General features: G+C 38.0%; 1 protein-coding gene across 5 annotated transcripts; it reads right to left on the bottom strand.

Annotated features, from left to right (window-relative positions):
- Positions 1-32,598: 32,598 nt before the first annotated feature.
- Positions 32,599-65,960, bottom strand: LOC133818602 (protease Do-like 7). 5 transcript variants are annotated; one of them, XM_062251587.1, is made up of 27 exons: positions 65,470-65,956; positions 65,286-65,356; positions 64,294-64,428; positions 58,426-58,484; positions 58,212-58,248; positions 57,454-57,579; positions 57,129-57,218; positions 54,584-54,649; positions 54,434-54,490; positions 54,278-54,343; positions 53,310-53,417; positions 52,833-52,913; positions 52,250-52,299; positions 49,939-50,104; positions 49,089-49,601; positions 47,274-47,456; positions 47,071-47,176; positions 45,972-46,139; positions 45,795-45,874; positions 45,138-45,164; positions 44,558-44,785; positions 43,922-43,991; positions 43,707-43,822; positions 42,763-42,978; positions 42,223-42,380; positions 41,672-41,783; positions 32,599-33,304 (listed from the first exon to the last, which is right to left on the bottom strand). In XM_062251587.1, exons 1-27 carry the CDS (start codon positions 65,750-65,752, stop codon positions 33,140-33,142), a joined length of 3,537 nt encoding a protein of 1,178 aa, XP_062107571.1. In that variant the 5' UTR covers positions 65,753-65,956; the 3' UTR covers positions 32,599-33,139. The 5 variants fall into 5 exon arrangements, with proteins under 5 accessions (XP_062107571.1, XP_062107572.1, XP_062107573.1 ...); XM_062251588.1 differs by lacking the exon at positions 45,138-45,164 and having other exon boundaries at positions 65,470-65,955; XM_062251589.1 differs by lacking the exons at positions 43,707-43,822; positions 43,922-43,991 and having other exon boundaries at positions 65,470-65,953.
- Positions 65,961-72,089: the final 6,129 nt, after the last annotated feature.

Here is a 72,089-nt window from a genome sequence, read left to right as displayed (position 1 = left end):
CCTCAAACTGACACTGAAGGTAACTGGCGAGAGGGTGAAGGAAGTTCTTCATCTCCTATTTGACCTGAAAGACAAGGCTATGATCCGGCCCATTACTTCCCATTGGTCGAACTTGAAAACTAGCAACTGAAGGCTCAATTGGCTTATGCGAATAGAAGGATTAGCGAGATTATGGCCAGACTATCACCTGCAACCCAAATGAATGCCCAACAGGTGCCAATGACCTTGACACAAACTCGAAGCCGAGGGAGACCTCACAGAAGCATAAATAACTCTGTTAGGAATGTGACCCAAGGGGTTTGAAATGTTGCAAATGTGGGCAGACTGTCTCATGGAGAAAGTCAATCTCGACGTCAAGAGGTCAAAAACCTTCCAGCTCGGGACTCGTGGGATAATAGGCCTCCCCCAATTGACATCAGGGAGCTCCTAGTTGATGTGAAGCAGCCACGAGCCGTGGAAGGAGTAGGATAGGAAAATTTCAAAGATCCACATTCGCCAATTCGATATCCTTCCTCTCTTATACAACATTATTCTCCTCCAAGGGATGTGCCACAAAATCCTAGGGTTGAGGTCCCGCGTAATAGATCTCATGAAAATATAGCTCGGGATGGAAGGAGAAGTTGGGAAGCTCTACAAAGTTCTGCACGGGGTGCAAGAAGAACAAGTTTTGAAATCCCACAGCACCCAAGGGCATAGGCCCAGCGCCAAGTCTTTCGTGAAGCATGACCTACCCAAACCGAACCTCGATAGGAGGTGAGCTATGTCTTGCGATCTCGAAACACTGGGATAAGAATTCCTGTAAACAACCACCTCCTCAATAGCACAGCGAGCAGTTGGCTTCGCATAAGGGGGTTACTAGACATGCAATAGAGGAATGAGCAGATCGGTGAGTTTTAATACTATTGAGCCCACTTCTCGATATTATGATAACAAACTAGTTATCAACAAGGGCCTGACCTATGGGATCATTTAAATAGAGAGGGAGGGTATAATGATCAGCCCGCTCCTAGCTGTAACGCCCTGCTCATTAGGGTCCATTACCAGGTGTGTTTTGAAACCAGTGCTGGACTTACTAACAAGTCATTTGGACTAAACATGTGATTAAGCCACTAAGGTTTGGGTATTAAAAACTTTTGATCATCTCATAAACATTTCCATTAAGTTAAAAACAAGTTCTTTACATGGGATCCCAAAACCATCAGTTTAAAAACTAATTACAATACTCAGATTACACAATAAGCCGACCTAGGCGGCAAAAGCTGGGTTTAACCCTAGTTCCTCTGAGCATCTCGACAGTGGTGGTCGAGCGGACTACATATGTACATACCACTGCTGATGCCCTCCGACTCATGGCTGGTTGAGCTTCTCCTTACCTTTACCTGCACCACAAAGCACCTGTGAGCCAGAAGACTCAACAAGAAAACATAATCCATAGTTGACTGAATAAAACAACTATCAAACAGTAATAACTGAAACCAGTACATTCATCAAACCCAATTGGAGACCATAGATTCACACAAGTGCATGTTGCACTTTCTTTCAAGTTGTTGGCTTCCGAGCCAATCAAGTGCATGTTGCACTCCCAGGGTGGCCTAGCCATGGTGGCTTGCACTCCATGTGAATTATGCCAATCTTAGCTTATAAACTAAGTTCCTTATGCCCTTGACTTATAAGTCAAGCCACCACGTGCCTCCAACTTATAAGCTAAAGCCTTGGGACTCTCAGCTAATAAGACGAGTTTCCTAGAGCCCATCATATTCTCAACTAATAAGTTGATCCTCACTTAACACCCTAATAATACCCTAGTTTATAAACTAAGCTTCACAGTCATAACAGACAGTCACATGTTTCATATAGCATACTTATCAAATAATCACACAATGCATTATAATACATTCACACAACAGTCATAAGCATAATCATAATTATGCACGTTACAGCGTACCTAATCAGATATTCGCAACATAATTATAATCATGTCCATCACCTTAACTAAGCTCTAATCATGCATTCACATAACAGGTGCAGTTTTCTTACCTTTGGTCCGTATGAGGGTTATTAGCGACGACCCTCTGAGTACGACCCCCAATTCAAGCCCTTAGCGAAAACCTAGTCACAACCGCGATAAGGAAGTTCCCATCAATAACAGGTAAATAACAACTTCCAGACCAACTCTTAGCCTCCGAGACATCGAATTCCACTTAACAAGAAAGTAGAATCGATCCCGAGCCCAAATGGTTAGGTTCCCAATCTAAAAATCTCATTTAAGCCAAAATTCCCCTTAAGAGCTGCGGCCCGCCTCTAATTCGAGAGGCTCGGCCTCCCTGGAAACCAACGCGCGTCGCGGCGTGCCCTTGAGGCACCGCAGCCCGCCCCTGCCTCCGTGCCCTGCTGGCTTAAAATTCTCTTCGCAGGCCGCGGCTCACCATAAAAGAGTCGCGGCGCACCCCCACGAACCCAGAAATTTCTGGGTTTTTCTTCAATCGAACCCAGCCAAAACTTAACCAAATCCGACCCACACCTCCAATTCAATTCCCACAACATATATACTCATTCTCACCAATAAAACTCAACTATTTATCACAGTAAAGCTCATCAAACTTACCAAACCCAACCTCTTAATTATCAAGCATGCATAGACATCCTTACTCTAAATATTCAGCAAAACTAACCATACAATTTCAGTTCAGAATTCTTACCTCAGCTGTGATGAAACACTTGAGCCTAGCCTCTGTTTTCCCCCAAGCCTAACACCTTGATTTCCCAAGCTTTCCTCTTCAATTTTTCAAAAACTATTCAAACACCCATGGAGCATAAAGAGAACGTGAGAGAGAAAGAGAGGGATGTTGAAGTCTTTTCTTTTTAATTCCCTATAATTTCTCAAACCTTCTCAACATAATTCAGCCAGCCAAGTCCTAAACCCCAAGTGGAATTGACTAATTTGCCCCATGCCCTTAGCCTATTCAACAAGTGCTCACAAAGGCAATTTTGTCCTTTGCCTTAAATCCCGCTATCCACAATTTGCATCCTATAATTCCCGCTACTCCCAATATTCTCACACTGTTACCAATAAATTCCCATTACCCACTAATTCCTGGTAATGTACTAAATTACTAGAATACCGCTAAGCTCACCCCGAACCGGGTATTAAGATCCTGTTGTGACTTTTCCGCTAACTTGCTCATCGGGACCGCCTCTCGTCGAGTAACTCAAATATTTTCACATAATAATGTGGTCTCAATCACACAAACACATATTTAATATCTCTAACATACAAGCATGATTATATTATAATATAATTCACATAATAACTCAATTATTGCCTCCCGGCCCCCTAATCCAGGCACTAAGCCCTATTAGGAAATTCGGGATGTTACACTAACTATCACGAGCACCTGAATGCCCAAAGGGGACATTAGGATAATGAACTTTGCCAGAAATACTACAAGTCAGAACCTGCCTGGGTAAATCCACAGGAAAATGGGAATGTACACAATAATTGAGGACCAACTCGGGTGGATCCTAACCCATATAGTGCACATGTTGAAGCTAGAGACCTTCAAGCAGCAAACCAGTTCCTAGAGGTACCTGTAGCACAACCAGACCTGACTCGGAAGAGACTAGCTTTCATTAAGAAACAAATGAGATGCCTGATAGTAGAGAAAAATAAGGTTATCAACTATGACTCAGATGAGGAGCTCAAGCCTTTTTCTCCTCATATAGTTGCATCTGATATCCAAAAGTGTTTAAAATGCCACACATGGTAACTTTTGACGAGAGCGTAGACTTGAGCAGCCATGTAAGTATATTTAACACATTGATGCAAGCTCATAATGTTGGATTCAAGCTAAGATGTGTTATATTCTCGGCCACACTAACCGGGTCGACTAAGTAATGGTTTGAAAAATTTAGAAGACACGCTATAGTTTCATAAGAACAATTGTCAACCGACTTCAAGAAGTAGTTCTGAGCCTCCAAGGAAAAAAAAAAGTAAGATCAACCACCCTAGAAAATATTAAGCAGTAGCCCGACAAGTTCTTTAAGGCCTTTGTGATCATATTTACAAATGTCGCAGCCAAAACTCGTGATGTACATGATAGCGCCCAGAAAATGGTGATGAGAGATGGAATAATGCTAGGAGAGTTGTTGTGGGAAGATGCCTAATGGAAGGGAGTGAAAGACATGGATGATTTTGATGCCAAAAATCCACAATGAAAAATATATGATCCCATGTTGAAATAAATAAGGGTCTATGAACATGAAAGAATTGACCCAACAAGTAACGTGTGGATGCCAAAAAATTCCCACTCATAAAGGACCTTCATTACATGTCTCCCAAGGCATCAGATAAGCATAGGAAATAAAAGAGTACAATCCAGCACCAAGCGCACCTCGCGCGAGGCCACCTTACACCATACTCCAAGTATCATGCTCCATAGACAAGTCAACTCGCATCAAGAAAAAGTAGCACCAAAGGAGGTGGAATCAAGTGGAGGTTGTGGCCTCACATCGATGGTGGCACCTCGAGAATGACGTTGCATCACGCCAAAGAGGAGCCTCTCAGCAAAGAAGAGCCTCGTGAAAAGAAGCGCCTCGCGCCTGGAAGGGTGCCTCGTACCAGGAGATGCCTCGTGCCTGGAAGGGCACCTCACGCCAGGAGAAGCCTCGAACCTAGAAGGGTGCCTCATGCCTAGAAAGGTGTCTCGTGCCTGATGTAGTCGAGACCCCATGTCACAAGGCCTCCCGCGCATCTATGTCACCTCACGAAGACACCTAGAAGGGTTGATCTCTCACTAGGCCTCCCCTCACGATACCCATCTTGCAAGGTCCAGGCACACCTCCCATCTCATGGGGCCTAGGCACTCCACCTATGTCATGAGGCTTAGATGCCCTCCCATATCGCGAAGCCCAGGTGCATTTCCTTACCGTGAGGTCCCCGCCTCTCATGCAACCGTGTCCTCATGAGACCGTGTGTGACCCTTCACATCTTGCCCTTGCGAATAAGACCATGGGAAAGCCCTCACGTCTCGGCCCTGTAGGCTACCTCACAAGAACCCCTTTGGAAACATCAACTTCACTGACGAGGTCGTACCTTACTCTCTAAGGAGGCCAAATGTATGTCCAAGGTACCTTCAATCAGGTATGTGCAAGGTGTAAGCTCAGATGCAGAGTACGTCAGGTCAGGTATGTACGAACCTGAGAAGGTCAGAGGCGTGACCCTGACATCCGTATCAGTTAAGTAGTTGTGGTACGAATTAGTACAGAGAGTGGTGGCATTACCTACACGCCTCTGACATGTACCAGGACTGACCACCACAACCTTTTGCACCATAACGCCCTGTTCCACTACCTCAGCAGTGTACCCATGTACTATTTTGTCCCCAGGGACCACCATGTATCAGGAGTCATTAGAGTTCCCCTATAAATAGATCCTCACCATTTAGGCTAAGGGGTTGGAAAATTGATTGTATACTCAGGCTATTAAGCAATATACAAGGTTTTGCTCCATTGTTGATATGCCCTTATCTTTCCTCAAGTCTATTCTAAGTTCTTACTTAGTTATTTTCTTACAAAGCTTGGATTTTTCCGACCTAATATAGTTGACGAGTTCTCACTGCCAACATTTTGGCGCCGTCTGTGGGAAGTACAACTAAAAAATAGTAGTTCGTCCCGTAATTTCAGTAAGAAAACATTCCAAGGCGTTAAAAACGCCTACAAGACCACCAAGAAGCGGAGGTTCACCTTGACGAAACCCATCTAAGGGATGAGGGATCCTCCCCGTTGATGAATTTAGGTGCGACGGATCTGCCTAGAGACAATGGTGAAGAGGAAGAAGTATCATCCCCTGCCATTCATCCTACACCGGACCCTGAAACACATACCACCGCTCCAATGAAGGGTTGTACAACTCACCCTCTGCCACAGCCACTGGTGGCCCCAATTCCAAACCATCAAGACTCGAGTCCCTCCAAACAAAGACATGGTAAATTCCCACGAGTACACTCAGTGAGTTCAAGTTCCCGATCTTGTCGCTACGAAGAGGAATTATGTGACCTACACTTGAAAAATCAAAGATTGCAGGGCATCGTGGAGAACATGCAAGAGGTACTCAACGACTTGTTACACGAAAACTCTGATACTCCCCTCTCTAAACATAAAGTGAGGGAACATGTACGTGGAGAAACCACCATGCTCGTGAACGATGGAAAAATGAAACTCTCCACTAGTCACACCCCTCGTCCAAGACGCAAGGAAGATTCTACACCGACGGAGCAACCTTTCGCAAACCCCACCTCTGAGAGGTGCGAACCCAAGACAGCCTCCAAAAGAGCCTCACCCGACTTGAGGGATAAACTTAACCAGAGAGGGTCCGAGGTGAAAACCATACCCCCTGCAGCTCCCCTGATGGACACAACCAAAGCAAGGGTTCACCCTAAGAACCCACGGGACTCCTTAAATAAAAAGATGAAGGAATTAAACGCTAAAATGCAAACCCCTGGAAGCAAGATTATCACTGTACTTGGGGGGCACAGAGATGATGAAGAATTTGATCGTGAGTCGCCCTTCACAAGGGAGATCCAGGTTTAGTGTAACATCCTCCTAATCCAGGACTGTTACACTGTGTACCTTAAATAGTGTCAAACTTGCTAATCAAGTCATTTGGTCATAAACATGTAACTAGGGTTAATGTCAAGGGCTAAGGATAAAAATTTTGGTCAAGGAACCGTTGACTTTTCATTAAAGAGTTTAGTATATACATGGGATCCCAAAATATTACAAACAACGTTTACAAGAGTGTATATACATCAAAAGTTACAACCGGCCGACCTAAGCAGCAAAATAAGGGATACAGCCCTAGTTCCTCTAAGATACCCTTGGATCCAAATTCTCTATTTCATAACCCTTAATGGATGCTTAAGGCTTTCTCTAGTAGGAAATGGGAATTGAGATTGAATAAGCATTCAAATTCATAAAGATAGTCACTTTCTTTATGAATTTATTCAAGAAAACTTGGGATCTTGAGAGCTAGAGAGAGATGGGTTAGAGAGAGATTTGAGAGAGTGATCAAGTCTATCAAAACTCTAAGAGAACACTTTTATTGTGTAGGCACTATCATTAGGTCTAACTAATAGGATTAGAGCTTTTAAACACATCATTTGAATCTCAAAACACGTGTTTGTACGGACACGCCAAGCGAAGCGTCACTTGCCTATAGGTGAAGGACAACCTATGGTTTTAGGCGATGCAACGCCTTCAAGGTGGTGACGCAACACCATCTAGGCATGTCAAAACTCTCAAAATTAACCGTAAACACCTTCAAGTGCTCCCAAACTTTTTGGGTATCCTTAGATACCTCAATGTATCACTTTGGACCCAAAAACACAATTTTTAAATGCCTACAATAGAAACTCAAATTTCACATCTTCGTTGTGTGAAACTATTGACGGTGAAAACTCGTCAATGAAATATGGATGGAAAACTCAAAGAATTAATCAGAACTTAATGAATACAAAAAAGCTTGTAGAAATTTGGAGAAAAATTTCAAGTGTACAATAGAAGGAGAACTCGTATATGGCTCTCAGAATAGTTTGATATTACAAAATTTTCAAACCCCTTCGATGGAGAGGAGAAGATCCATTTATAATGGGGCTCTAATGGCCCCTGATACATTGTGGTCCCAGGGAACAAGATTGTACATATGTACATTGTTAGGGTCGTGGCACATGACATTGTGGAGCAGAAGGTTGTGGTGGTCAGAGTCTATGGGAACACCTCCACTTTAGTGCTCGAATGTGTCTCCACTACTTGCTTAGTATGAGTGTCAGAGATTGGCTGATGAGGACCACATCAAGTACCTTACTCGTACGACCACTACCTGTCTGACGTGTACATCGTGTTCGTACTCCAACTCCTCTTGGTTTGTAGGTGCATTCCGTACTTGTACGAACAGGTTTTCACCCTCGCAAGGTACCTTATTCCGAAGTGCTTCAAGTGTTGAAATCCTTATATGTTATTCCATGATGCTTGGCAATCAAGGACCTCGTGAGATGGTCCTATGAAAATGAGACGAGAGGGGCCTCTCGACCCTAGGCGCAAGTTATGGCATCGAGGCGGGCATGTGCCTCGCAACTCCCTCGGCGCGACCCCACGACACCTTCGGTGTGATCCCGTGACACCCTTGGTGCGAGATGAGGCATGCGCCTCGCGAGACCCTCAGCACAAGATTAGGCGTGTGCCTCGCAAGACCCTCACGACTTCCTCGACATGACCCTGCGACACCCTCAGCGTGACCCCGCGACACCCTCGATGCGAGACGGGGCATGCGCCTTGCAAGACCCTCGCGACTTCCTCAGTTTGATCTTGCGACACCTTCGGTGCAAGACGAGGTGTGCGCCCCGTGAGACCCTCACGACTTCCTCGGCGTGACCCCACGACACCCTTGACATGAGATGAGGCATGCGCCTCGCAAGATGCTAACATGAGAGGGCCTCGCACACGGCAGTGTATGGCATGCACGGTAGGGGCCTCGCGAGATGTTGGGGCACGAGGGATTTGCAAGATGGTGGCACTCTTGCCTCGCAAAACGCTGGGGAGCGAGACGTTGGGGAGCGTAGGCAGCATGAGGGGCACGCATGGTGTGGGTCTTTCACGGAGCAAGGATGACGCGACATAAGGACCTCTCGAGGTATGGTTATTATCTTAGGAAATCGTGAGACCAATATTGAGGTATCCCGTGACATGTCAACATTCACAGGCGCCTTCGCTGGCATGATGTACAAGCTTTCTGAGACGTGTCCTTCCCAGGTGCATGGGGGTCTTTGGCGAGGCACTTGGGAGTCCTGCCTGTTTTCCTTAGCGAATATTTGGCATCCACACTTGCCCCCCAGTCTATGAGTGGGTCTTCAGGTTCTCTTGTAGACTTCAAGGAGCGATGCTTTTGAGATGTCCGTGAGGTATCAGCTTGCTTCTTCATTGTGGCATTATAGAGAAACATACTTTTGATTTGAGGACTATTATGAGATGTTGAGAGTGAATGTGAGCCTATCATTGTGCTCCGCGGATCCCAAGCCAAGTGCCAAGCCCCCTTCTTGACCATTAATCAAGCATCGGATCCAATGGCTAAGATGAGCTTATGGTTCTTATAAATAGACCTCCATCTCTAGCCTAATATTTTCACTTTATCTTCTTAGCTTAATGGTTTTGGTGTCCTTACTTCCTTCAAGAGGTAAGGGGTTCGATTCCTCACAACCTCACTTTGGTTGTCCTTCCCTTTTATTATATGAATTCATTTCTTTTATGCCAAAATCCATACATGTACTTGGGGACTAAAACTCATCTCTCCTTCATTTTTTTCCGACGCAAATCTTCGACCCATTGCATTTGTTTGATCGTGGCGGTGCTTTTGACCATTGTCCTCCTTTCGACCGCGACGGTACTTTCGACCTTCAGCCTCCCTTCAACCATGACAGTGCCCGATTTTTCTTACTTAAGATATACTTTCTTCCTTTTTAATTTCATTAGGACCAAATTAGCACTACTCGGGATGAGTTGCCTTGGTCGGAGCTCGTTGTGAGCTAATTCACATACATGCCCTTGTTTGTACCCCGTAGTTGGTCATTTAGAGCGCTCGTGTCTAGAGGTTTTAAGCCCATTCCTTTGTGTTTTGTAGCAATCCCCTCAATTACACATGCACCCTTATTACCTACGAGATGAGGTTCCATGGCATGTGAGGGATCGTCTGGTGCTCCTCTGGGGGTCGAGTTTGTAGACTTATCTTCAGACTTGGAGTCCTCCAAAAACAACCCTCACCAAGACTATGACACGTTGAGGCAAGCCGGAAACGTCACCTTACACATATGGCTGAACTTAGGTATAAAATCTGGGTGGTGAGAGTGAAATAGACTCAATTTTGAGGGGTGATGGAGTTCATTTTCCCTTTGACCTTAGCGACCACATTGCAAACCTTAGAGTGAGCCTTTTTGATCTACAGATGGAGTTGGAGTTCATGGAGGGGAATCTCCCATCTGAACCTCCTGCCCCGTTCTCCCCTTATGGTTGCCATGAGGTCACCTCGGGTTCCCCTCAACCCTTGTTTTCGATTCACCCTTGCTCAGCGCTCCCACACTCAGAGCTCCCACACTCAGCGCCTCGGTGGAAGACCTTTGCTAGGAAGAAAAAGTGGAGGGTAAAGTGTGCTTGGGGTCGAGAAGCCCCTCTCGTCTCATTTTCATAGGGCCATCTCGTGAGATCCTTGATTGCCAGGCATCTTGGAACAACATATAAGGATTTTAGCACTTGAAGCCCTTAGGAATAAGATACCTTGCGAGGGTAAAAACTTGTGGGTCGAGGACCTCGTACAAATACGAAATGTACCTACAAACCAAGCGGAGTCAGAGTATGGACGCAATGTACACGCCAGACAAGTAGTGATAGTACAAGTAAGGTACCTGGTGTGTTCCTCATTAGCCAACTCTGACACTCGTACTAAACAAGTGGTGGAGGTACATCCAAGTACTGAAGTGGAGGTGCTCCAACAAGCCCTTTGCATGTACTAAAATCGACCACCACGCTCCTGGCACCACTATCACCTGTAAACTTCATATGCAGGGTCGTGTCCCCCGGGACCACAGTGTACTAAGAGTCATTAGTACTCTACTACAAATATGACCTCCCTTCATCTAGGGAGAAGGAGGAGAGAATTTTGTAACCACTCATTGTTAATGGAAAGAGGCACTCTACATTCTCTCTATTTTGCATTCTAAAAGTTCGGCATTTACATTTTGCGTTCTTGAAATCATAATAAAATTTGCTTGAAGTTCATTTTATTTAAATCTACTTCTTTCATAACTCACAAAGTTCTTGATCTAACTTAGTTGACGAGTTCTTACCGTCAACAATTTGGCGCCGTCTATGGGAAGGATAAGTGCCAAGCCGCTATTCTTCCATGGATTCCAGCAGGAAAAGATGCCAAGACGCTCTAAGCAACTGAGAGAACCACAAGAGGTGGAGGTCCACCTCGACGGAGATCAGCTGAAGGCCTCCATGAAGAATCCTCCGCCGCACAAAATATGGGTGCACCAAAGGAGCCGATGGTTCATGGAGATGAAAGGGAGGCTTCGTCCCCAGCTGTCCAGCCTGATGAGAATCATCCAAGACCATCAGCTGCTCCCGCAAAAGATGCCAAAGAGCCCCCAAGGCCATCGCAGGTACCGAACTCCGGCCAGCAAGATCCGGGTCCATCAACGCACCGGCCTGACAAGAGTCACCGAGTGCATTCCATATGCTCGAGCTCTAGGTCTCAATTTTACGAAGAGGAGATACGCGAGTTACACCGGAAGAACCAAAGGCTAAAAACCACCTTAGAAAATATGCAAGAGGTGTTGAACGTCCTGCTACAAGGTAAATCAAGCGTGCCCCTTCCTAGACGAAAGGAAAAAGGCCCAGAGGGTGGAGAAACCACGGTCCCTATGGATGATGGGAGGACTCGGCTTTCCACCAGTAATACCCCTCGAACAAAGCAGTGTGAACATCCTAGGAAGGCGAAGCAGCCCCAGAAGCCAGAGCAGAAGAACAACGCTAACCCTCATAATGAAGTCGAAGTCACCTCTAGGGAGGCGCCACCTGACCTAAGAGAAAATCTCAATAGAAGAAGGTCAAAAGTAAGGACAACACCTCCTGTGGCCCCTCCGAAGGGTAGAGAAAAGAGAAAGACCGACCCTACCGAGCTGAGGGACTATAGGAGGTGATAGGAGCTAGATACCGAGATGAGGAGCCTTTGGAGGAAGATAATCACGGCGTCCGGGAGGCATATTACTGATGAAGAGTTCGACTACGAGTCACCCTTCACGCGAGAAATCCAGTTGGAACGGCTCCCGGCTAACTTTAAAGAACCTCATATGACCCCTTATGAGGGAAATACAGACCCCAAATACCATCTAGACGCGTTCAATGACCTAATTAAATTGAGAGGAATTAATAGCAGGGCCAGTTGCCACTGCTCCACTGTCACGGTAAAAGGATCTGCGTACAAATGGCTCAAAAGACTCCGACCAGGGTCTATTAGGTCATGGCAAAAAATTTCTGACGAGTTTCTCCAACAACATCATGCCATACGCAATTATACTCTATCGGGCACTAGCCTCGCTAATATAAAGCAAGGTGAAGGAGAGAGCTTGAAAATCTACATCCACCGGTTCAACATGGAGGCGGCTAAAGTGGGAAGCCTGACCAGGGGAGAACTCAAGATGGCGATCATGGCTGGAGTGCACCCAGGCAGTAAGCATTGGGATAATATGCTCAAAAGGGAGGTCACATACATAGACGATTTCGTGTCGAAGACGGGCATGAGAACTTGAAGGCATCACTTGTCAAGCCTTCAGCCCCTAAAAGTTCGAATGATGCAAAAAAGAAAAGGATGTATGAAGGCCCAAGAGATGAACACCAGAGGAAGCATAAACATGAAGGTAACCCTAGGCAAACATCCCATACCTTTGACACTGACCTGACGCATACTAGGGAGCATATCTTCATAGCAAACGAGAATCAGGTCCCCTTCAGGAGACCCCCACCAATGAAGAGAGATCGATCAAAGGGAGACCCTGGAAAGTACCGTCAGTATCATAAAAACATTGGCCACACCACCGTGGAATGCACTCATTTAAAGGTGGAAATAGAGGAACTCATAAGCAGGGGCACTTGGGAAGATACGTCTGAAGAGAAAATGAAAGACTAGATAATAGAACACCCTCGCCACGAGCGCGAGATGTAGCCCCATAAGTACAAGGAGAGGTGAGGATGATCTTCAGAGGACCAGGATTCTGAGAAGAATCGAGAAAAGGGCGAGATAGGTACGCCAAGGAATCCAAACGAAGCCCACCCTCATACATGCTAACAATGACCCCCGAAAAACTTTAAAGGGGAAAATGATTCAGTAACCTTCAACGAAGAAGACGCGCGGGGTGTGCATTTCCCTCACAATGACCCCTTGTTTTTTACTGTTCAGCTTGCAAACATGAGGGTACATCAGGTCCTGGTGGACAATGGAAGCTCCGTAAACATCCTATATCGCCCGGCCTTAGAGAAGATGGGACTAGGTATCAGAAACCTAAAGCCCTGTAACACCTCCCTATATGGGTTTACAGGAGACTCGATACAACCCCTGGGCACAATCGAGTTAGCTCTCACCATGGGAGAGCCGCCCAAACAGACCACTATAATGACAAACTTTGTCATAGTAAGCTGTTCCTCGGCCTTCAACGCGGTATTAGGGAGACCCTCCCTGAGAGAATTGAAAGCGATAACCTTTTAGATTACTTTATACAGGATCTTTATTTATTTTCATGTGTATCTAATATTAAACAAATTAATATGAGATAGCCTAAAACATGTTTCTAAAATTGAATTTAAAGAGAAACATAGAATAGAATACTTACAGTATACGCAGCGGAATGAAACAGTCCTTCCTTCAGTTTCTCTAACTCTTGTATCCTCTCTGCCGCAGAGTATTATCAAGAAACTGAACTGATCTTCTATTTTCTTCACAATCTTCCAATGTATCCTTAGAACCACCTAGACTATTGTAGGCAATTCTCAACACATGAGATAGATATAGAGAGAAGAAGAGAAAATAACAAAGAGGCTTAGAAAAGGACTTGTGTTTAGAGAGATTCTAAAACTATTAGAAAATCTGACTTGTGACTTATGTTTTGACTTCTCTCTAAGCACTCCTTTTATAGACTCAATTAGGCCATTCAATTTAATTAAAAAATAAATAAAATAATAGCCATTTTGAAGCCCTAGGTCGAAATTATCATGGGCTATAGGCCCGTGAAATTTCTCATTTGATTATAAGCCTATTGGACTTAAAATCAAGGTCTGTATTATTTTCTATTGATTTAATTATTTAAATCCTTTATCAAATTAATTATTTATAATTTGAACCTTGATTTAAACTTATTTATTAATTTAGATACCAATTTATCTTAATTAATAAATCTACCATAATTTCTCTTTTCTTCTCAAAATTACACAACTTTGTGAAACTATCCAAAATTGACCTGGTCAACTTTGATAATTTTAATTGATAATTAAATTAATTAATTGAGACTATCTAGATGATTTTATCCAAGGTACAATGGAGACCATGGGCCTATGAAATCAAGCTCCAATAAGTTATCATAAATCTAACAAATAAATTTACTAACTTATTAATTCCTCGTGACTCCACTATAAACTCGGAATTGCACTCTTGAATTCATAGAACGCTCTATAACAAATATAGATACGCTATTAATTATCCATTGTTACAACCATAATTGTCACTCAATCCTCTATAGACGGTCTACAATGAGATAGGACTAAAATACTATTTTACCCCTCATTGTATTTTATCCTTAAAACACTTAGTTCCTTGTAAATGATATTTCAGTAAACTAATTTAATTACTGAAATGAGATCTCTATCATTTAACACCTTGAACCAAACTAAAAGGAAACCATTGTTTCACTTATTCATCAGAAGTTATAGATGTTCATATCTATGATTAACACTCCCACTCAATTATACTACCGAGATCCCAAGATGTAAGTATGGGCTAGTCCGTAGGGTAAGCTGGTAACGAACAAGTCAAAGAACTCAAATAATATAATCAGTTAGAATACTAACCACTCAGAATTGAGATTGAATTGACATATGGTCAACTATATGATATGACTAGAATAGATAATAACAGTATGTTTACTTATCTTATCAACTGTCAATATCAGTCCAGTCCGATGTAACAAATACATCCGATCTTATCTCCTTTGCTAATGTTCTGGAAAGAACATAACACTATAATGTGTAAGTAAATCATATCGTAGATTGGCAAGTCAGTGTAAATCATGTGCACTGACTAATCTTAGGACTAACTTATTTTGAACATATAATCATATTTATATTCCACTGTGATTACGTCACTATAAATAAGATTAGCTATATGCTCAGGATTTAATAGAAGTTCATATTAAACAAATCATCATGAAAATAAAACATGTGAGCAAAGTGATTGACCAAGTCAAAAAATGATTTCTATTCTTTTATTGATAATAAAATGAGATTACAAATAATTTGGTTTTTAATTAGGGCATAAAACTCCAACAAACTCCCACTTGCACTAATTGAAACTAATGCCTTAATTCTACTAATCTCATTTCCTTGATATGCTTATCAAATGTAGCTTCTGGTAGTGTCTTTGTAAACAGATCCGCAAGATTGTCTTCAGTTGCAATCTTCATAACCTTCACATCTCCCCTGGCCACATATTCTCGAATAATGTGATACTTCCTTTCTATATGCTTACTCCTCTTGTGACTTCGAGGTTCTTTCGAGTTGGCTATCGCTCCTGTATTGTCACAAAACAACACAAGTGGTTTATCCATTTCTGGAATAACACTAAGATCCGAATAGAACTTCTCTAGCTAGACTATTTCCTTAGCTGCTTCTGATGTGGCTATGTACTCAGCCTCCATGGTGGAATCTGAGATTGCAGACTGCTTTACGCTTCTCCAAATCACAGCTCCACCCCCAAGAGTAAACACCATTCCAAAAGTAGACTTCCTGTCATCGACATCAGTCTAAAAATCTGAATCGGTGTAGCCTGCAGGGCTCAAAACACCACCCTTGTAGACTAACATATAATCCCTAGTCCATCTCAAATACTTCAGGATTTGCTTAACTGCTATCCAATGTTCTGGTCCTGGGTTTCACTAATACCTGCTCACTACTCCCACTGCATAGCAGATATCTAGTCTAGTACACAACATGGCATACATCAGACTTCCAACTGCAGATGCGTAAGGAACTTTTCTCATTGCATCTTCCTCTTCAGGAGTCTGGGGAGACTGCTTCTTTGAAAGATGAATTCCATGGCGGGACGGTAGACGCCCTTTCTTGGAATTTTTCATTGAGAAACGTTCAAGCGCTTTATCTATGTAAGCTGCTTGAGATAGAGCTAAGAGTCTGTTCTTTCTATCCCTGATGATTTGGATACCTAGAACATAACTTGCTTCACCCAAATCCTTCATCTGGAATTGAGTGCTCAGCCAATTCTTCACATCTGATAATTTCTTAGCATTTTTTCCAATGAGTAAGATATCATCTACATAAAGAACCAGGAATACAACTATTCAATTTGCCTTCAGTTGTTAAACACGGGGCTCATCAATATTTTGTTCAAAGCCATAGGTTTTGATTATTTCATCAAAACTAAGATTCTAGGAACGAGAAGCTTGCTTAAGTCCATAGATGGACCTATTCAACTTGCAAACTTTTCCTTCTTGTCTAGATACTTCAAATCCTTTTGGTTGATCCATATAAATTACTTCGTCAAGCTTTCCATTAAGAAAAGTTGTCTTGACGTCCATTTGCCAGATCTCATAGTCGAGAGCGGCTGCTATGGATAGGAGGATGCGAATGGATTTGAGCATGGCTACCGGACTAAAAGTTTCCTCATAGTCCACTCCTTTTCTTTGGGTATAACCCTTTGCCACTAATCGAGCTTTATAAGTCTTGATATTTCCATCAACACCTCGTTTCTTCTTGTAGATCCACTTGCACCTAATGGCCCTAAAGTCACTAGGTGCTTCCACAAGATCCCAGACAGAATTTGAGTACATGGACTCCATTTCCTGTTTCATGGCTTCGAGCCATAGTTTCTTTTCAGGGCTATCCATTGCCTGTTTGAAAGACAACGGATCATCATCACTAGTGTCATCAACAACCATATTTGTTTCACCATCCAAACCATAGCGATCTGGGTTCCTAGTAACCCTCCCACTACGACGAGGCTCCGTGACTGTTTGCTCAGGAACAGTGGTACTTTCTTCATTTAAACCGACTTGCGTCGGTTGGACGTGAAGAGTGGGAATTTCATCATCAACTCGCGTTGATGACGATGGAACATTGGTCGGAGTCAATTCTTTAACCATCTCCTCTAAAACTACTTTGCTGCGAGGTTTAAAGTTCTGGACATAGTCATTTTCCATAAAAGTAGCATTTGTAGAAGTAAACAGTTTCTTTTCTGAATGACTATAGAAAATTCCACCCCGAGTACCTTTAGGATAGCCAACAAACATGCAAACTTCAGTTCGCAGTTCTAGCTTTCCCTCCTTTTTCCTCAGGACGTGAGCGGGACACCCCCAAATTCTATAATGGCGTAAACTAGGTTCACGACCATTCCAGCGTTCTAAAGGTGTTTTGGGGATTGATTTTGACAACACGACATTGAGAATGTCATTCGCGGTTTCAATTGCATGTCCCCAGAACGAAGTTGGTAGAGTTAAGTAACTAAGCATGCATCTAACCATTTCCAATAAAGTTCTGTTTCGGCGTTCTGCTACACCATTTTGTTGCGAAGTACCTAGGGCAGTAAGTTGTGATAAAATCCCAAGTTCAGTTAAATGATCTTGGAACTGCATATCCAAATATTCTCCACCCCTATCAGATCGCAAGATCTTTAACGTTTTACCTAATTGGTTCTGAGCCATTGCTAGGAATTCCTGAAACTTTAAAAATGTTTCTAATTTCCTATGCATTAGGTAAAGACATAAGCATCTAGAGTAATCATCAATGAAAGTGACGAAATACTCAAAACCACCCCTGGTTTGTACATTCAAAGGTTCACAAACATCTGAATGCACAAGACCAAGTGGTTCTTTGGCCCTATCACCCTTTGCAGAGAATGGACGCTTGGTCAGTTTGCCTTCTAGTCAAGATTCGCAGACAGGTAATTCACCTAAGGTGAGTTCCCTCAAAGGTTCTTCCTTTGTAAGTCTTTGAATCCTATCATAGCCAATGTGACCTAGTCTCAAGTGCCATAAATACGTCATATTATTGTTATCGGTCTGTTGACGTTTATTGGTCCTAGGTTTAGCTACTTTGAATAAATCATTATTAAGAGCGAGGGGTTCATTTGGTCGCAGAATATAAAGCCCGTTTTCCAAACATGCAATACACAATTGTGATCCATTGAAAGAAATAGATATATTAAAACTTGTGAAAGTCATAACAAATCGTTCTAATTGCAACATGGAAACTGAAATTAAATTTCTATTAAAATCCGGAATAAAAATTACATCTTATAAAATTAAGTATTTATTTCCGAACTTCAGACGAGCTATTCCTCTAGCTTGGACCGCAATGAACACTTCGTTCCCAACTCTATTTCGTCCACTTCCTCCTACGATTTAAGATGCTGTAAAGAGTTGCAAACATGGTTGGTAGATCCAGAATCAATAATCCAAACAGATTTATCATTCTCTAAAACACATGTTTCAAAGATAAATGAACTATAATCGTTACCTCTGTTTTTAGCTGCTATAAACTTGGGGCAATCCTGTTTCCAATGCCCCTTCTCTTTGCAGTGAAAAGATTTATCTTTACCTTTCTTGTTTTTCTTGTTCTTCCCCTAGGTGTCTGTGCATTTGGTTGTGCACTCGCCTTTGCAGGCTTGGGGTTGTTGTTTTGTCCACCTTTCCTCTTGTTTCAAGCTTTCGAAGACGAAGCTTGGTTAGCTTCATCCTTAGCTATATCAGCAGCAACAGCAGTAGTTTTATTTTCTCCTCCTTTACTACGTCCACCCATGATAGGCTCAATAATCTGAAGCTCGTTCATGAGCTGCATCAGACCATAGTTGAGTTGAGCACGAACGTGCAGACACGGTGCCATCCGTGAATTTACGGTGCCATCACGAACGTGCAGAGACGGTGCTATCCAAGCATTTACGGCACCATCACGAGCATTGACGGTGCCATCACTAACGTGCAGACACGATGCTCATTCTGAGGATTCCTCAATCATGACAAATTTAGAGTTGTCACCAATCAACTCTATGTTGATATTCTGCTTCCAATTAAGGAAGTTTTCTCCAGTGAGTTTCTCCATCGAAAGTTGAGAAAGTATGGGAGTAGACACAGACACTACTTAACTTAAAACTACAAATTACCAATAAAATAGAAATCACATTTGCTCAATAAAACTTCTATTCACACATATTTCAAGAAATAGCACAACATATACCAAAAAAATATGTAAGATATGAGAAAAAAATACCAAAAACAATGATATCTCTATTTCTTTAGGTTTTTAACTAATCTATGATATCCTTGTCCCAGTTGGCGAGAGTAAAAAATACCACTAGTTAAATATAGTTGTAAACTCATTTAATAATGGACACCACTATTAACAACCTACTATTCGATCAAAATAAGAAAACAAAATCTCTTATTTTATGAGCTAGACTCACGGTTTCGATAATCATAGATTTAGTCCTAGTAGTCACCGTAGGGGTGAGCCTAGTAGAATTTGACCTATAATTATCTATCTTTCAAGATCTAACCTTGTCAAAATAACTAATGAACACCTTCCGTAGGGGAGCGAATCAAAGGGCCTCGAGGCCCCATTAAACTATTGACTATGTTAAACCAACAGTGGAGATCGAATAAAATTCTTAAAATAAGCTCATTATAAAATTAAAAATAGTATTTTTATTTTTTATTTTTAGAAAATTAATGACTATGGTTTTCCAAAAAAATTAAACAAATTAAAATTTTTAAAACCAAAGTCCTATAATTTCCTATTAATTCTAAAGTTTCACATTGAAACAAATTCAATTAATTTAGAATTAATTTGTTGCTAATCAATATTTAGGTTTAACTAATATAATGAACCTATACAATTAAGTCCAACTCAGGTAAATGGACCTTAACAATTGGGACTGTATGGAGGAGGGCTAGGTCCAGTATGTCGTTCCCACTACAAAGGCGCCCTATCTTCCATACAAGGTCCAAAAGATAGGAATTTAAACATTCGTTTTATTAATTGTTATTAATTGATTAGGCCCACTATATTCATGCAAAGCAAATGGGCCTTCACAAGTGAAATCACCCACAAGAGAGGAATTTAAACTTTACATTTTCTAATGGGCCCAAATAAAACATATCATTTTATAAATATTTTATTTGGCAAAATACCATATATCTAGCAAACATATGGGCCACTATATGCATCTAAACTCAATTGCAAAAATACCACATATAGTGCAAATAGACATGTTATAATTGGATGGGCCTAATCATGTTACTATATGAGCAATTCTATGAATTTATGCAAAAATACCACAATTTATTTCATTTGCAAAAATACCACAATTAATTATCTAGAATTTATCAAAAAATTTCAAATTAATTGATTTTTTACAAAAAATAAGTCAATTTAAATGAAATTTATCAACAATTAATAATAGTTAATTTAAATTTCATTTATCAACAATCAACTTGGTTTAGGTTAATTTGAAAAAAAATATTAATTTAATTTAAATAGGATTTATCAACAATTAACCAAAGTTAATTTAAATCCCATTTATAAAAAAAATATTTTATTAATTGGCTGAAAAAAATATGATATTTTTCAAAATTTAATCAATTTTAAATTTTAAAATCAATATCTTAACTATTTTCCAAAATATCTTGTGTTGTTACAACTATTTGCTAATATTTTAACCATTTAAAAATAAATAAAATAAAATATAAATAGTTATAACAACCCTAAAATATCTCAAAATAGTTAAACAAATTCAAATATCCATAAAAATATCTAACTAGCAATATTCAAATTTCAAATAATTTAAATATTAAAAACTATAGAATAAAAAGATATTTATATTTTCAAATAAAGATTTAATAAAAAAATTAAGAATTTAAATAAAAATATCTAAAATATCTGATATCATAATTCTAATATTTTAATATATTAAAAGATTTAAAATTAAGTTGTTAGTCTATTTTTAAATTTGAATTTGAATCTTTGTAGAAAATATCTAATCATTTATATCTCAACTAACAAAAATATCTTATTTAAAAAAAAACAATTTTAAATGATAAAACAAAAAAGATATTTTTGGTTTTGATTATAAATAATAAATTTCAACAATTTTAATTTTCTTTAATTTTAAAAAAAAAAAGATGAATAGTACCCGCGGTACTGTTCACTGTTCATCGCGTGCATGCGCGCATGCGTGGCGCGGGTGCGCGCACATGGCAACCAGGCAAAAAATTTCAAAAAAAAATTTTGAGCAATTTTTCAAACCAAAACCATTTTCTAATTAATTTTTAACATGTTTTATACAAAATAAAGCATATATAAATATTAATATCATAGAAAACACAACAAAATAACCTAAAAATTGCAAAAATTCACATAAAATCAATATGCTTCATAAAAACATGAAAACCATCCAATTATTCAAACATATCAAATAATCCAATTTTAAACATGTTCTTGCATGAAAATAAAGATTACCAAAGGTTCTGAGGCCAGTTGTTAGATTACTTTATATAGGATCTTTACTTATTTTCATGTGTATCTAATATTAAACAAATTAATACAAGATAGCCTAAAACATGTTTCTAAAATTGAATTTAAAGAGAAACAAAGAATAGAATACTTATAGTATATGCAGCGGAATGAAACAGTCATTCCTTCAGTTTCTCTAACTCTTGTATCCTCTCTGTCGCACAGTATTATCAAGAAACGGAACTGATCTTCTATTTTCTTCACAATCTTCCAATGTATCCTTAGAACCACCTAGACTAGTGTGGGAAATTCTCAACACATGAGATAGATATAGAGAGAAGAAGAGAAAATAACAAAGAGGCTTAGAAAAGGACTTGTGTTTAGAGAGAATCTAAAACTATTAGAAAATCTGACTTGTGACTTATGTTTTGACTTCTCTCTAAGCACTCCTTTTATAGACTCAATTAGGTCATTTAATTTAATTAAAAAATTAATAAAATAATAGCAATTTTGAAGCCCTAGGTCGAAATTATCATGGGCTATAGGCCCGTGAAATTTCTCATTTGATTATAAGCTCATTGGACTTAATATCAAGACCTATATTATTTTCTATTGATTTAATTAATTAAATAATTATTTAAATCCTTTATCAAATTAATTATTTATAATTTGAACCTTGATTTAAACTTATTTATTAATTTAGATACTAATTTATCTTAATTAATAAATCTGCCACTATTTCTCTTTTCTTCTCAAAATTACACAACTCTGTGAAACTATCCAAAATTGACCTGGTCAACTTTGATAATTCTAATTGATAATTAAATCAATTAATTAAGACTATCTAGATGATTTTATCCAAGGTACAATGGGGACCATGGACCTATGAAATCAAGCTCTAATAAGTTATCATAAATCTAACAAATAAATTTACTAACTTATTAATTCCTTGTGACTCCACTATAGACTCGGAATTGCACTCTTGAATTCATAGAACACTCTATAACAAATATAGATACGCTATTAATTATCCATTGTTACAACCATAATTGTCACTCAATCCTCTATAGACGGTCTACAATGAGATAGGACTAAAATATTGTTTTACCCCTCATTGTATTTTATCCTTAAAACACTTAGTTCCTTGTAAATGATATTTCAGTAAACTAATTTAATCACTGAAATGAGATTTCTATCATTTAACACCTTGAACCAAACTAAAAGGAAACCATTGTTTCACTTCTTCATCTGAAGCTATAGATGTTCATATATATGATTAACACTCCCACTCAATTATACTACCGAGTTCCCAAAATGTAAGTATGGGCTAGTCTGTACGGTAAGCTGGTAACGAACAAGTCAAAGAACTCAAATAATATAATCAGTTAGAATACTAACCACTCAGAATTGAGATTGAATTGACATATGGTCAACTATATGATATGACTAAAATAGAATAACGGTATGTTTACTTATCTTATCAACTGTCAATATCGGTCCAGTCCGATGTAACAAATACATCTGATCTTATCTACTTTGCTAATGTTCTGGAAAGAACATAACACTATAATGTGTAAGTAGATCATATCGTAGATTGGCAAGTCAGTGTAAATCATGTGCACTGACTAATCTTAGGACTAACTTATTTTGAACATATAATCATATTTATATTCCACTGTGATTACGTCACTATAAATAAGATTAGCTATATGCTCGGGATTTAATAGAAGTTTATATCAAACAAATAATCATGAAAATAAAACATGTAAGCAAAGTGATTGACCAAGTCAAAAAATGATTTCTATTCTTTTATTGATAATAAAATGAGATTACAAAGAATTTGGGTTTTAATTAGGGCATAAAACCCCAACATAACCTCAGTATACCACTTGGCCATAAACTTCCCAACTCCTGGGGGGTGGCGAGCGTGAAATGGGAACAGAAAGAAGCAAGGGAATGTTATAACAAATCCCTTCACACAGCCATGAGACCGCCATAACTTATGACGATGGTAGTGCATAGGAGCACAAACCCAAGAGAGTTCAACCCCAAAGTCACTGAGGAGATCAAAATCGATGGTTGTGCATACACGCCTGAGAGGGAACATCGGTTAAAGCTCCACTTTGAGTATGATAAATCAAAAGGGTTACCACAGTTAGGCCCCCAACAGCTATGAATTAGAGGGGTAACCTAGATGCCCTTATATGTAGTAAGAGCATTGTCGCCACAAACACATATGTACTCTCCTCATTTTTAATGAATATGTTTTTTATTGCCTTGTCACACTCCTCATTTACGTGAGCACGTATCTAACTTTTGTGTACCTATCACCAATTGGAATTATCAAAGTGCATGAGTAAAATGATCAAAGTGCCCGACGAGATAAATCTCGCCAACCACTTAGGAGGCAGGGTACACTGCCGAAAATTGTTCTAAAAGAGACCCTTATAAAAAAAATATAAGAAAGAAAACCTTGTAAGGCATCTCTCAAGTTCACAAGGATTAACTACCCTTATGAACATCAAGAGGGTCAAAAGGTCCTACAAGAAGAGCCTCCTAATAAAGGCGATACCTCCACGAAAGGGAAAGCCTTAGGGAGAACCTCCTAATAAAGGTCGATACCTCCACAAGAGGAAAGGCCTCAGGAAGAGCATCCACCAATAAGCCTAGAGCGGCCACCAAACCGTCTAGCCAAAAAGGGTCCTAAAAGATACCCTTGAAAAAATAGTACTATGCATAATGATGAGAAGGACGCTTCTCGCAAGAAATAATAAGTGCGTGCAAAAGTATATAAAAGGATGACTAGAACCCAAAGGGTCAACATATCCTTATAGATACAATTAAGGTGCACCAAAGAGAGACCTATCGAACCCCTTCGTGTGGGCTCAAAAGGACCTCAAGCATGATAAATAAAAAATAAAAAAAGACTTATCGAACACCTTTTTGCGAGCTCAAAAGGACCTCAAACATAGAGAAACAAAATCAAATGATCACATATATATAAAGAAAAAAAAAGGTGTGATAATGTGGCAGAACTTAGAAAAGTTCCAACAAAAAAAATGAATGATAGGCTCAAATGAGCATACAGCCAAATCGAATTAAATGATAAAGTTGCAGAAGCAAAATCTCAGGGCCTCCCGCCACAAGCATTCCACTCCGCCACCTTGGCGACGGCATGCTCACCAAAGGAGGAGAAATCGAAGTTAGGATTTTGCCTCCACATTCCATAGAGGATGCGCTCTATGGATTTGTACTCAATTTCAGCCAAATTCGCCTCTAGGAGAGTGACCCTCGCTTGCAACATTGCGACCTTAGCTTCTACTCCCCCATGATCGGCCTCTAGGCGAGCGACCCTCTCTTGCAACATCACGACCTTGGCATTCGCCGTCCTCTTCTTTTTCGACGATGAAGAGGCCTTCGCCAGGGCCTTCTCAAGCTTAAGCTTGGTATCAGTGAGTTCCCTCTCAAGCTCCTGAACCTTGACCGTTAGATGGTCCCTTTCAGTGTTCGACGAGGAAAGGTCCTACGCCGAGTTGACGAAGCGTTGAGCCACCAGAGAAGCCTACAAAACAAAAACAAAAATGATGATGATGAGCAAACATAGAACCCAAGACAAACAAAAAAGAAAAAGAGGAAAGAGTAAGATCAATGTGAGACGCGTGAACTCACCCAAGTTGTGGAGCGCACAAGAGTCTCCCCAAGCTCTGACATGGAAAAATTCTCAAGACCTCTCCACTCGGTCTCAGGAATACCCTCGGCGACCCGGGTATACCTTTGCCCATAAGAGGCCGCCATACGACCCACCCAGGGTGTCCCCTCTGAATCAGGGGCGCCCGGCTAGGCAGGGATAGATGACCCACTCACCGAAGGAGGAGGGGGCGCAGGAACACCAGAAAAATGGGGCCCCGACGGACCAAGATTGATGGGAGCATGAGAAATAGTATCGTATTCCTCATAAAAGGGCACAACGAAGCATCCTGGCATGGCCTGCGGACCGTGGGAGTGAGAGGTCATGTCACAGTCCATATGGACCAAAGGAGGGCACCCCCTGGGGCATCTGGGTTCTGGGGAAACCTTCTCAGGCACCCACTCCGCGTCACCCCCATCCGAGTGAGGCTCGACTAAAGTCGCCTTCTTCCTTCGTTCGGAAATATGCCACAACGCATCAGGATCTGAAACCATGGATAAGCTGTAGAAGTTCAGGTTTGCCACGGTGAAGAGGCGGCCAGCCAAGGGTCAGCATCGAGGAAGGTGTCCACTGGTGCTGCCTCCGACTCAGGAAGGTTAAGGTTACCAAAATCCTTTGCACAATCAACACAATTACCAATATGGCCATAAGTTCTAAAATAACAAATTCAAAGTAAATGGAAGACAAGCTTGAAGTACGTACTTGGGGATGAACGAAAGTGTTCACGTACAAAAAGGGGACCTTTCACAAAGAAAAAATCCTGCTTCAAGGACCCCAGGTTGGATACAAAGCCCTCTATGAGGGAAACTTGGGAATTGGCTTTCTGCAGGAAATAAAAGCCTTTGGATTTAGGGGTTGGCGTGAGGTTATACATAAGGGCTTCAAGTGATGAAATCCTTATATGTTGTTCCAAGATGCCTGGCAATCAAGGATCTCACGAGATGTCCCTATGAAAATGAGACAAGAGGGACCTCTCGACCCCAAGCGCACTTTACCCTCCACTTTTTCTTCCTAGCAAGGGTCTTCCACCGAGGCGCTGAGTGTGGGAGCGCTGAGCAAGGGTGAATCGAAAAAAAGGGTTGGGGGGAACCCGAGGTGACCTCATGGCAACCATAAGGGGAGAACGGGGCAGGAGGTTCAGATGGGAGATTCCCCTCCATGAACTCCAACTCCATCTGTAGATCAAAAAGGCTCACTCTAAGGTTTGCAATGTGGTCGCTAAGGTCAAAGGGAAAATGAACTCCATCACCCCTCAAAATTGAGTCTATTTCGCTCTCACCACCCAGATTTTACGCCTAAGTTCAGCCATATGCTCAAGGTGACGTATACAAGCCTGCCTCAAAGTGTCATAGTCTTGGTGAGGGTTGTTTTCGGGGGACTTTAAGTCTGAAGATAAGTCTGCAAACTCAACCCCCGGAGGATCACCAGACGATCCCTCACATGCCATGGAACCTCATCTCGTAGGTAATAAGGGTGCACGTGTAAGTGAGGGGATTGCTACAAAACACAAAGGAATGGGCTTAAAACCTCTAGACATGAGCGCTCTAAATGACCAACTATGGGGTACAAAACAAGGGCATGTATGTGGATTAGCTCACAACGAGCTCCGGCCAAGGCAACTCATCCCGAGTAGTGCTAATTTGGACCCAATGAAATAAGAAAGAAAGAAAGTATACCTTAAGTAAGAAAAATCGAGCACTGTCACGGTTGAGGGGAGGCTGAAGGTCGAAAGTACCGTCGCATTCGAAAGGAGGACAAGGGTCAAAAGCACCGCCGCGATCGAACAAATGCAAAGGGTCGAAGATTTGCGCCTGCAAAAATGGAGAGAGGAGTTTTAGTCCCCAAGTACCTGTATGGATATTGGCATAAAAGAAATGAATTCATATAATAAAAGGGAAGGACAACCAAAGTGAGGTTGTGAGGAATCGAACCCCTTACCACTTGAAGGAAGTAAGGACACCAAAACCACTAAGCTAAGAAGATAAAGTGTAAATATTAGGCTAGAGATGGAGGTCTATTTATAAGAACCATAAGCTCATCTTAGCCGTTGGATCTGATTCTTGATCAATGGTCAAGAAGGGGGCTTGGCACTTGCCTTGGGATCTGCGGAGCACAATGATAAGCTCACATTCACTCTCAACATCTCATAATAGTCCTCAACTCAATCGTATGTTTCTCTTTAATGCCACAATGAAGAAGCAAGCTGATACCTCACGGGCATCTCAAAAGCATCGCACCTTGAAGTCTACAAGAGAACCTGAAGACCCTCTCATAGACTGGGGGGCAAGTGTGGATGCCAAAAATCAGGTAAGGAAACACAGGCAGAGCTCCCAAGTGCCTCGCGAGGTCATTTCCTTGCCGAGGACCCACACACACCTGGGAAGGACACGTCTTGCAAAGCTTGTACATCATGCCAGTGAAGGCGCCTGTGAATGTTGACATTTCACAGGATACCTCAATATTGGTCTCAGGACTTCCTAAGATAATAACCATACCTCGAGAGTTCCTTACGTCGCGTCATCCTTGCACCGTGCGAGACTCGCGCCACGCGTGCCCCTCATGCTGCCTATGCGCCCCAACGTCTCGCTCCCCAGCGTCTCGCGAGGCTCTAGCACCACCATCTCGCATAGCCCTCGTGCCCCAACATCTCGCGAGGCCCTCGCACGTCAGCATCTCGCAAGGCGCACGCCTCGTCTCGCATCCAGGGTGTCGCAGGGTTAAACCGAGGTTGTCGTGGGGTCACGCCAAGGAATTCGCGAGGGTCACGTGAGGTGCACGCCTCGTCCCGCGCCGAGGGTCTCGCGAGGGTCTCGCGAGGCGCACGCCCCGTCTCGCACCAAGGGTGTCATAGGGTCACACCGAGGGTGTCGCAGGGTCACACCGAGGAAGTTGCGAGGGTCTCGCGAGGTGCACGCCTCGTCTTGCGCCGAGGGTGTCGCAGGATCACGCCGAAGGTGTCGCGGGGTCGCACCGAGGGAGTCGCGAGGCACATGCCCACCTACGATGCCATACCTTTCGCCTAGGGTCGAGAGGCCCCTCTCGTCTCATTTTCATAGGACCATCTCGCGAGGTCCTTGATTGCCAGGCATCTTGGAATAACATATAAGGATTTCAACACTTGAAGCCCTTGGGAATAAGGTACCTTGCGAGGGTGAAAACCTATAACTTGAGGAGCTCGTACAAGTATGGAATGCACCTACAAACCAAGAGGAGTTGGAGTATGGACACGATGTACACGCCAGACGGGTAGTGGTCATACGAGTAAGGTACCTAATGTGGTCCTCATCAGCCAATCTCTGACACTCATACTAAGCAAGTAGTGGAGACACATTCGAGCACTAAAGTGGGGTGCTCCCACAGACTCTGACCATGTACTGAAGCGGACACCACAACCTTCTGCTCCACAATGACATGTGCCACAACCCTGACAATGTACATACGTACAATCTTGTCCCCTGGGACCACAATGTATCAGGGGCCATTAGAGCCCCACTATAAATGGATCTTCTCCTCTCCATCGAAGGGGTTGGAAAATTTTTGTAATATCAGACTATTCTAAGAGCCATATACGAGTTCTTCTATTGTACACTTGCAATTTTTCTCCAAATTTCTACAAGCTCTTTTGCATTCATTAAGTTCTGATTAATTCTTTAAGTTTTCCATCCATATTTCATTGACGAGTTTCTGCCGTCAACAGAAACCATTGAGTGTTTTACACCTAGCTTTTGTAAGAATACTTTGTTAGGTTTGGTGCCCTAAAAGCATGTGAGAAGACATTTTTATTGATTTAAATAAAAGTACAATTTTATTATATTTGATTATTGAAATTATTTCTTGAATTATTTCTATATAAATATCATAAAATTCCATATTCATTTATGAGAATATGATCTTGTATGCGTACGAGAGAATTAAGATCATATATAATGAATAAAATAGCCAGCAACATATTAAAGTACGGAATCTTTAATCCATGGTTGCTAGTACAGTTTACTAAGCATATGGGATGCGAGTAATCTAGATTCAGATTACTGATGTGGATGGACATCTTGGTAAATGTACTTTATATAATTATGATTATATATGATAGGATCGATGTGAATTAATTTCTTAATAAATTTACTGTTTGCCATAAAGATTTAATTCATATCTTAAAAGATGATTATTTGTAGATTAGTCTAATTCCTGAGTTGTCATGAACTCTTGTTCATGTTTATTTGATCTTTTGATTCATTCATTAAGGTCTCTTAATATAATGAGGCTACTGACTTTTGTTTTGGATATTCAATATCTTGAATGGTTGGGAACATGATTTTACAATAATGGAATCCATGCTTTCCTAACTGATCGAATATTGCTTCCCTTAAGGTTAATTTTGTGAGTGAATAGTTATTGAGCTCAAATCTATAATATGATTATAGATTAATTATTCACTGGTGAAGTAATGGTACTTGAGAAACAAGAGGTAATTAGAAGGGTAAAATGGTAACTCTTAACCAGCTCTAATTAACGAACCAATAAATGGATGATAGAACTACATATATTGATTATATCAATGGGCTACAAGAGAATACTCTGTAAATATAATTTTATAATTACTCAGAGTGTAATTCCATATTTATAGTGGAGTAATAATGGAATTAATAAATAAGATTTTTTAATTAGTAGTCTGGTTTATTAAAGCTTAGTATTATAGGTACATGGTCCCCGAGTCGCCTATGTCCTACATTGTCAAGGGTAAAGACGTGACATGCAAGATTAATGAAGAAAATGACTAAATTGCAAATGAATTAATTTTTCTGGAGCTAAGTGCTAATTATGTGCAATTAATTAATTATTTGACTAATTACTTTTTATTTGAAAAACTTTATATTAGTTGAAATTAATATTAATCAATGTTTGGATTAATATTAAAGACAGAGTAAAATACTATCTTAGTATAAGATAATTATTCAAACTGATAAATTAAGATAAGGTTAATTTGAATTAACGATGTTTTTTTAAATAATATTTATATTATATTTGGGGATAAATATATTATCTTAAAGTTAAATTAAACAAATAAATAAGAAAAATTAGGGACAACTAAGTGGCGCCACTTACAATGTCATGTGTCCCTGGAATTTGAATTTTAAATTTCAAATATTATTTTTTTGTTTTAATTATTTAATTATTGTTTTAATTTTATTATCTTTATAAGTTTAAAAAGATGTGATTCTTTTTAAGTCAATTTATTCTGACATATCAAAAGTATCAATAGAATTTTTTTCTAAGCCTGTAAAATTTCAAGAACTCTCTATACCCTTCTCTCTTCTCCAAACTCATTAGATTTCATGTGTTGAGAACATCTAGAGAGCCTAAATAATCAAATCAATGAATCTTACGTGCCCACACACGTCTTTCTGTGTTTGACGAACGGCTTGGAAGACTAAGGTATGAGTCTTCGCTAGATAGGAAGATTGTTTGATTATACAAAAAGACTCAAGGACTCTTGATAGGCTACAAGAGGTAATCTTGTTCTCTTTTTGTGTGTTAATTTGATGTATAGATGTATGTATTGATCCTGGCTCAGTATTAATAATTTTTAAAACCACCACCCCATCCACTGCATCCCTGATTTTATTCAAACTAATGCCAACACACTTGACTATGTATTTTAACCAATCTTTACATTCCCCCCACTTGGTTAAATACAAATTTCATCTTCTAGCTCAAAACAGTATTGGTGCCTAAAATAAAGTGTCTTTCGACTTGAACTTTACCTTAGTGAAAATACCACAAAGTCTTATCGAAATCATTGGTTGCGTAAAAGCTTGAGCGAAGTATTCCTTATGATAAAACTGGTGATACCTCACACACCTCCACTTGGTCATTCATTTTCCCACTTTTCTCACTTAGCACTCATATGACCATGTGCTCATCCTTTTATTAACTTTCTAGGAAGAAACTCCAACTCCCATGAGAGGCGGCACAACCTCTAATAAGTTCACATAGATGAAGTACTTACATCATCTTTGCTACATTTACAGATGATTGTTGCACTCAACTGAACTTCATTAAAAGTCATTGGTTTAGACCTCACTCGGTAGCAACCAACATAAACCATCTTGGATGGAACTCACATTAGTTTTAGTGTTGGAACCATCCGCTTATCAATAACTTGTTCTAACCCATTAAAGTATTTCCCTTGAAATTAATGAGGTTGGAGTTGGGTTGCTATTATTAGTGAATCTCTTATTCTAGGAGTTTCAGTCTCATCCCTTTTGAAGTAGAACTTACTAACTTTCTCACAAGAGGTATGTTTGCATTTTTGTATTTGTTTTTTCAAGTTTTACACTTTCCAAACGTGTACATATAAAAAAAAACACCCAAATTAAAAAAAATCACCACAAATGGACACCCGAGTAAAAAATTACGTCTCTTCCAATAATCGGATCAAACACCATCGAGCAATCATTGAACAAAGTCGATTTTTTTCATGAAAATCTTGATTTGTTTTTATTATTTATGAATAAATAGATTGCTTTGAATATATTTATGTATGTGGTTATGTATATAGTTTCATATTATATTTAAAGTAATCTTTTCTAGTTTCTTTTTTTTTCTAATCTAATATTTACTTGGGATTTCAATAGCTAATTCTATAGATATTTCTATACGATACATTTACAAGATCAAAATAATTATAATCAAATAACATAGAAAATAATAAGAAACTCATTATTTAATTATATTCCTATCTCTCTTATTATTACGTAATTATACTTATTATATTCATATATCTAATAAATGGAAGAAAAGAAAAATAAAATCAGTACTTATTTTATTTATATAATATTAACGAAAAAAATAAATACTTATCATAATCCATTAACATACAATATAATAAAAAACTCATTTAATTACACTCAAATTATTATGTAATTATAGTAATTATATTTATATATTTACAACTTTCCATACTGGTTTTTTTTCCTAGTGCCACGACGAGAATGAAAGTGACAGTATTTATTACTATTGGGCGAATGAAACTGATTTAATATAGTTTTAAAATTAAAATAAAAAATGACCAAAAAGATTGTAAAAGTACTACTTTTTTCTAAATTTAAAATAAAAACTAAATATAAAAATACTCTGAAAATTAAATAATTATTTATATAAAATTTAAAATATAAAAGTACCATTCATTAAAATATAAAGCTTGAAAAATGATTTAGCAAAATGTTTTAAAAAAATATTATGTTAAAACAATAAAATCAAAATTACAAAACTACATTAGAAAATAATACAACTATGGTACCTTATCCAAATTTATTGTTTTAAAAGAGAAATGCAAAAGAGAACGTTAGTGTGTGAAATTCATTGATTATTCTCCCATATCTAATTTAGAATACCTCGGTCAAGTTCTTTCCATATGTAAGATCAAGTGGGAAAGAACTATATCGTGTTGAAGTTTCGATAAATAAATCTATACTACTATATGCATTTTAATTTTTTAAACAAATATCTGAAGTGACAAACAACAAATATACATATGAGATATAATCTTTAATACACGCATTGTAGAGGAAATATCAGTCTTACACGCACGCAAAGGAGATGCAATTTTTATCAGATAAAGAAATTCTTATCCCATTTCACACATTGTAGAAAGATCAATTTTCAACACCACAGAAAATGCTAGCAACAAACCATGAGAGCAAATAAACATAAAGCTACAAATAAAGAGGTTTGTTCATTAAAGAAATAAAATATTGGGATGGGCAATCGAAAAATGAGCTTGTTGATATGTATATATATTGCGGTCCTAGTAAAAATCGCTTCAGGTATCTTTTATAAAATATATAAATCTTCTTTCCACTAAAATTAACCTCTTGCTATAATTTATGATTCCCCAGGTTGATAAATAGCTAGCTGCCTGTTTTGGGTAATATGCCATATTCCCATCCACTCAAAATGATATGATCAGCCTCAATTTTCATGCTCTTCCAAAATGTAATATTTCGATTTCATTACTCGGAACCTCCAAGGCATCATGGAGTGAGAAAAATATTTCGAAGGTACTTTACAAGCTTCCTTCTCCTGCTTCCCAAGCGGTCTCATTTTGGCATACGTGATACTTCATCCTAGTGTTTTAATTACAGTTCGACGCCATGTTGCAGTATCCGCATCAAACCTCAACTCCCAGGTAGGCCAGTAATGCAAGTCCTGTTTCAGTGTTAGTACTCTAGGCTTCCCATTCAGATGCACTGTCCTCACACGAACAAACTCTCCATGTTCTAGACCCTGGTGCCATTTCAAAAAAAAAAAAAGATAAGCATGTTCTTTAATTGATGAATCTACTAATCTACTAAACAGGACAAGGATTAGTTGACAAGACTCAATTACTGTCAATAACAAGAGCTCACCATAAAAAATAACAATAATAATTTGTTCTACCCCAGTCAAAAAAATATTGGATTTGCTAAGATTGGTTTTTGTAATGTGTTGCTCTTGCAGATGAGAAAAAAGAGTTAGACAGAACCAGTCAAAAAAATATTGGATCGCTAATATTGATTTTTGTAATGCAATGCTCTTGCAGATGAGAAAAAAGAGTTAGGCAGAATAGTGTGGTTAGCAGCGAGAGGCAAATAGAGTGTGTGTGTGTGTGTGTTAGACCTGAGGTGCGTTTCACATATACTAGGAGAGGTAAGAGGCCCAACGGCCAAGGGTAGTTTGGGGAGCCTAATTGTTTTGTAAGGGAGGCTTTTTGGTAAGGATAACTTGATGCTTTATGCATCTTAATATACCATATTTATATCTATTCTATAAGACAACTTTTATATAGGGGTGTTTATTGGTCAAGTTATAACATATTTTAATCTAACCCAATGTAAAAAAACAAGTTTAACGCGTCTAATGTTTTAGGCGGTTTGGTCAGGTTAACCTGCCCAAACCAATCTTAAGTTTTTTTTTTATAAAATGATAAAATAATAGATTCAACAAACTAAAAGTATAGTATACATCTTCCAAACTTAGACATATTATTCTAAATTGAAATTTAACACATTATTTTAAATTCATTGTGAAAAATAATATTTAGTATAATATATATAATAATATACGTAATGTATGTATGTATAAATGAACAAAAAAACTCTTAATCGGTTTATTTAGACAGGTTGGTATAATTCCCAAACGGTCCAATATAATAATTGGGCATTTTGAATTTTTGTCGGGTTACATTTTTTGTCGGTTTACAAAAACTTTTGCACAGCCCTACTTTTATAATTATTTAAAATATATATATCATTTTCTAAAAATTTGACCAAACTACCCCTTCCATTCAACAACCCCTCCTCTCTAACTTCGCTCTTTCTCTCTCTCTCACTTCTGAGATCACTCTCTTTTTCTCACTCACGAATCTCAGCCCCTAGCCACCACATCCATCTCCTTCACAAACATCGTCGACCACCACAGAGTCTCTTTCTTCGCGTCATTGGCAACCACCATACAACCACATCTTCCTCCAAAAAAAAAGGGTTGAATCTAGATGTTTAGTGTATGTGTGATGAATCTATGACAATGAGAACTTTAGAATAAGGATTTGAATGAGTTTTTAATATCTACGTTCAATTAAAAATCATTTAATGAATGATTACATTTTGAAGGTGATGATGGGTTTGAAAATTTAGAAAAACGATAGTGCCATAAAAACTTAATTTTTGGCATAAAAATGATGGTATGACAATGGTTCAGCGATGGTACCATAAAACTTAATTTTTGACATTTAAACAATAGTACCTTAAAAACTTAATTTTTAGCATAAAATAATGGCTAACGATATGGTATAACGATGGCTTAGTGATGGTCCCTTAAAAACTTAATTTTTGGCATAAAACGATAGCTAACAATGGTATAACAATGCATTAGCGATGGTACCATAAAAACTTAAAGCGATTGCATTAAAAACGATGATCTAGCGATGCGTTAGCAATGGTACCATAAAAACTTAATTTTTGGCATCAAAACGATGGCTAACAATTGTTTAGCGATGGTACCTTAAAACTTAATTTTTGGCATAAAGCATCTCTAAACCATCGTTATACCACATTTTATGCCAAAAATTAAGTTTGTAAGGTGCCATCACTAAACCATCATTATACAATCGTTAGCCATCATTTTATGCCAACAAACAAGTTTTTATGGTACCATCGTTATACCATTATTAGCTATCGTTTTGATGTCAAAAATTAAGTTTTATGGTATCATCGCTAAACCATTGTTATACCATCGTTAGCCATCGTTTTATGCCAAAAATTAAGTTTTTAAGGTACCATAGCTAAACCATTATTATACCATCGTTAGCTATCATTTTGATGCCAAAAATTAAGTTGTTATGGTACCATCACTAACGCGTCACTAAACCATTGTTTTATGCAAAAATTATGTTTTTAAGGTACCATCGCTAAATCATCGCTACACCATCCTTAGCCATCATTTAGATGCCAAAAATTAAGTTTTATGGTACCAATGCTAAAGCATCGCTAAACCATCGTTAGCCATCATTTTACCATCGTTTTTATGCCAAAAATTAAGTTTTTAGGAACCATCGCTAATGCATCGCTAAACCATTGTTATATCATCGTTAACCATCGTTTTTCTAGATTTTCAAACTCATTATCACCTCCAAAATGTAATCATCCATTAATCAATTTTTAATTGAACCTAAATACTAAAAACTCATTCAAATCCTTTATTCTAAAGTGCTCATTGTCATAGAATCATCACATATACACTAAATATCTAGATTCAAAACTTTTTTTTGGAGGAAGATGTAGTTGTGTGGTGGTCAGCAATGACGCAAAGAAAGACCCTCTATGGTGGTCCGACCACTGTGAAGGAGGTGGTTGTGGTGGCCAGGGACTGAGATTCGTGAGGGAGTGAGTGAGATTGAGAGAGAGAGAGTGAAGTTAGAGAGAATGAGGGGTTGTTAAAAATGGAAGGGGTAGTTTGGTCAAATTTTTAAAAAATGGCATATATTTTAATTGATTATAAAACCTGTCATATAGAATAAATAGGGTATATTAAAATGCATAAAGCATCAAGTTTTCCTTTGGTAATTTCTAATATCATTATGGGAGATAATATACTATGTTTTGTTGCATGTGTGAGTGAGGGTAGGCTTGAGCTAGTGATTTGTTCATAGCATCGTGGAGAGACCCAGGTTCCCGAAACCTGTGGAACTTGTCTCTTATGCTATTTTCTAATTCAATAATAGCTACCCTCTGTTCCCTAATTATTTTAGTTTGGATAGAAAGCTATTGTTCCATTGGTTTGGCTTGTTGACAGGTTTCGGATCTTATCAATTGGTATCAGAGAATTCCAATTCTAGTGGATGCCTACTCGGGTGGAGTCCGCAGTTGTCAGGGGAAGGGGGGGTGAATGAGCTACGGGAGACGGTCAACTCTCATTCTCACAATTTGGCTGCCATTACCGAGAAATTAGACCTGATGCTTAAGAGCCAAGCTTTCATTGCTTTCGAGCTGGCTATCGAGTCCCTGCATCCTAGTCCTCACGGAGCGCTTCATATTCGTCGAGGTCGACACAGAGTAGCGACCTTGTTCCGTACGAGTGATGGCGGGCGCCGTCCCAAATTCTGGGCCCGGAAGATTGAGCTTCCCGTTTATTCTGGCACGGTCCCGAATGATTGGACGCAAGGATTTGAAAGGCGAAATCTTGAGGCGAGACGTTTTCTCTTTGTACCACAAGGCGTCATCCTCAAGGTGCAACGAGGCATACACCTCAACAATAAGAACAAATAAAATTTTTAAAAAAATATATCATAAAATTCATGAAATATCATAAAATTCATAACACATAATTCCATATCGAAGTCATAAAAGTACTAGTTATAAGTCTTAAAATCTGTCGTGAGAGATGAGAGAGGAGGGCAGCTATTTCGTGACTTACGAGGTTGAGGGGAGGAGTTGTCGTGAGGTGATGAAAGGAGAAGAGGGAGAAATGTTTTTATGGTTTTCTTTTGCCTAATTTGCTAAAAAAAGCTCAAACTAAAGCTCATTTAACTCATTTAAAAGCCCAAAAACAACTCTTAAAAACAATTATAAAATAATCCACGTGAGGCACAATAAAACAGTCAAATCATATAAGATGAGGCATGCGCCTTAATGCGTTTCACCTCAGAGGCGTGTGCCTCACCAACCTAAGAGGCGTAGCGTCGAAGTTTCACTGCCTCGCCTCGAAGCACGCCTCGAGGCGTACGCCTCAATTTCATAATATCAGGCTTAACTATTATTTCTCATTGCAACGTCTCAAGGCAACAAAGCAGCTCGAGGCAACGGTGATGTGTTTGGAGGGGCGGCGTTGCATTGGCTTCGATGGGAAAATCTTCGGTAACCAATTGGGACTTGGGAGGACCTTAAGGCTCTGCTCATTCGGCAATTCCACCCAACCCATGAGAGCACATGATCGTTTCTTTGGCCTCCAACAAGATTCGACGATTTAGGAATATCGTTGTCAGTTCGAATTACTCACTTCCTCTCTGGGTTCTATTGTAGAGCCAATTTTGGAGTTGACGTTCCTGAAGGAGTTGAAGATGGGAATTCAAGGCATGTTACGCATTTGAGAGCCCACTGGGCTGGTGAAGACAATGGAACTGGCAGAGGCTATTGAGGCCAACCAAGCCCTAGTTCAGGCCCATCGTTTTGGACCGGGGAAATCAGGTCCCAATCGGCCCTTGGGGACTTTAATCATTTCTGAGCCCAAGGGTGCGTTCGTTTCTTCTTCGTCTTCTACCTCGTCAAAGTCTCCATCGCCCAGAGTCCCACTACTACTCATCGGAGACTTGCAGAGGCAGAAATTCAAGAGAAAAAAACATGCGGGGTTTGTTTCAAGTGTGATAGGAAGTGGCACCCATAACTAGGAGGTGGTGGTGTTAATCAACAGTGGCGCCACTCACAATTTTATTACCTCTAAGTTAGCTACCAAATTGGCTCTACTGAATTCTTCCACTAAGTGTATGGGGTTCAAATGGGTATGGGTCAGGCAGTTCGGGGGGAAGGCATTTGTCGAGCAGTACTACTGATTTTGCAAGACTTAGAGATCATTAATGATTTTCTACCATTATCCTTGGGCAACACAGATGTTATTCTCGGTATCCAGTGGCTGGGGGGTGGGGTGGAACCTATCATCATTGGAAAGATCATATTATGAAGTTGAATGTGTGGGCAGTCCGTTACTTTGAAGGGTGACCCTCCTTACACAAGACCCGCGTCTCCCTTAAGTCCATGATTCGCACTCTACAACACGAGCAGCAAGGCATATGGATCGAACTGGGTTGCTCGACCGTGTCTACAACAAACAACGAATTACCAACGGCTTTCTCGGGTCTATTGCCACAGTTTGCTCCTGTTTTTGACATGCCGACTACTCTGCCTCCGCAACATTCTCATGACCATGCCATCACTCAACGACCTGATGCAACTCTAATTAGTGTGCGGCCCTATTTCTACCCCCAAAGTCAGAAGCATGAAATCGAAAGGCTAGTGGGGGAAATATTGGATGTTGGGATCATCCAACCCAGTAATAGCCCCTTCTCAAGTCTAGTTCTGGAAATGAAGAAAAAAGATGGCAACTAGCGCTTTTGTGTGGACTACCATGCTCTTAATCGGGAGACAGTCGCCGATATGCTTCTAATTCCAGTGATTGATGAGTTACATGGAGCACGAGTTTTACGAAACTCGACTTGCAATCCGGATATCATCAAATACGACTTTGCCTTGAGGACATTCAAAAGACTGCCTTCCGTACTCATGAAGGGCATTATGAATTTGTGTTCATACCCTTTGGCCTCACTAATGCGCCAACCACATTTCAGTCACTCATGAATGAGGTTTTCAAGCCATTTCTGTCCCTCTTCGTTTTGGTCTTCTTTGATGACATCTTGGTCTGTAGTCCAGACGAAGCCACTCATCTCGAACACCTCTCCTTGGTACTACACACATTAGCTCAGAATCAACTCTATGCGAATTTGAAGAAATGTTGCTTCGTTCAGCGGCAATTGAAGTACCTTGGGCACATCATTTCGGGCGATGGCGTGGTTGGGGATTCTGCAAAAATCAGCCATGCTTGATTGGCCACTACCCAAATCTATCAAGGACCTGCGTGGATTTTTGGGACTCACGAGTTACTATAGGAAGTTTGTTGCTGGTTATGGAGCCATTGTGCAACCCCTTACTGACTAATTGAAGAAGGATCGCTATGGGTGGACGGCGGCTATCACTGAAGCTTTCAATAACCTCAAGAAAGCTATGACTTTCGTTCCCATGCTCGCCCTTCAAGATTTTTCAAAGACCTTTGTAATTGAAAATGATGCATCTGGGTCCGAAATTGGAGCAGTTTTGATGCAAGAGGGTTGACCCCTTGCTTATTTCCCCAAAGTTTTGAAGCCTCGATCTCAGTTGAAGTCTATCTACGAGAAGGAACTCATGGCCATTGTTCTCGCCATCCTCAAATGGCGCCCTTACTTGTTGGGACGCAAGTTTATGGTGCAGACCGACCAAAAAAGTTTAAAGTTCTTGCTTGAATAGGATCTCATCGCACAAGAGGTCCGCCAGGATCCTTTCTTTTCCTGCGTGTTAGCCGATCTTGAACAAGGCAAGGTGATTTCAGATTTTTCCATTGATCAAGGGCGTTTGGTATACAAGGGCAGGTTGGTTCTTGCTGCCTCGTCTACTTTGATTCCCCATTTCTTGAAGGATTATCCCTGCTCGGCCATTGGGGGTCATTCAGGTGAGCAACGGACTTACCAGCAGCTTCGTAGTGATGTATATTGGCCAGGAATGAAGCGTGTGGTGATCGAGTTTGTTCGAGCTTGTGAAGTATGCCAGCGAAATAAACATCCTGCTATGTCTCCAGCAGGCCTTCTCCAACCATTGGGACTGCCAGAGAAGGTGTGGGACGATTTGACTATGGATTTTATTGAGGGGCTTCCTAAATCGAAGGGGTTTGACACTATCCTAGTTGTGGTAGACTGCCTGAGTAAGTATGGCCATTTCATTGGCCTCAAGCATCCCTTCAATGCTCAGATTGTGGCCAAGGAATTCCTTCAACATGTGGTTAAGCTACATGGCATGTCTTCCTGAGTCATCGTCTCTGATCTGGACCGTGTCTTCCTGAGTCATTTTGGGTTGAATGGTCTTGGCTTCAGGGCACCGAATTGAAGTACAACACAGCGTATCACCCCCAAACAGATGGACAATCAGAGGTTGTCAATCACTACCTTGAAACTTACTTGCACTGCTTCGCTTCTGAACGTCCCCGAGCATGGGCCAAATGGTTCTCTTGGGTTGAATATTGGTACAATACCTCCTTCCATTCTTCGCTAGGTTGCACCCCGTTTAAGGTTCTCTATGGACGGGACCCTCCCTCTTTGGTGTGCTATTCTTCATATTCTACCTATATCTTGGTTGTGAACCAGTGGTTGGAGGACCGGGACTCGTTCCTTGATGATTTGAAAATGCATTTGCTGTGAGCGCAGCAAAAGATGAAGGGCTCCGCTGATTTGTCACGCCGTCATGTCGAATTCTATGAGGGGGGCCACGTTTTTGTGAAGCTTCAACCGTATAGGCAAAAAACTTTGGCCAACCGTAGAAATGCGAAACCCGCTACCCATTTCTATGGCCCATTTCGGGTCCTAAAGCGAATTGGGGCTGTGGCTTATCGATTGGATCTTCCTATTGCCTCCGTCGTCCATCCTATGTTCCATGTGTTGTCACAACTCCGAACAGCTATAGGCACAGCTCATTCTTCTTCAACGTTGCCACCTACCTTGACTGTCGATTTAGAGTTAATCTTCGAACCAGCAGGGGTGTTGAATGTGCGCCACATTCTGTCTAATTCGGGGTGGTCTTCTTTCCTTTGTTCAAGGCTACTTGGGAGAAGTTTGACGTCATCCGTGCTCAGTTTCCCACTTTTGACCTTGAGGACAAGGTTAAAGAAATGGGGGGTGGTAATGTTACACCTGAGGTGCATTTCACATATACTAGGAAAGGTAAGAGGACTAACGCCCAAGGGTAATTAGGGGAGCCTAATTGTTTTGTAAGGGGGGCTTTTTGGTAATTACTGAGATCATTATGGGGAGCTAATATACTGTGTTGTATGTGTGAGTGAGGGTAGGCTTGAGCTAGTGATTTGTTCACAGCATCGTGGAGAGACCCAGGCTCTCAAAACCTATAGAACTTGTGACTCTTCTGCTATTTTCTAATTCAATAATAGCTACCCTCTGTTCCCTAATTCTTTCTGTTTGGATAGAAAGCTATTGTTCTATTGGTTTGGCTTGTTGACAGGTTTAAGATCTTATCAGTGTGTGTGACATTTATGAATTATAATATAAATATCCAATCAGGGTGATATGGGCTGGTTATTGGTCTCTGTCAACTTAGGAATTCAATCCATTCTCTTTGACAGTGCCCTTGTAAAGTTTCCCCAATTTTGGGGTTGGACTATAAACTCCACCCAGCTTTATTACTATTATTCATGACATACTAATTAAGGAAAGCAAAAAATTATAATATCACGAGAACTCCAAACGGGTTGACTTATCTTTCTCACGTATTCTAAAAACAAATACACTATACACAAGATAGAGAGTACCTTTGTCACATCTGCAAAAGCATCTAAATTTGGAGTTGGCTTTCCATTTACTTCAACAATCCACTGAAGAGCATATAGGCCATATCTATGCACTGGACTACCATGACACCACCTGATAATTTCTCAACTTGTGATCCCCATTTTGTATACAACAAACTTTATAAAGTGGCTTGCAATATACATGTTTACAGAAGAAAACTAAAAAGATGCAAGTACTCTCAAAATCTTTGCATATTAAAGCTTGGCAGAAAAACTGATGTATAAATTAGGCGTATCTAGTAAAAACAAATAAATAAAAAAGAATAGCAGTAGAAATATACTAATGATGCACGGCCAGTATAAGTGTAGCAAGCTACCCATTTTAACCCAGTCCCAATGAAAGACGGCATTTATTTTCTACAATATAACTCTTAGTGTTGAGGGCAAGAAGCCAAGAGTCAATATTATTGTCCATTAAACCTGCCAATAGGATAGCATCTAGATACAGGATTTTTAAAACCACATTTTATATTTCGTTCCGTTTATTATTTGCAAGTGAAGAGAAGTCTTACCTTGCCACATATACGCCGTGACCTTCTTCTGGAAGAAATCCAAGAGCACGAACTGCAGGATGAGGATCCTGAACAATACAACCACACCAATTTATTGCACGGGTGGTGCCACTTCCATCTCTAACATCAGTTCCCACTTGAAGATCAATTTCACATCCCTGGAAAGCATGTAGATGGAAGTATGAACAATAGAGCACAATTACTAGTCATTGGCCAAAAAAAATCCAAACCAGTAACAAGTAATGTACACCACAAGATAGAATATACAGGACCATACTTTTCTAAGCTAACCACCCAGCCACTTTTCCCAAAGAGGAAAATTATAAAACAAATTGAAATAAATTGTTCATAATTTATTTCATTTACAGTTTATGTAAATGATTTTTTATTTTTTGACTAAGAAACAAAAACTGTTCCAATCATTATGAGAAAAATACAAAGGAAAGAGGGAGAGAAAAACATAACTCTCACCCCAGAAACCAACAAAACATGCAACCAGAAAAATAATAGAAAAAAATAATAAAAAAAATTGTAGCTCACCTGTCTGAAAATGGTCATGTTAAGTTTCCCTTCATTGTTATCGTATTTGTCCAAGGCTTGACATGCATTTTCAATGTCTTGGAAGCACGTAACTGGCTCCTTGTTGATTGCCAACACCATGTCTCCTTGCTCTAATTGATTTTCAGCTTTTGATTCAGCAAAACACCCTTTCACACGTAATACTTGTCGTCTGATTGGATCTTTCTTAACTAGAGCCTGGAAAAGGATTTCACCTAGATTTAGCAACAAAGATAACAAAGTTGAGGGTGCTCTTAATTACTTTGATATATCAAACATCACTTATCCATTAAGAAACAAGTAAATTGAGTTTCTAGCTGTCATCCAACTCTAGATCCTTTGTTATTGTTATTGTTCTTGTTATTAAACAAAGCAGCTCTGCTTGTATTAATATATTTTTTATTTTGCAAGACTTGCCTATTATCTCAGAATTCTGTAATTAAAAGTGTTGACAAAAATGGTGTAAAACGTATGGTAAGTGAAAAACGTATGTTAAAAAAATAAAATCCTGGTAAGCACATAAAACTTGGCTAATATCAATCACCATCCTGTCCTTACACATCTATAGAGCAGAAAATAAGGACAGAAATCAGCCATCCTGTTTCTTGATTGAAAATCTAATTCTTATACTCATTCTCTATCTCTTTCTGTAATCAAGCACTATTTCTGTTTCTTTATTTAATTAAATATAAATAAATAAAAGTATCTAGTTCTTCAGCACTACCTATGACAATCTACATGAAGTTTTACTAACTCGAAGACCTTATCAAGACATGTCTCCAGGTTGCGTGTTTAATGTAAACAAGATGGAGAGTCTATTAATCATTTATTTCTGCATTGCAAATTCTCTTTGAAGTTCTGGTTCAATTTGTTAAGAGAATTCAGATTGCAATGGTGTGTGCCACAATGCTGTACAGATTTACTACCTTTTGAAGTTTTGGGTGGTTTAGCCAGACAACTTCTGTGGAAGGTGGAAGCCATGGCAATATGAACTTTATTTTTTCTCTGTCATTTTTTTTTAATCTATACTCCACGCCTAGCCCTACAATATTTGGGGATCAGGAAATTTCAGCAATTACTATGTAGGTCTCCAAGAGGGGCTTGAACCTCAAACCTTGTAAGAGCAAACCACATGCCTAACCATTTGAACCACCCTTATTGTGTGGCGACATGGACTTTATGGCTTGAAGGAAATAGGACATCTGAAGAATCTGAGGAAAATGAATAGAGTTTATGGGACAAAGTTAGATATTGGATAGCAATATGGCTATATGATTTGGATTTTCAAGAGTATTGAATTCAAGAATTTATTCTTTCCTATGCTTCAGTGTGATTGGCAGCTGTGGCTGTAAAAAACCATGGTTGTGTTATGTATATGTTAGTTTTGTTTATATTATGGGGTGAGGTGCAGTAATGTTATACTGGCATTTTAGGTTGTAACTCAGATGATATATATTATATTTTTTCAATACATCTTTGTTTCTCATACAACAAATATAAATGGCTGTATGATGCAAAAGAGTTTAAAGGAATTTCATTTCCTAATTTAGTCAGGGAATGGCAATATTTTCTGTAATGGTTTTTTGTTGCTGTGGTGGGTGTTTTCACTCGCTCTACTTCTGTATCATTTCTCTCATTAATAAAAGCTGTTTGTTTCTTAGCTGCATTTGATGAGTCAACATGACCCTAAAACACAAATCTTAAAGAGCAATAAGAGTGACTAGTGTATACATGGAACATGCAGAGAGAAGAGCACAATTTACAAGAAAAAACAAACCTGGACCCAATCATCGCTCAGCCCATAACTCCTGGCTTTTGATAGCAATGTAGGATATAGCTCAACCTCTAAAATTCTTACAAGAGGCATTGGTCTTTTAATACTATTTATGAGAAGAGGAGGCCCACTTGCACCATTTATAATTTTGTCAAGAACTTGGCTGATTGTTGAAATTGGGATGCCTCGGACAAATTGATGATCTTCTGAAGTGGTCGATCCAAACTTTAGCTGGAAATGAGAATAAAACCATGAGAACATATAAGAATGTAGTCACAAAAGAGATTACTTCAGAATACTGATTGCACAATTAACACCATTAAAACTATTAAACAGGTTTTAACTGGAAATGTAGAAATAATAGTATGTTGCGATCTGGCATGGTGTAATACATAATACATATAACATCTCAATACTGATCCAAAAATCACACTAAATCTAGCAACTCTCACAGAACCCCATTATCTTGTCAGTTCTCCCTTAACCAAAATAAAAAGGAAGAAAAAAATATAAGAATGCCGCACGACTTGAGTTCGACAAGTTTGACAAGTTTAAGGATGGCTCCTTGGGGTTGTGAATTCACCATTTGTTTCCTTAAGCGTTTTTTTTTCTGCATCAGTAAATAATGGAGGATCAGACACGTCAATATACGTGCTGTATGGAAATTGGGAATCCCAAAAGAAAAATAGAGGGGGCATGTGAAGATCGAAGATGAGGAGGATTGTATACAGTCATTTAATAAGGATTTCAATCTGGCAAGGGAAAAAAAAAGAGGCAACGATGTGTGAGTTGTAAAAACAAAAGGAGGGGAAAAAATCCCCTTATTTAAAATACATGCACACATCCAAAGATCCTGACCGAAAAAGGACAATAGACAGTTTCTATATTATGCAAAGAGAAACAAAAGTATTATGCAGAAAATTAAGAAAGTCCTATCTTGAAGTCAGGACTCAGAGTTTAACCCAATAACCCACATCAGCAAAGCTTATTTATGAGAAACTAAAATCACTTTAAAATATTTATCAATAATACTATTTAAAAAAAAATTTATATCCATTTTACCATTTTTGAACGGAAATGTACATGTACTTTACACATGCAGAAAAAAACGGATTTAAGAACTAAGAGAATAGAATATAATTTAAGCTCATAAAACTTTAATAAACGATATGAATAGTTCATTTGACAACCTTGACTACGATAATAAATAGATAACATGACAAGGGCTTAAAGAGAGGACCTGAGTTGAGAAGCTTCCCCATATAGCTTGGACCCTTCCCTGCTCATCAGTCAGGACACCCGAAAATGAACTACCAAAATCTGAAAGAAGGAATAAAAGAAAATCCAAAATGAACCCAAATCGAAAGTGTCATTTTTCAGGTCTAGTTTGGATTTAGAGTATAAAAACCACAATTACCAGTATCAAGTTCAATTACTTCCATATTGGTTGCTCTGTACCGTGGGCAATCAGCTGAGCCAATATTTAATGCAGCACACGGGTTGGTAACAATGGATTTCCGTGATGTTGCTTGCAGGCTTCTACTTAAACCCACGAGATATACTGAGTCTCCACGACTTAATGGCTCTGTTTCAAAGTGAAATGTTTCGAAGTAAATATAGCTTGAAAAAATTGGGGAAAATCCACTCAAAAAGTCATTTGTGATGCATAAAAATAGTTAGAGAACACGCATCAATGTCCACACACAATATGACTATAAAATATTATACAAAAGCAATATTAATATGCATGCTCAATACAATGTGTTCAAGATTCAATTAACTAGGAGATTTAATCGAATAATTTAGGCTGGCTGTGTACTTCGTACCTAAAATAGAATCATGTAGATTGTATACAACCCTATGTTATTAGAGTAGAGAGATAATAACAACAAAATACCAAGTTATGAATGATCGTGGTCACATCTCCTGCCCAAATATCTAAATGGTAAGAGAATTTTTTTCCAACATGAATACATCTTTTTCTTGGAAATGCTAAATACAAATTTTTTTAAGATATATTGTCAATGTGAAAACACAAGAGCAAAGAGAAATTGTAGAAAATCAACCCAGGCGTGTGATTAGCTGTATCACACTGTATAGCTGATTCTTAGAGATTAGTTTCCTAAAATATTTATATTTTATATTAGTCAATTTTGTGTATTATCTAGGTCCTAGTTTACAGGAGAAATTTTAGGCAATATGTACAAGATAATTTGTATACATGTATGTACTCATCTCACGTTGAATGAGAAGCACTTTTCACAAAATACAGAAAGCTTAAGAAACAAAAAGTTGAAATAAGGTAAGCTGTAAAGTTTCTTATGCAGATATTTCCACAAACTAAGTCTAAAATCAACCAAACCACCAAAGTTGTTAAGCAAACCACAAACCACAGACAAAGGAAATGTATTATGCTTTTGCGTAAAAAGAGTAGAGCTACAAAAAACTGAAATCTACATGCTAGTTTTACATTGAAAGCAAGAAATTGACAATTTACAGCGAAGAGCAAAACCAACCAGGAAGTAACTCAGCAGCACGAACAGCTGAGGCACCAACAGGTCCCAGAGCAGAGGGATCATATGAAATAAGAGCATAGTTGTGAGCAGGATGGAGAAAAACTACCTACAAATGAAGCAACTTTCAGACAAAAAGAATGATAATTAAACTTAGGCAGGCTACTAACTGATGATAATTACAAATTCAATATTAATAGATTCACCTCTCCTGGAATTTCAATGGGAAATGCTGCAAATGACAGCATCACATCTGATGCTGATATTGCAACTGTGTTCTTGTCTACCGCAGCTAATCCCATGTTCCCTGAATGATATATTACTACACCAGTGCCAAAAAAATGTTGTGAATGGACACCATCAAGCATACATGATGGAGGCACATAAACCTGCAAGCTTATAAGATTACATAGTTAAGATTAATTTGATGAGTCAAATATAGGCCTACAATCTATGTTGAAGAGATTTATTGAATACATGATTCGGAAATGAAGAATATACAAAAGTTTGAAAACAAATCTAAATTAAATCAACAACACAGTGTAGCAAATGTATATCAAGTCTTTTAGAATCTTCTTTCTTATTTAAAATACATATATTAAAAAAATTAACTCTTCTAGAATTAGGACTATGGAAAATAGAAAACAACAAAATAAATGAATACAAGCATCAAATACAATATGACAAACAGGTCGATAGTCAAGCCACTCAGCTAATGATACTCGTATATATATATACATATATTTTGAAACAAAATAGCCTTCTATTAATTTTAAAGAAAAATACAAGGATGTGGAAAATCCACAGTTATCACAGAAACAAAAATGTGATGCAGATAAAAAAAAACATTAAAACAAAATCATTCCAGTCTCTTGATAAACTAGAAAATTTGAAACCATTTACATTATGCAGCCAAAGTGCAACCCATAACCAAATATTTTCCCAAAGACTGTCAACATCAATGATTTGTCCTTTGAAAGACCTCTTGTTTCTTTCCAGTCATAACCCCCAAAGTAATGATACTTGTATATTAACAGCCAGTCATGTTTCTAATCTTCTAATCTACCAATAAAAAAATTGTATACCATTTCCATTTGATTTCTATATCACAGCCAAAAAATTGTTACGAAAAAGAAAACATTAATCATTGTGGAATATATATATACCCATCAAAGAAACCAATTTTACGATACAAAAGGAATGCTAGACCAATACATCCATACGTACAGATAGCTAGGTCTATAGATTCATCCTCGTTATATCTATATACATAGTAATGGTGTTAACATCTACTATAGTAATATATAAACTTATATCAGATAGCTAGGTCTATAGATTCATCCTCGATATTTCTATATATATAGCAATGGTGTTAACTTCTACAATAGTAATGTATAAACTTATCTCACTAAACCCTATTCAGCAGAAAAACAAATAAACTAAACATTATCTTTACAGATAGCTGACTGACTGGTTGCTCCAGTCTTGAAAACATGTATAGGCCAAAACAAAGGTTTATTGAGGGCTTGAATCCCTCTCTCCTTTATCTTGGTGAATAGATTGATTTTATTATTTTAATAATTTCAGTATTATAAGTGGAATGGCTCGCGCAAGAAAAAAAATGTTTATTGTATATATAAGGCTAAAATTCTAGGGAGCTTACGATATTCCTTTTATTTTTTAGTTTTTATCTAGACAAGAAAGAAGCTCTGTTATGTGAAGACATTATCTCTTCACCTTATATAATTATCTTTTGCATACAAAATAAATGTATTGAATATAAGTTTGTTGTTTTGATAGGACAATTTGGTATTTAGTTTTCTATATATTACATGCTTCCAAAGCAAATATCTATTTCTTTCAACAGCAAGAGCAGCAGCAAACACAACTCAAAAGATCAACTACATAACTCAGTGAATAGATGCATCCAAAGATTGGGTGGAAGCAACAACAGAAGTTGGCAACACAGGTCAGTTCAGGTACTCAGATTAAAATATAGCATGAAGCCTCTAGGTTATTACCTCAAACATAACCAAAGTGGGTTCTATCATACGTTCAGGAAATGAAGCATTAGCAGCAACAGGAGTTGCACCTTGATATTCCCTCACCATAGCATTTTCCATTGTAATTGGACCCTCCAGTTTAGCATTTCTTGTACCAGGCACGGTATATTCAGCAACAAGACTCCCATCTGCAGACAGCTCCTCTTCCACACGTCGTTTCTTCACTTCAAGATCAACTTCAACCCGAGAACTTGCTTCATCAAAGACAAATTCACAATTGGTTTCCATACTTGTAACATCATGACCATCAGTCAATTCAAGGTTGTCTTGATTCATGTGCTCCATACAGGTGCCCTCGGTGCTTAGTGGGACTGCCTGGCCAGAAAGAACTCCAAGGCCATTCACAGACGATGGTAGAATAGAGGCAGGTTGAAAAGCAGGCTTGGCATTCCAAAGACCAGTGCTATCATCACGCTTATAGATTTGAGGGGGAGCATACCATTCATGGCGATCTACTGTCACCAGGACTGACTGATCATAACAGTAGAAAAAGACAGTAAATTCCCATACAAATTAATAAAAACCAGACAAGATATTTTTTAGATGAGAGAGGGAGGGAGATAAATAAGTAACAAGACAAAGACTACTACAATTATGAAGACACAATAATAATTCATTTTCATCATTATTTATCCACACTTAATCACCTTAAAGAAAAGAGAATCTAACCAAAACCAATTTTATCTTCCACTGGACAATATGAAGACAAGGATAACACAAATAATTTTAATTTTAAACAACATCTGATAATCCAGATATAAACTCATATATTCCCTCGTGATAATTATAAGATGAAATCATAATATACCTTCCGACGGTGACGATCTGTGTAGCTAACATACTCTAATGGCACCCGAGCACCCCTAGAAAGCTTTGATAGAACTAAAATTAGCTCCTCAAGTTGTGATATTTCTTCACCAGCAAATTTCTTAATAATGGCATGACGTGGGACTCCAGCTCTAAAGAGCATGTATCTGCAACAGTTTATTGTATGTGCACATGGGAAAGCTTGAGTGTAAAAATATATGAAGATAAAAGATGCCATGTTCCAAATTAACTCCCAAAATCGCATTTCAAAATCACTAGGTTGGAAAAAAATTCGTAATATCCGAAAAGATTTTGCTCAAAAGTTCCAAAATATTGGCACCAGGATCCCATCAAGAATGAGGTCTTGTGCAGAGACAAAATGACTGATTAAAAGTCCATTTTACTATAATTATAACAATAAACTACATAGTAAATGCCCCATAAACAATATGAGAGCACACAATGTGAAAAGCTCCAGTTTTATCTTGAATCTTATAAACAGAGCACATAATAGATATATGATAATACATAAAGCTCCAGTTTTATCTATAAATACTGTTGAGAGGTTTCAGACTATATCTGTGAGGATATGGTCAACATACTTGGTGTACTTGCTATCTGTAATCAAATAGCCTATAAATAAAAATAAATGTGTTGAACGATTGTGATTGTGACAGCTGTGGTTATTTCATGTCTAGCTGCAGGTTTCCTTTGTTTAGCCTATAAAGTAAAGTAGTCCTTAAGGGCCTTTTGAATAACGGATGAATTTATTGCTTCCTTATTTTTCATAATTTTGTAACATTTTTTGCGATTTTCATTCAAAACTTACACCTCAATCCGATTTGAAATTTGTGATTCAAAATAGGAATAAAGATATTTTTAAACCATGGCATGTCTTAAAAAGTTCCTTATTTTCCTGAAAATAGGCTAATTTAATATTTACCTCTAAAGATATTTGGTTGCACTATTTTCAATCACATTCCTGACCACCTTAGATCCTTACTGGAAAATGTATTTTCATTGGGTATGCTCCAAACCAGACAAATGTTTGAATACAAAAACACAGAAAATTCATATTAGTATGGATGTGATCTTTTTGAAAAAAATAAATAGAAAATTAGACCATAGTTTGGATATTTTGGCCCGACTTATCTTCAGGGGGAGAATGAAGATTAATTTTGGCATTCCATACCTATTTTCAAAGTTTTATAGAAAGTAAAACTCAAATTCAAGAAGAGGAAGTTTTAAATAATGAGAAAAAAGTAACTAGTAGTTTGCCATTTCAATGAACTAATGTAACACAATCATGGGTGAAATGATACAAAAGTACCATTCTTTTGAGCTTCGTGTTTATACTAGAAGGATTAATCAAAATAGTGGAGATCCTCCTACAATTCTAGAGCAGAGCCAATCATCACTTCCAAATACTGGTCATTTTGGATAATCTAAGGTAATCCTATTCCTCCTATGCTTCCTATTTATGAGCATTTAGATCTTGATATTACTATAGCCCTTAGGTAAGGACTTAACATCCTATTGCCAGCTACCTATCCTAACATAGACTCTAATGACTATAAAGCCTTTATTCCAAAAACCATTTAGGAAGCTTTGGATCATCCATATTTAAAATTATCAGTTGTAGAAGAGAAGAATACTCTTAAGAACAATGGCACCAAGAAGATCATTAATGCAACCTATAGAAAGATTGGGAAATGTGAGAATCAATGGGCTGCTAGAAGATTGCAGGGTTTGGAACGAAGATAGTTCCGGAAACAACTCATCATGTTGAACTTAGTTTAAACATATTATCATGATTATGACATGAGTTATTTGTGAATTGCCAATTACATGACTTCCGTCCATTGATTGATGAAATTAACCCTTGTGACAGCCACATGACAAAATATAGGAGAGTGAATGCTGGAAAATCATGTTTTCCCTCAATATTCTCGTGTGGTTCTCACATGGCTAATTTCCTCAAGGATTGGACAGAAGTAAAAGTCCCTAATTGGCACTGTTTTGTTAATTCAAGGATCTGGTTGCCACAACAACAACAACAAATTCTCAAGGACCAAATTGTCAAACAGCGAATAACTCGGGACAATCATGCTAAAAACCCTAGTATTAATTATTACTAGAATTCCTCTTTGGCTCCTCACAAAAAATTTGGGATAGATACATCAATGTTTGAAATTGGCTTGTTAGTATTAATTATAACTAAAGCATATTGTTATCGATCATACAAATAGTCAGCCAAGTAAAACTACCAAAAATCAACATATGAACATCAAAATGGAAATAGAATAACGTACCCTGGTTCTGTAACATATACAAGGCCACAATTAAAACGAAAATTTCTAGCCTGCAGTAGGGGAAAAGAACATTAAATGATAATAAAGTTAATTGACTCGTGATAATGAAAATTCTTATAAATACATATGCCCAAATAAAATAAAGACAGCTACTTAAAACAAACAACACATAGACCACCAACTACACATGAGCCAGTAAAGAGAATATTACACGGTATTTTGTTCTGCTTGGACCAAGCAAAATTTAAAATTCCTTGAACAGCCACCAAATCAATTTTTAAGAAATATTCTTCAAAAAAAATCATATTTTTTTGCTAGAAAAAAATAAGAACAACATGAGTATCAATGAAAAAATATATTGGTCAAGTACGCCTACACAATTACAGCCATCTTTGTGCATCTTTTAATTAGCAACACAACAAAACAAAAACTAAATTATCTTATTAATTACAAACGTTGCAACCGGCATAGCATGAGATAAAGAAAACTCAGTCAGTCATACTGAAAAAAATATCTGGAGGAAGGGAGGGGAAGAAGCTGTAGAATGTAATTTTAATTAGAGTTCAAAATCCAACTAACAAACCTGTTGATACGAAAGAGGATGAATTACTGCGCCACTAACTTCTAGAAAATAATCAGGGGTTATTGAATGTAAATCCTGCACCTGAGGTAGAAAAAAAAAATCAATAATGCAACTTAATTGACCAGCCCAACTACATTACAGAAAGACTTTATGAAAAGAAAACAAAAACAAAGTCATCTACTTATGATCAAGTTCCAACTCCAGAGGACTATCAGCCCAACTACACTACAGAAAGGACTTCACGAAGAGAACAGAAAAAACAAAAACAAAAACAAAGTCATCTACTAATGATCAAGTCCCGACTCCAGTGGTCCAGTAAATGGCAGTAGAATCCCAAAACAGCATGCAATTTAATGCCACACTTGAGCTTACTCTTATACGTATTAAGCAAAGCCAAGTAGAAATTTATCCTCACCCTTTTTTTTAAAAATAAAAGAATAAATAAATAATCAACTAAAAAAGAATAGCAACTCTCACCGTTAAGTTTACATTCAGTGATGTACCACCCCTTTCAATTTGTAATTCAACCTTCTGATTAACACTGTCATCAAGTAAGGTCTCCATTTTTAGGAATTGGGTGATTACCTGCGTTAGACAATTATAATTTCAACATATCAAGTATCAGATATGCATGTACAAGCTAATATTTCTGTTATTTGAGGTGAAATATATTGTATTCACTTAATTTTCATTGAAAAAAGATGCACATATATATACACAACTAGGAAACTATACAATTAGGATCCCTAGAATTAAGCTCATTTGATGAAAAGAGTTTAAAGGGCTTTTGTTTAGCTCATTTAGTTAGAGATGGAGTTTCATGATATAATTATCTTAGTTAGACTTCTTTTTGTAAGATTACTTGTATTATTCCCATATTGATCCAAGTGGTTTTTCTTTTTCAAAAACTATAATAAATAAAATAAAAAAACATATGTGATCTTCAAAAAGAATATTTAATCCCAATTCACAAATCGGGGAAGTACTCTTAAATTGAAAGGAGCAGGTCAATCTAAATAATATTATTAACAGGTTAAGCTATACCAAAACACGCATGCATCCTCTCCTCTACCCCCCCCCCCCCCCCCCCCCACAAATCACTTTCAGTGTTAATCCCACTAGAACACTGTTAGGAATGGTTGTAGTAGGACAGCTGACATGGATGGGAATGACTGTGTTGTTAGTAAAGGTAATTAAGGGGTTTAGACTATTATATAAATGGGAGGGTGGGGGTGAGAGAAGGGGCATGAAAAGTGCGAGTGAACAGGGGTGAGCTTTTGAGGTTTTCTGGTCCTTCAAAGAACCTGGTATTTTATCTGTGTTATTCTTTCAATTTCAGCAATAATATTCTCTCTGCTTGATGTTTCTTTGGGTTTGGGTCATATCAAACACACATGCACTCTGTCAACAATTCAATGCCCAAAAGAGTAACATAAGTGACCTACTTCGCCATTCATACGAACAAGAACATCACCAGGCTCCAAACAGTTATAAGCTGGGCCACCAGGCACCTGGAAAACATTCAAGAATCACAAAAAATTCTAGAAATATATATTGCTAGTCTTATAATAAATTAGAATTATATGCACAAAAGTACTCACAACAGAGTCAACAACAAGCATTCCAGTTTCACCAGGTGGTGATGCATGTCGAACCATCTAACAAACCAAACAATCAAGTTATCAAGGAGGCTGAACTATTGAAAGAATTATTGATAAAAAGAGGGTAATTAAGGAATGAAAAAGATAAACCTGCTCAGTTTCACTTTGAAGACCAAGTCGACGTGTCTCGTCAAATCCTTTATGAAGAAACGTCACCTATTTCAAATATATGCAAGAATAACAAATATCATATATAAATCACATGAAAGCCAAATTTATAAAATCCATCATATTATAATTACACTAATGACCAAAAATCTCTGCCAGGAAGAGTACAATATGTTCGGGTGAGATCACTTGTTGTTACCATTTGTAACTTAAGTTTATCTTTTCATGCCTATATTGCAAACAAACTACAATTCCTCTACAAGGCTTTGTTTGAGACCTAACTTTTAAAGAAAAAAATAGAGACAGAATACGAAGAGAGGAGAGAGTCATTAAAATGAATGATGAAATAAAGCCAAGTTGTTGAGAGTGATGCTGGAGAGATCATTTGATTACATAGGGGGCTGTTTGCAACCCTACAGGGTTCAATGGGTTGAGCTTACGCAACATTTTAAATTACAACAGAGCTTTGTTGATGAAATGGCTGTAGAGATTTCCTATGGAGAAGGAAAGTTTGTGGTATAAGGTTATTAAAAGAATGGGTTGTCTACAAATGGATGTGATACTTCCATGATTTCTAGAGTTACTTACAGACAAGAGCCCTTGGAAGTTCATTGATAAGACTGGATTGTTGGTCGGCTGTTAGGAGCTTTGTTAGAGAGGAGACAGGTGGAAAGCTTATAAGATAATTGGTAGTATGGGGAATGGAGACAGCTGGGTAAATAATCTTATTTTGGGCTTGAGTAGAAGGTAGGAAATGCAAGTAGAATTGAAGATTAATTCTTGGGAGGTTCCAAGTCCCTCGAAGCACCAGAGTTATCTTTTTTATTTGTATTTTGTTCCACAGTCGGTAATAGAAATTTTCATTTGTCCATTATTTCTCTGTTTTTGGTTTACTCTAGCTTGGGTTTATATCATTCATTTCATCAGGATACTGCAAATTCGTCAAGTATGTCACTTTCAAACCATGTAATGGGGATAGAATTCAATTTTGGGAAGACTTTTGGGTGGGGGTTTGACTTCACAAATTCAAAGAATGACTACATAGCAGTAGAAAGAGAAAATGATGATATGAGTAGATCAGGGCTTTCTCGTGAAATTTTAAGTTCATTAGAAACTTAAATGCGGGAGAGCTCTTACAAGTTTCACATTTTATTATTTTTGTTCTTTTTTTAGATGTTCCTCTTTGATAGTTGATGGAAGCAATAGGAATCTAGATGGCTTAGAGGTGTTTTCTTGTAAATCTATTTTCAAGAACTTAAAAACATTAGTCTAACCATTTTATTTCATGCCCAATTATATGGAAATATTTGGCTACTTCAAAAGTGAGGGTGTGTGAGTGATTGACAGCCCTGAATAAATTCAACACACGTTGCAAGCCATTTCTAAAGATTTCTCTTCTTTTTCTTTTTTTTTTGAAAAAGAGACAAAGGTCACATGTCCATGAGTGACCTCCTCCAAAGTAAATTAAAAGCCCTCACTTATGGCGGAGGAGAACCTTGGTAACAAACAGGAAAACTAAGAGAACTAGGGAAATACAAAGATAAAGAGACACAAAACTCTAGCATCACAAAAATAATAAGACAAAACTAGAGAAAAACTGCAAACCAAATACATAATTAATGCAGAAAGCTTCTGTTTTATAACAAATGGGAGTGGATTGAGTATGGCAAGCACATTGCCAAGTTATTTTGTTTTGCAGCAATTGAAGAGTATAGGAATCAATGGGGGACTTTCAGGAAGGACTTTGAGGAATGTGGGTATTTTTGTCCTTTGGGCCAAATGATTAGAGAGACATAATAGAATCTTCAATTATATGGTAGTAGAAGTAGGTGCAATTTGGGAAAGAACAAAGTATTGGATGAGTACATGAACTTTCAACACTAACACTATGTTTGGTAGGAAGGATGGGGAGAAGGAGGGATGGAGAGGAAGAGGGAAGGAGAGGAGAGTGGCAATCCTTTAAACTTGTTTAGTGTAATAGGAAGGAAAGAAATGAATAATCTTCTTTTACAATTTAAAATAAAATAAAATATTAAGAAATTACTAATTTTAATATTTAAGAATTTTTTTTTCAACAATCCACCCAAATATGTAGATTGTTTTTAGTGGGGCCTGGGGATTCACCATCCATACCTATTTCCTTCCTTTGGTCTCCTTCCTCCTCACCAAACAAATAACCTAAGGATGGATAGCTTCCTTCCACACACCTTCATCCATCCTTCCTCTAATCCACCATACCGAACAAAGGGTACGGAAGGATTCTTTTTGAGAAAAAAATAATAATAAATAAATAAATAAAATAAAAAATAAAAAAAGAGGGGAAGGATTTTTAAATAGAAGTAACTTTCCACTTCATACAATCTGCAAGGTTAAGCAAAAATTTGGGTGAATCTTTGAGGTCTAGGGTTGGATTCCTTATGTGGGCCTACACCTACCAATCAATTAGCAAAGTTTTATGCCTCCAAATATTGTAAAAATAGAATTTCTAGGTTTATAATAGTCTAGATGAACTCAGAGAATGAGAAACCTGAAGTGTTCCACGAGGTATGAAAATTGCTTCCCATTTATTACAAGAAAGATCTTTGCCTTTCTGAAAAAACTTCAATGCCCTTACAACCTGCAAATTTTAATTACAATAGTTATAACTTGCAAGTATAAACTGAATTAGTGAATTTCTTAAATTAATCTGGAAAAAAAAAACTATAAGAAACAGAGATGTAATGATAAAGGATGATCGATCACAATCATCTGAGTTACATCCTAAAAATCCAGTATAAAATAGCAACATATAGTACAAAAATAACATAATAATAATTATAATATTGCAAGTGATTGAACAAAAATGTGCCCACCCGTTCCAGTGGTAGAAAAAATGCCGATGCACTTGATGACTTGCTACCAGCATTCAAAGCCACTGCCCTCCCTTGCCAATCAATCACAGGAGAACCACTTGAACCACCTTTAGTCCCAGATGCAGCCTGCAATAAAAATGAAAAATAAGTCTCAAGCTGCAATAAATTGCTATATTGCCAAATATCACTTAACAATGCATTAACAAATATATTGAAGTATAATCAACAATGATAAGTTTCTTTGAATATAAATTGTATCTATTCTACGCAGTGCTCAGTACTTCTATGCTTCAAAAATTCTAAACTCTTGAGAGATTATTTTCTTCTGTTGTTAATTTTATATATTTTTAAATATCTACAACGTTTTTTGAGTTCTTTTTATCTAACCATTTTTTTCTTATCAATCATTTCTTGAAATAAATCTCATTTTGTTTCCCTATAGGATGGTTCGATCTTCACCTAACAAATATTTGTTTCTTTTCTTTTTTTTTTTTTTTTTTGAAAAAAAGACAAAGGTCACATGTCCATGAGTGATCTCCTCCCAAGTGTATTAAAAGCCCTCACTTATGGCGAAGAATTAATTGTAAAGTAAAAAGATACATCAGAGATACCCAATCTATAAGTATACTAGAAAGATAAGGCAGAGCTACGAAAGAATTACTAGGCTAAATCTAATGGAAAAACCATATAACACAAAAGAGAACAATTATAATAACAACCTAGTCTTACTGCTGATATCAACATGCAGAGGCACTTACTTGCATATAAAAAGTATTAAAGTCGTTGTAACCATCCCTGCAACAAATAACAGAATTTGTAAAATAGCATGGTGAAAAAATGTACACATTAAATCATCACTATAGGCTTGACAGTTTGAGAACAATAAGTTCCATCTCATCAGTTGTCCCAAGCCCGCCACACCCATCGTACAAAAGAACAAAAGATAACTTTGGCAAGTATATATCTACATACTTTTTGTAGTGAGGAGCATCTCTATCTAACCGAGCAAGGGTACCAGCCAATATAGACACCTGCAAACCAGATATTAGTCAGTAAAAACCAATAATGAAACATAAATAAATAAAAAATAAGAAAGCTAAAATAGGCTCCCAAAATAAAATAATTGCCAGAGGAATAGGAAACATGGTGGAGCACCAAGGGTGATGGGACTGAGACAAAGCTTTCTATTGAACATGCCACTGGTGAAAATTTCCACTCATACATTCAACCTCAAACACATGTATAATATGTAGTTTATGTGTGAATAATACTTCTAATCTTATTTTATTGATGAATATAGGCTGAATACAAAGAACTAAACAACTTATTTAAAAAATTACAACCTAAACTTAGTTGTTCATTACAACCTAAACTTAGCCATACAATATACCCTAGGTATATACAATAAGATAAAACATATGCTTATCTAATATTTCTACACTCCCCTCAAGCTGAGTTGTATGTGTTATACACACCCAGCTTGAAATTGAATTCTTCAAAACTTGTTCTCGGTAGGGCCTTTTTTAGGATGTCAGCAATCTATTTCTTTGTAGGAATGTAGACGAGCTCAATGACCTTTGAATTCACCTTCTCATAAATGAAGTGTCTATTTCAATATGTTTAGTTCTATCAGGGTGAACTGGATTTTTAGCAATGCTAATTGCAACTTGACTATCACTGTACATTTTAAAGGACTCAGGAAAGTCAAACTTCAATTCATTCATAAGCCTTTTGATCCAAATCCCTTCACAAATACCTAAGGCCAAAGCACAACATTCTAACTCTGCACTACTCCTTGAGACCACATACTGCTTTTTGCTGCGCCAAGTAACTAAATTACTCCATATCTAGGTGTAATAACGATTGGTTGATCGTCTGTCAGTCAGCTCTCCAACCCAACTAGAGTCTGTGTAAACTTCCAAGTCTCGGTTGTTGTGTTTTTGAAGTGCAAACAGAGACCTGGTGTCATTTTCAGATACCTTAGAATACAATACACTTCCAAGTGCTCCTCCCAAAGACTGTGCATATGTTGACTCACAACATTGACAGAAAATGCGATATCAAGTCCAGTATGAGAGAGATAGATTAGTTTTCCTACTAATCTTTGATAACTCCCCTTCTCTACTGGAGTTGAATCCTCTCTTCGATTAACTTTCAAGTTTGAATCCATTGGAGTGTCAACCGACTTGCTCCCAATCATTCTAGTTTCCTTGAGAAGATCTAGGATATACTTTCGCTGACATATAACAGCTCCATCTTTCGATCAGGCTACTTCCATACCAAGAAAGTATTTGAGGATTCCTAGATCTTTGATTTCGAATTCCGAGGCAAGAAGTCTTTTGAGATCTGAAATTTCATCTAAATCATCTCCAGTTAAGATTATGCCATCTAGATAGACAATGAGAATTGCTAGCTTCCCAGTTGAAGAGAACTTGAAAAATAGAGTATGATCAACCTGACTTTAAGTATATCCATGTTTGACAACTGACTTTGCAAATTTGTCAAACCATGCCCAAGGACCGTTTCAAGCCATAAAGAGATTTAAGAAGTTTGCACACTACTCGACCACTGGAGTGTTTCTTCATCCCTGGTGGAATTTTCATATACACTTCTTCAAGTTCCCCATTCAAATAAGCATTTTTTACATATAAAGGTCAAACACAATTTACAGCTAGTGCTAACAGAACTCTTGTTGTATTAAGTTTGGCAACTGGTGCAAAGGTCTCCTAATAGTCAAGACCATATGATTGAGTGAACCCCTAGGCAACCAATCGAAACTTGAATCTATTGATACTCCCATCTGAATTATACTTGACGGTGAAAGTCCACTTACAACCAACTATCTGCTTTCCTTGAGGTAACTCAATGAGAACCCAAGTACCATTTTTCTCAAGAGCATTCATTTCTTCATCGACTGCAATCTTCCATTTAGAATCTTTCAAGGCCTCTGTGGGAATCTTAATAAGATCAAGAGAAGGGACAAGAGCTCGGTACATAAGTGTTAGTTTCTCATAAGCAACATACTTTTCAATGGGGTGATTGGTACAAGTTCTAAGACCCTTCCGATGAGCAATAGGTAGGTCGAGATCTCATAGAATCCTCACCTTCATGATTTTCAAGGTCGAGAGGGTTTTGATGAGTGTTTAAACGGTTCTTGTCTTGCATGTTGACCTCCATATTCCCAACTTTTCTACTACTATAATCACGAAGTTCTTTGTTACCTATATCAAATTGTGCTTGAGTTTGAGGTGATGGTAAGTTTGAAAGAGTGTTTGAATTTTCAGAGGAGGAAGGTGAGGTTGGATTGACTATAGAGGACGGGTTGGATGTGTTTTCTGGACTAATATCTGGTTGGATAGGAAAAGAAGTGGCAAGGAAGGACCAGTTGATTAATCTGGTAAGATAGGCAAAGAAGGCAATGACTGAGCACTTTGATGTTTGTGTGCCACAACATTGGGTAGAAAAAATGACTGAGCACTTTGATGTTCGTGTGCTACAACATTGGATTGAAGAAATGCATCTTGATGATCTGAAGAGTTTCCCAAAGCTGATATTCCTGTGAATGCTCCCCCTGAATACCAGATTTGGGAAAGATTGATGTTCAAAAAATGTAACATCCATAGTGTTATAGACCTTTTTGTAATTGGGGAGCAACATTTGTACCATTTTTGAGTGTTGGAATACCCAATGAAGACACTTGTGAGACTTTGGATAAATTTTTGTTCTTTTGTGATCATAAACATGGACAAAAGTTGTACATTCGAAGACTTTGATTGGAAGATCTGAAGAGAAAGTTGAAATATGAGGGAATGTTGCAAATAACAGATTTCTTGGGGCTTTAAATTGTAGTACTCGGCTAGGCATACGATTGATAAGATAGGCTGTGAGTAAGACTTCCCCCAAAACTGTTTAGGAACATGATTTGAAAACATAATATATCTAGAAACTTCAAGAAGATGTATGTTTTTTCTCTCAGTCACTCCATTTTGTTGCGGAGTATCAACACATGAACTAATGTGAACAATTCATTGATCAAACAAGTATGGATCAAGAATGGAGTTAAAATATTCCTTTCCATTAGTTTTCAGGATTTGGATCTTTCGTTTGAATTGATTTTGAATCATGGAAAGGAAAATTTTAAAGATGGAAGCAGTTTCAAAAAAAAATTTCATAAGGAATGTCCATGCTGTCCTAGTATGATCATCAATAAAGGATACAAACCAGCTTGATCCATTAATATTTGTTACCGTGAGGGTCCCCAAATATTACTATGTATCATTGAAAAAGGTTGTGAAGGTTTGTAAGGAAGACTGGGATAAGAGTTTTGAGTATGTTAGCAAGTTGACGGAGTTCGCAATGAAAGAATTTTGGTCTTTTGTGGACAAATGACTGAGGAAATAGTTTTTCAAGATATCCAAAATTTGGATATCCAAAATTTGGATGACCAAGTCGAAAATGCCACAACATGATGAGATTTTCATTCGAAAAAGACACAATTGAAAATAGAATCTAAATTGGAATGGTTACCACAACTCGATTTGTGAACTTGTTTACTTTTAGGAGAATCCTTAAGAATATAGAGCTCATCATGCATTTCAACACTGCCAATCACCTACTCTGAGCCCTCAACCTGAAATTCACAAAGATTTAGATAGAATTTAGTTACACAATCCAGATCTCGAGTAAGTTTGCTTATTGAAAGAAGGTTGCAATTTAGTTTAGGGACAAATAGAACAGATGAAAGAAGGCCATCTGATAATGTTAAAGAGTTAGTCTCTATCACTTTCGAAAGAGATTCATCAGCAATTTTGACTGTGTGGGAATTAGCACATGGTTTGAAGGTGGTGAAGATTTGTAAATCTCCCGCCATGTGGTCGAAAGCCCCTGAATCAACTATCCAAGTACCTTTGTTGGAGGTTGCAGTAAATGTGTGAGACGTAGAACCTTGATGACTCATTATACTGACATTTGACATTTGCCTGGGTTGAAGGTGGGTTTGGTTGCTGTATAAACTGCCCAAGAGGTGTCGGAGTTGCATCAATTTTGTCCTTTGAGAAGTGGCTGACTTTGTGAGAAGAAGTGGTGAGATGAGCAGTTGATTGAGAACTGGGCTAGGCTGATTGAAGATGTTGAATAGCAGCCATTGATTTGAGAAGCTAGTATTTTTTAGTTTGACTTTTGAGGAAGAGAAGTTGGCTAGAAGAAGCTTGTGAGGATTGATTTTTTTTTTTTATGAAATCGTGGAAGAAGCAGCAAGGATTGTCGATGAAGACATCGCCGGAAAAGCTCGTCGTTGGGGTGCTGCACGCGCCTACGCGCACCGCGCGTGTGGGAGAATGGCAAGAGAAGGAGGCGGCCCATGGGGCTCACGTGCGGCTCTGGTAGAAGATCACCCTAGAATGGTTTTCTAAGGTTGAGCTCAAGAGTGCAAGCAAAACCCTAAATTTCTATTTTATTTTATTTTTTTGAGAAAGGGTAGAAAAAATTGGAAAGATTTCCCAATTTTTGGACTACTAATTCTCTAGTACCATGTAGTTTTTGTGTGAATAATACTTCTAATCTTATTTTATTGATGAATAAAATGGCCTATATATAGGATAAATACAAAGAACTAAACAACTAAAAATAAGGAAAAAATTACAACCTAAGCTTAGCTATTCATTACAACCTAAACTTAGTTGTACAATATACTCTAGGCATTTACAATAAGATAAAACATATGCCTATCTAATGTTTCTACAAATAAATGTGTGGACCAATACACATATATTGGTTACCATCTTTTTTTTAATTGAAAGGATATATATGCCTACACCTCTAGGCTATGCCTATGACCGATGGCTTATTATTAACACAGTATTGCCTTGTTACTAAAAATTGTGTTGTTTTAATCTAATTGTAGATTAGCCTCCACCTCCTTCCCCCACAAACGTTAAAATTGGAGAAAGCACGACTCTTCATCCCTTTGTACAGGCCAAGGAAAACTAAGGGAATTAGTACATCTTCATGTCGTCAACCTTATGCGGTGACTAAAGAAAAAATTTCAACAGCCAACCAGTTCAATTCAATAAGTTAAGCACATGAGCCACTCCAGCAATCAGCAGAATAAGGCTTAAATTAGTTAGCCTAAATGGTTTTGTTTGCAAACCTTATTCAACATGCCTAAAAGCTTTAGAAAGTATGAGCAGTGAAGAAGGGTTGACAGAAAAAATGCTAGTACTCAAACTTCAAGACTATTACATAACATTATTTACAATGTCTTAACCGTAGAATGTATTATTACTACAATCTACAACAGCCAAACTGTGATGGCCTCAATTTACAGTTGTCGGTTGTTCCCAAACTCCATACCAAAACAGATTTTCATTTCTATTGGAAATTTTTAAGCTCGTGAAACACCAACTTTCTGAAGGCTTGCCTACTTTACCTTTTCAAATCTTTTTCTTTTTTCTTTTCTGTTAAAAAAAACAGAATAAAAAGGGAGGCATGATCAATATACTTGCTTTTGTTTTCAGTTAATAAGAGGAAGTGTATTCAAATTTTTTTATACTAAAAATTAATCATCTTTTACTACCGTCTAAAAGAAAGCTATTTGTTAGAAACCCCTTTTGAATTTTAGGCACAAGATCTTAAAGTACTTTTACTCTGTGGTAGACTATTTACCTTTACCTTTCCACTTTACGAGCTAAAAGGAATTTCTTAAATAAATAATGTCTCAAGAGGAAGTTATATACAAAAGAGTTGCTTATTTCACAATAAAAATGTAATGAAACAAAGCAGTGACTAATTAACAAAGAGCAACATATGGAAACAAAACATATATACACGCGTTATGTATACCTTCTCACCACTATCATTCCCGACAACCCTAATTTCCAGTCCAACACAAGCAGCCTCAGGAGCAAGAGGAATCTCCTCGTAGACATGGAATTGTATTGCAGCTGGATCATAACGAAAGAAACCAAAATCGTGGACCTAACAAAAAAACATGAACATAAAATTAGGGAGCCTGGCTTATTTCACAGGAAAATGTGTGCATGTAACTTTATCCTCATCCCATTATTTAATACAAACAGCAATGAGGCTTGGTCTAAATAAAAATTTGCATACACGAATTATCCTTCTTGACCATAAGCAAAAAAAATTGCATACATGAACACAATGTTGCAGTGCAAAAAGGGATAAAGAAGACAATAATAATGGGCAAAACGACAAATGTAGTGAAGAAGAGTATAATAATTTAATACACTATATAAGAACTGAGGCCTTGAATAGGATAAGACGCAAAGAAAAATTCACCATTAGCACCAAGAGGAACCCCCTCCCTCTCTTATTCTGCCATGTCAAGACAGAAATCATTTCATAATTATTTCGAGGATAGACTGATAAACTTGTAGACGTATAAGAGGATCCATCTTAATCTCTTTTAGTGCTCCTTGGACAATACGAAGTGGCATTTTTTATTTTAAATCCATAACGCTGGTAAGTACTAAGTAGTCTAAAGCTTATTTTGGTTGTTTCTTTCCAATTAATACTAGCAAGGAATATCATTTAGAAGCGAAAACAAAACTTTGCTTCTACTAAACGTATGCATCAAGTCTATACAAGGCATCTCCAATGGTCATATTATAAATCACTTTCCAAACTGAAATTTTTCATCTCCTTACACTCAAATTCTACTACCTAGCTAGCTAATTCAAGTCTTCCTCGATTGTATAACTGTTTGCCAAGAGCTCTACAGTTACCACATACTCGCACCAAAAAAAAAAAAAACTCACCAAAAAAGGTAACAGATAAGAATGCTAAAAGTTAAAACCAGAGAGTAGACTCACTGGATCCCTGTATATAGGATACACTGGAATTTCTTCACGGTTGACAAACATAGCTTCTGCAACTACAGGACCTACAAATGAGAGCATAACATAGTGCATACTTAAGATTTGGCCAAAAATTGAGTGAAGGAATATATTATTGAATAATGATCTTGATCATCAACCGAAAAACTTGAGACAATACCAGACTTGACGACATGGCGATTGGTGAGGATTATCCCGCGACGCTTGTCGACGACGAAGCCGGTAGCGTAGCTGGCACCGGCGGCCTCAGTGTCGAAGGCGCGGCAGGCCGTAGTCCGGAGGACGACCACGGCAGGAACAACTTTGCTGAGTGACTTCCTCCAATCGTCGGCGGTGGCGGAGTTTTCACTGAACGGAGGATCGATATCCATGCAAAGCTCGTCCTTGACGTTGGATTCGAGCCCTTCGGCCTCCGACCCCAGACTCTGTAGTTGATCCCCCATTAAGAAAGACTTAGCTCACTCGCTCGCCACCCCTCTATCTATTTATGAGTCAATCAGATTAATTTCCGGAGTCAAGCTGTGAGAATAGGATTTTCTCGGGAAAGTAATGGAAATGGAAAAGAAGGAAAGTCTAGGTTATGGTGGTGGTCAATGACTTCTGGTTTTCTGGTTTAATGAACAAAAAGTGATCTATAATTTTGTACGATTAGTCTACGACTGGAAGTCTTTCTTTTTATTTGAAATAATATGTGGTCGGGATTGGTGAGCAATTCGGATACAATTTTATAAATTTGAATACTTAAAATAAGTAGGTCCCACCAAAATATCTTTTTGGTTTATTATTTTGAAAAAGTATTTTCAAATCTAAACTTCAAAACTAACACAAAAATTGAAAACTTCGATATATTGTTTCCTCTGTATCCAATTATGAAATCCAAAATGCACATCAGGATATTTTTTTCTTTCCACTATCTCTTTATTTCTTCAGTTCATTTTGGTACATCACGTAATTTTTGTTATGTTTTTGTTATTTGATTTACATATAGGTTTTTAAGTTCAGTATTACGTTTAATTTTGTCTTTTATTCATTAAAAATTATTTTTACACTTTAATTAATTTAAATGTATTTAATAATTAAAAATATTGTTTTTAAATTTTAATTATTTTTTTTATATTATTAAATCAACTAATTAATAAAATATGAGGGCATTTTGATCATATTGAATAATAGTTTGATTGAAATCAGGTTGAAGATATCATTTTATTCCATTTTGCAAAATACATGATCCAAATTATCACTTAACAAAACAGAGGGTCTGATCTTTAACTTTTACAAAACACAGAGTCCAAAATAATATTTATCCTTAAAAATTTTATTAGAGCTCTCTCACATATCTAAAAATTCATACCCTTATTCATTCTCTTTATCTCTTAATATGGCTTAGTTATAACAATAATGTTTAGTTAATTAAAAATATGTAACTTTAATTTATAAAAAAAATCAAAATTAACGACAATGCAATATTGTTATGAATTTAATCAATGCACTATTATTAAATTTTAATTTATCAATATAATTAAATTTTACTTAATTAAATTTGTAGATAAATCAAAATTTAATATTATACAACCTATGTATATAAAATATAAAAATAAAAATAATATTCAGATTCAGCTGAACCAATCACGTTTTCAGTTTCTGTTATATTTTCAAATTTAATACCAATCACAGATTCAGTTTTTTAAAACTCAAAAATAGTTTCCTGACATTGAACCAATCACATTTTCAGAAACATGTTTTTAGTCACTAAATTCAGATTTTCATTTCAGAATCTCACTTTTCAAAAATACAGTTTTCTAATCACGAACCAATCAGACCAAGCATTATTGAACCCTACTTTTATTTAAGTCCTAACCTAAGAAACTTTTTTCAGTTAATATGTTTTCAGGGAAATTGGATAGTGTAAGGAAATTTCACTATTTATGCATAATAGTGGGTATAATTTCTAAATAATACCAGCACTAATAAATTTTTTAAATTGGTGCTAAATTTTCACCAAGTACTAAAAATACCCCTCTTATTTTTTTTCAATCAAATTTTTTCCCACACAAACTCTCTCAGTCTCTCAATCCCCGAAACCCAAACCCAATTCGAAGGAAACCCAAAAACCCCAAAAACCGAAGGAAACCCTCTGCGATAACCATCACCGTCTATCTCAGGCTCTCTCTTTCTCTTCTCCGAAGTCGGCCTGTCGAACCTGTCGAGCCAACGGCGACAACAAAGCTCGAAACCCACGTCGTCGAACCGATCGAACCCATCAATCGAACCCATTTCTCATTAAGGTATATTCTTGAACCCTCGTGATTATTTTTGTTGTTTTGATCCCTTTGAATCTGGTGGTGTGGAATGGGTATGGTAGTTCTTTGGTCTGGGATTTTCTGTGGTTTTTTCTGGGTTTGAACCAGTAGCTCGATAGGTTCGATGAAGGTTCGATATAAGCTCGATGTTATCCATGGTAATATATGAAACTAGCTCGATAGGCTCGATTATGGTTCGATAGTAGGCTCGATAGGGTAGTTTGAATGGTTCGATGGTGGATCGATAAGAGCTCGATGGATCTGTGGTATTAGGTTAAAAGGGCTCGATAGGTTCGATAAGGTTCGATAGAAGCTCGATGTTATCCATGGGTAATATATGAAACTAGCTCGATAGGCTCGATTATGGTTCGATAGTAGGCTCGATAGGGTAGTTTGAATGGTTCGATGGTGGATCGATAAGAGCTCGATGGATCTGTGGTATAAGGTTAAAAGGGCTCGATAGGTTCGATAAGGGTCCGAAAATAGGCTCAATGGATCTGTGGTATTAATAAACAGGGCTCGATAGGTTCAATAATAGGCTCAATGGTTATTTATGTAGACAGATTTTGCTTAGCTCGATAGGCTCGACACTGGCTCGATAGGGTAGTTTGAATGGTTCGATGGTGGATCGATAAGAGCTCGATGGGTCTGTAGTATTAATAAACAGGGCTCGATAGGTTTGATAATGGTTCGATAATAGGCTCGATGGTTATTTATGTAAACAGATTTTGCTTAGCTCGATAGGCTCGACACTGGCTCGATAGTGTATGTTTCTGCTCGATTATAGCTCGATAGAGCTCGATGACAACTTATTTCAGTTTTTTGATGAATTTTTTTTGAATTTTTTCCTGATTATGTTTAACATTCTGTTTTCTTACCAAATTTTTTCATGTGTTGTTGCAGATGCCTAAGTTGCTTGTTCCGTTCAGTGATCACTTTCCTGGTCGAGTGACATATCGGGGTAGTAGTACTTTAAATCACATTAAGACTAGGTTTGTGGAGCTCAGGCTGCTTGAAAGGGCTAAGGAATCCCCCTTCAAGCAGTTCTTTTTGGCTTCGGAGTTTAATTTTTCCAGAGTCTTGGTGCATCAACTGTTGCTGAGGAAAATTGTCGGCAACAACAAAGATGAGGTGCATTTTTTCTTGGGGTCGAAGTCTTATAGATCTGGCATGGGAGAGTTTGCCCTGGCGACGAGGTTGAATTTCAGTACCTTCCCGTCACCAGAAGAGTTGGAAGGGCGTATTCTCAGCGACCGGTTGATAAAGGAGTATTTCAACGATGCTAAGAAAGTAAAGCTCTCACAGGTGGACCATGCTTTCAAGACTTGTACGGTTGTGGAAGATGTGTACAAGCTTGGTCTATGTTTGTTTGTTGAGGGGGTTCTGAATGCCATTGAGGGAAAGTTGCACATTTGGCGAGATATTCTGAAAATTTTTGAGGACGTAGAGTACTTCTTCAGCTATCCATGGGGGAAGTACTCTTATAGGAGGCTATTGCAGTCTTGTAAGAAGGACATGGTGAAGCAAAAGGCCAACTATGATGCCAAGAAGGATGCCAAGGTGCAGCAAGAGTCCAAGTACAGTATGTATGGTTATGCCCCGGCCTTACAGTGCTGGGCATATGAGGCTATCCAGTAGCTTGCGACGGAGCTTGTTGTGAGCTCGGGAAACATGGTCCCGAGGATGCTTAGTTTGTCGCATCGGAGGAACAAGGATTTCACCAAGTCTGTCATCTCACCGATGTTATTGAAGAAGAATGTAAGTTATATTTTTTTATCTATATGCTTATCTTTTATCATTATTTGAGTTAACCAAATGTTTTATGTTGTTTGCAATTGATTGTCCTTCCGATGTTGAAGCCTCGACGAGCAGAAAAAGACTATTATTTGTCTTTGACTGAGGGAGATCTTCCCCTTTATCCTGCGCTTGGCCAGGATCCCTCGGAGGCTAATGAGGAGGAGAATGCGACTTTTGAGAAAATCGCAGAGATAGTTTCTCAGGAAGCCAAGATATTTGATGATGCTGCCCTGGGGGAGGAGGTTGCAAGTCCCACCCCTCCTGTTGCCCCAGCCTCAGCCTTCGCCCCAACATCAGCCACAGCCTCAGCCCCAACACCAACCCCAACTCTAGCCTCAGCTTAGCCCCTGAGCTCGCCAACTTGATTGAGCGGTTGGACAGAGTCGAGGGTCGACAGGAGACCCTCCTGAAGAACCAGTCAGTGATCTTGGACGTAGTCAGTCAGATCATGACATTTATTAAGGAGAAACCGAGGGGCTCCAATGATGATTCAGACTTAGAGTCATTGGATATTCCTCTAGACTATGTTGATGATCCAACCACGCCTCCTACCATCATTGTGACACCTGATGCTGAGACTCAGGGAGTCGTTATTGTCAACCCTGAGGATGTTGCTGGGATTCAGTTTCAGAGGACTAGACGCCAAAGACGCAAGCCAGATTGGTTTGAGGACTACACCGATCCCACGAGGAAAAGACCTCGCACTGATGCAGCTGCACGAGCAGAGGAGGCTACACAGGTGTTGGACCCTCTCAAGAAGCCAGATCCCAAACAGTATAGGACAATGTGCAAGTGGCTTCTTGGAGACATGCCCAACAAGACCCCGAGGGATGTAAAGACTGGGAATCACAGTCCAGCGTGATTTCTGACATGGAAGACACCCCAGTCGTGGCTCAATGATGGGGTAAGCCATTTATACATGTTATGTTTTTACTGACTCGATGATAACTCGATAGGAGCTTGATGGGAGTTCCCAGGATCAATGTGAGCTCGATGGAGATCGATAGGAGTTCGATAGGGATGTTAAAATAGGGTTGTTGTTTACTGTTTGAGATTAGTTCGATGTGAGCTCGATAGGAGTTCGATAGGGATGTTAAAATAGGGTTGTTGTTTATTGTTTGAGATTAGCTCGATGGAGCTCGATAGGAGTTCTATAGGGATGTTAAAATATGGTTGTTGTTTACTATTGAGATTAGCTCGATATGAGTTTGATAGGGATGTTAAAATAGGGTTGTTGTTTACTGTTGAGATTAGCTCGATGGAGCTCGATAATAGTTCGATATGAGCTCGATAGTAGTTTGATGTGAGCTTGATGGAACTCGACAACAGCAATTTATGATGGTCTTTGCTAACTTTTTTTATCGTACTCTCTTTGTAGCATATTGATGCGGTAGAACACATGCTTCGTATGCATCGCAAGTATTTTCCCAATAAATATCGACAGAATGCAGTTGTGATGAACAGTTATTTCTCACAAGTGATACCTGCCCGATATGATCAGTACAAGAAAACAGCCGACAAAACAAAGTATACTTGGGATTTTGACGTTATGTCCATGTTGAGTGGCATCGAGCAGCAGTTTCGGGCACCTTGGGGAGGAGTTGAGGATGTATATTTGTGACAGTCAAAATCCCGTGATCCGTAAAGGGAAAGACCGGGTAAGTTGTGCAATCCTACACCGCCTGGGGAAGGTTAAGTGTAATGATTCTAAGACTGTGTACACTACAACAATTTTCACTTTTAATGACTCTCTATAATGACTTACACCAATGGTGTAAGTCATTAAAAGTATTTAGGGATATTTAAAGTCTAATGGTGTAAGTCATTAAAAGTTCTTGTTGATGACTACCAAGGTAAGTCATTAAAAGTGGTGGGAGACGTTAATTGAAAAATATGAATATAAAATTATTTATTTATAAAATATCAGACTTGTAAGAGCATCTGACGTCTCCCCTGGGAAGACGTGCCAGACATCTAACGTCTCCCCAGGGGAGACGTTAGATGTCTGGCACGTCTTCCCAGGGGAGACGTTAAATGTTTTGCCTAATATATATATTCAGCCTTTCTTTCTTCTTCCCCGAGCGCACGAACCAGAGGCGGAGAAGGGCGATTTTCTGGGCGATTTCAGGGCCATTTTTTGACGATTTTGGCCGATTTTAGGCTATAAAGTCTCATTTGAGGTAAGTTTTTATTATTTATAAGTGTTGTATAATAGTTAGGATAATTTTCATGCTTATTGTCTCTAGTTATTAAAGAATTGATATTGATATTTTAGGGTTTATGAGTTGCGGTTTTTGGTGATTTTTGGCTCAACAAAGTGGATTTAAAGCATATTTGAGGTAGGATTTCAAGATTAAACAATGTATTATAGTTAGAATGGTAGAAAAAATTATTTTTGTGCATTTTTTTATATGATTTGTGGGTTTTATTAGAAATATTAGTTTAAAGTATGAAAAATAATTTTTATGTATATTTGAGATACTATATTGTTAAATTTTAAGATGATACCACATTATTTACTATTTTAAAATTTTTATTACTATTTAATCCGAAAATTATACATTTTTTAATTAATTTTTAATATTTGTTAAGCATATATATGTAAATATGTGTTTGCTAAAATGTATTTAATAATTGTCTAAAATAAGAAAAATAATTTAATTTTAATTTTACATAAAAAATA

This window comes from Humulus lupulus, chromosome 2 (assembly GCF_963169125.1).
Source record: "Humulus lupulus chromosome 2, drHumLupu1.1, whole genome shotgun sequence".
Lineage (NCBI taxonomy): Eukaryota > Viridiplantae > Streptophyta > Magnoliopsida > Rosales > Cannabaceae > Humulus > Humulus lupulus.
Note: the sequence above shows the minus strand (reverse complement) of the source record. Positions and strands in the feature narration are given on the sequence as shown.

What these genes read in the sequence shown, in the direction of transcription:
- LOC133818602 (XM_062251587.1), bottom strand. Translation starts at nt 65,752, where the DNA reads ATGGGGGATCAACTACAGAGTCTGGGGTCGGAGGCCGAAGGGCTCGAA. An exon ending in ATCCTCTTTCGTATCAACAG is followed by an intron (nt 52,300 to 52,832) that starts GTTTGTTAGTTG and finishes CCCCTACTGCAG; the next exon opens with GCTAGAAATTTTCGTTTTAA. An exon ending in CTTTTGCAGATGTGACAAAG is followed by an intron (nt 33,305 to 41,671) that starts GTACTCTCTATC and finishes AAATGGCACCAG; the next exon opens with GGTCTAGAACATGGAGAGTT.